Raw genomic sequence first — 60,000 nt, 5'->3', positions numbered from 1 at the left:
ATTTGAACGCATAAAACTTTGTTTTCAATATTTATTGAAAATAAGGTAAGTGTTGGGATTGTTATCAAACGACTATCATTTAATATACCAAAAGTAATAAAGTAATTGAAATTAAAGCATATTATACAATATGGTATATTAATGAGTGTTTGAGAGAATCATAACATGAAAATAAAAATTTGAACGCATAAAACTTTGTTTTCAATATTTATTGAAAATAAGGTAAGTGTTGGGATTGTTATCAAACGACTATCATTTAATATACCAAAAGTAATAAAGTAATTGAAATAAAAGCATAATATACAATATGGTATATTAATGAGTGTTTGAGAGAATCATAACATGAAAATAAAAATTTGAACGTATAAAACTTTGTTTTCAATATTTATTGAAAATAAGGTAAGTGTTGGGATTGTTATCAAACGACTATCATATAATATACCAAAAGTAATAAAGTAATTGAAATAAAAGCATATTATACAATATGGTATAATAGTATATCAAGTGTTTTAATAACATGAAAATAAAAATGTTAACCAAAATACTTTGCTTGCAATATTAAATGAAGAAGTAGTGAATTTTCATATAAGTATTAATTGTATAAAGCCTATGAAGTAATAAATTTTCATATAAGTACTAAATGTATAAAGCCTATGAAGTAATAAATTTTCATATAAGTATTAATTGTATAAAGTCTATGAAGTAATAAATTTTCATATAAGTATTAATTGTATAAAGTCTATGAAGTAATAAATTTTCATATAAGTATTAATTGTATAAAGTCTATGAAGTAATAAATTTTCATATAAGTATTAAATATATAAAGTCTATGAAGTAATAAATTTTCATATAAGTATTAATTGTATAAAGCCTATGAAGTAATAAATTTTCATATAAGTATTAAATATATAAAGTCTATGAAGTAATAAATTTTCATATAAGTATTAATTGTATAAAGTCTATGAAGTAATAAATTTTCATATAAGTATTAAATGTATAAAGTCTATGAAGTAATAAATTTTCATATAAGTATTAATTGTATAAAGTCTATGAAGTAATAAATTTTCATATAAGTATTAATTGTATAAAGTCTATGAAGTAATAAATTTTCATATAAGTATTAATTGTATAAAGTCTATGAAGTAATAAATTTTCATATAAGTACTAAATGTATAAAGTCTATGAAGTAATAAATTTTCATATAAGTAGTAAATATATAAAGTCTATGAAGTAATAAATTTTCATATAAGTATTAATTGTATAAAGTCTATGAAGTAATAAATTTTCATATAAGTATTAAATATATAAAGTCTATGAAGTAATAAATTTTCATATAAGTATTAAATGTATAAAGTCTATGAAGTAATAAATTTTCATATAAGTATTAATTGTATAAAGTCTATGAAGTAATAAATTTTCATATAAGTATTAATTGTATAAAGTCTATGAAGTAATAAATTTTCATATAAGTATTAATTGTATAAAGTCTATGAAGTAATAAATTTTCATATAAGTATTAATTGTATAAAGTCTATGAAGTAATAAATTTTCATATAAGTACTAAATGTATAAAGTCTATGAAGTAATAAATTTTCATATAAGTAGTAAATATATAAAGTCTATGAAGTAATAAATTTTCATATAAGTATTAAATGTATAAAGTCTATGAAGTAAAATATAAAGTCTATGAAGTAATAAATTTTTATATAAGTATTAAATGTATAAAGTCTATGAAGTAATAAATTTTCATATAAGTATTAAATGTATAAAGTCTATGAAGTAAAATATAAAGTCTATGAAGTAATAAATTTTTATATAAGTATAAAAAATATAAAGTCTATGAAGTAATAAATTTTCATATAAGTATTAATTGTATAAAGTCTATGAAGTAATACATTTTCATATAAGTATTAATTGTATAAAGTCTATGAAGTAATAAATTTTCATATAAGTATTAATTGTATAAAGTCTATGAAGTAATAAATTTTCATATAAGTACTAAATGTATAAAGTCTATGAAGTAATAAATTTTCATATAAGTAGTAAATATATAAAGTCTATGAAGTAATAAATTTTCATATAAGTATTAATTGTATAAAGTCTATGAAGTAATAAATTTTCATATAAGTATTAAATATATAAAGTCTATGAAGTAATAAATTTTTATATAAGTATTAAATGTACAAAGTCTATGAAGTAATAAATTTTCATATAAGTATTAAATGTATAAAGTCTATGAAGTAAAATATAAAGTCTATGAAGTAATAAATTTTCATATAAGTATTAATTGTATAAAGTCTATGAAGTAATAAATTTTCATATAAGTACTAAATGTATAAAGTCTATGAAGTAATAAATTTTCATATAAGTAGTAAATATAAAAAATCTATGAAGTAATGAATTTTCATATAAGTATTAAATGTATAAAGTCTATGAAGTAATAAATTTTCATATAAGTATTAAATGTATAAAGTCTATGAAGTAATAAATTTTCATATAAGTAGTAAATATAAAAAATCTATGAAGTAATGAATTTTCATATAAGTATTAAATGTATAAAGTCTATGAAGTAATAAATTTTCATATAAGTATTAAATGTATAAAGTCTATGAAGTAATAAATTTTCATATAAGTATTAAATGTATAAAGTCTATGAAGTAAAATATAAAGTCTATGAAGTAATAAATTTTTATATAAGTATAAAAAATATAAAGTCTATGAAGTAATGAATTTTCATATAAGTATTAAATGTATAAAGTCTATGAAGTAATAAATTTTCATATAAGTATTAAATGTATAAAGTCTATGAAGTAATAAATTTTCATATAAGTATTAAATATGAAGTCATACAAGTTAAAAATTTAAAAAAAAAATCGATTGTAAAAATACTTTTGATGTTATTAGTTGTATTATGACCATGACGATATTTGAAAATGATATAAATTACCCACGTATATATGAGTTTTTAAATTTTAAATAGGTTAAAAGAATTTTTCCATATATTTTCGGGTTGGTAACGTCAACATGGCAGAGAACATTTATAACAAATTTGCACAAATCTGCTCAAATTGACATATACTGAAATAGTACTTATATGAAAATTTATTACTTCATAGACTTTATACATTTAGTACTTATATGAAAATTTTTTACTGCTAGGAAATGTATTATACTTTTATATATTTGAATTCCTTATGTTAGTTTATTAGTAAGAAGTTGTTTTTAAATACTTATATGTATGAATATTACTATACTTATATGATTTATGTATTTAGTACTTGTATGAAAATTTTCATACTTGTATGACTTTATTTACTTAGTATTTATATGGAAATATTTTTTACTTTATATGTATTTTTAAGTAAATATGAAAATGAAAGTTGATTTTGTGTGCCTTTTTATTCCTGGTTTTTATACAGTTAGTTTAAATAGAAATAGATTTTGTTTTATACAAAACTCTATATTCTGTACTAACATATTGTATATTATGAGCGTTTTTTATTCCTGGTTTTTATACAGTTAGTTTAAATAGAAATAGATTTTGTTTTATACAAAACTCTATATTCTGTACTAACATATTGTATATTATGAGCGTTTTTTATTCCTGGTTTTTATACAGTTAGTTTAAATAGAAATAGATTTTGTTTTATACAAAACTCTATATTCTGTACTAACATATTGTATATTATGAGCGTTTTTTATTCCTGGTTTCCTACAGTTAGTTTAAATAGAAATAGATTTTGTTTTATACAAAACTCTATATATTCTATGTGGCTAACATATTGTAGAAATAAAAATTTTTTATTCCTGGTTTTTATACAGTTAGTTTAAATAGAAATAGATTTTGTTTTATACAAAACTCTATATTCTGTACTAACATATTGTATATAATGAGCGTTTTTTATTCCTGGTTTCCTACAGTTAGTTTAAATAGAAATAGATTTTGTTTTATACAAAACTCTATATATTCTATGTGGCTAACATATTGTAGAAATAAAAATTTTTTATTCCTGGTTTTTATACAGTTAGTTTAAATAGAAATAGATTTTGTTTTATACAAAAAAATTAAAATCTATTATTCTATACTAACATATTGTAGAAATAAATATTAAACAATATTTTAGTTTTATTTGGAAGCTATTCTAATATTTACTCATAAAATATATGTGTAAAAGGATGGTTTTTAAATAAAATAAAATATTAATGTGTTGCACCCGAAAATACTTTATATCATATATTTATTATTGAAATAAATATAATAGAATTTGAAATTATTAATTTCAAATCAAGAAAAAAATGTATATACTCTTAAAAATAGGTATATATATTACTATATGCATTGAAATAAAGTAAAATGTATAGAATGATATTATTTGAAAATTTTGCCAATATAAGAAGAAATATCGTTCTTACATAATAATTAAATAATAATATGTATAGAGAACGAAAATTCTTTTCACGATACCAAAACAAAAATTAAAAAAATCCATTACAAAATCAATCAATAGAAATGAAATATAATGAAAAAAAAATCAATTCAAAGGAATATAATAAAGAAAGAAACATAGAAAAATTGTTGTGTATATTGTAAATGTTTTTATGTTTTGTGTATTTGTGTATAATTTTCAAATAAGAAAATATCATTTTAAACTTTTATATAATATAAAAAATATTATATAAAAAACAAATATATATTATTCTGGTTGATCCTGCCAGTAGTTATATGCTTGTCTCAAAGATTAAGCCATGCATGTCTAAGTACAAACAAATTAAAAGTGAAACCGCAAAAGGCTCATTATATCAGTTATGGTTCCATAGATCGTTAACAGTTACTTGGATAACTGTGGTAATTCTAGAGCTAATACATGCAAAATAAACACGGACCTTTTGGAACGTGTGCTTTTATTAGGCTAAAACCAAGCGATTATTCGATCGTTATATTGGTTGAACTCTAGATAACTTGCAGATCGTATGGTCTCGTACCGACGACAGATCTTTCAATTGTCTGCCCTATCAACTTTTGATGGTAGTATCTAGGACTACCATGGTTGCAACGGGTAACGGGGAATCAGGGTTCGATTCCGGAGAGGGAGCCTGAGAAACGGCTACCACATCTAAGGAAGGCAGCAGGCGCGTAAATTACCCACTCCCAGTTCGGGGAGGTAGTGACGAAAAATAACAATACAGGACTCATACCCGAGGCCCTGTAATTGGAATGTGTACACTTTAAATCCTTTAACAAGGACCTATTGGAGGGCAAGTCTGGTGCCAGCAGCCGCGGTAATTCCAGCTCCAATAGCGTATATTAAAGTTGTTGCGGTTAAAACGTTCGTAGTTGAATTTGTGCTTCATACGGGTAGTACAACTTTAATTGTGGTATGTACATTACCTTATGTATGTAAGCGTATTACCGGTGGAGTTCTTATATATAATTAATACAATGTATTTCTTATATATTCCTTCTATTTAAACCTGCTTCAGTGCTCTTCATCGAGTGTTGTTGTGGGCCGGTACAATTACTTTGAACAAATTAGAGTGCTTAAAGCAGGCTCCAAATGCCTGAATATTTTGTGCATGGAATAATGAAATAAGACCTCTGTTCTACTTTCATTGGTTTTTAGATCAAGAGGTAATGATTAATAGAAGCAGTTTGGGGGCATTAGTATTACGACGCGAGAGGTGAAATTCTTGGACCGTCGTAAGACTAACTTAAGCGAAAGCATTTGCCAAAGATGTTTTCATTAATCAAGAACGAAAGTTAGAGGTTCGAAGGCGATCAGATACCGCCCTAGTTCTAACCATAAACGATGCCAGCTAGCAATTGGGTGTAGCTACTACTATGGCTCTCTCAGTCGCTTCCCGGGAAACCAAAGCTTTTGGGCTCCGGGGGAAGTATGGTTGCAAAGCTGAAACTTAAAGGAATTGACGGAAGGGCACCACCAGGAGTGGAGCCTGCGGCTTAATTTGACTCAACACGGGAAAACTTACCAGGTCCGAACATAAGCGTGTAAGACAGATTGATAGCTCTTTCTCGAATCTATGGGTGGTGGTGCATGGCCGTTCTTAGTTCGTGGAGTGATTTGTCTGGTTAATTCCGATAACGAACGAGACTCAAATATATTAAATAGATGCTTTCAGGATTATGGTGTTGAAGCTTATATAGCCTTCATTCATGCGTTCATCTTGAATGTACAAGTGTTTGAATGTGTTTATATAAGTGGAGTCGTACCTGTTGGTTTGTCCCATTATAAGGACACTAGCTTCTTAAATGGACAAATTGCGTCTAGCAGTAACGAGATTGAGCAATAACAGGTCTGTGATGCCCTTAGATGTCCTGGGCTGCACGCGCGCTACAATGAAAGTATCAACGTGTATTTCCTAGACCGAGAGGTCCGGGTAAACCGCTGAACCACTTTCATGCTTGGGATTGTGAACTGAAACTGTTCACATGAACTTGGAATTCCCAGTAAGTGTGAGTCATTAACTCGCATTGATTACGTCCCTGCCCTTTGTACACACCGCCCGTCGCTACTACCGATTGAATTATTTAGTGAGGTCTCCGGACGTGATCACTGTGACGCCTTGTGTTTCACGGTTGTTTCGCAAAAGTTGACCGAACTTGATTATTTAGAGGAAGTAAAAGTCGTAACAAGGTTTCCGTAGGTGAACCTGCGGAAGGATCATTATTGTGTTCCTATCCGAAAAGAAAAAAAAAATAATTATATAAAAACAAAATAAAAAAAAAGAATAAAAAAGAAAAAAAGTTTTCTTTTTGTTCTTTTCATTCAAAATGTTTTGAATTATGCAATGTTTTGAATGTTTTTCTGTTTTTTTTTTTTTTTTTTTAATTCCTTGTAATGCATTATGACAATATATATTATATTGTGAACTTCGCATACATTGTATTTGAACGCAATAAAAAAACCTTTAACCGAACCGAACTTGATTATTTAGAGGAAGTAAAAGTCGTAACAAGGTTTCCGTAGGTGAACCTGCGGAAGGATCATTATTGTGTTCCTATCCGAAAAGAAAAAAAAAATAATTATATAAAAACAAAATAAAAAAAAAGAATAAAAAAGAAAAAAAGTTTTCTTTTTGTTCTTTTCATTCAAAATGTTTTGAATTATGCAATGTTTTGGATGTTTTTCTGTTTTTTTTTTTTTTTTTTAATTCCTTGTAATGCATTATGACAATATATATTATATTGTGAACTTCGCATACATTGTATTTGAACGCAATAAAAAAACCTTTAAACATATAGCTGTACTTATTATTTATATAGAAAATAATATTTAATTGTGATATTTATATAAAATATTATAAATGATAAGTTAACTTGTTCACATTAACGTGTGTAATACCTTTTTTTTATGGTATTTTCTATTTGTGATTAAAAACATGTTGAAAAATTTAAAAAAAGAAAACGCACAAATAGAGAAGAAAATAATATATAAAAGGTATTACTGTTTTTGTTGACCTAAGACATGCGCAGCTGCAAATGTTTGGGTTTAAAATTACAATTTATTGAAAGATGTTTTAAACTTATGTATTAAAAATTTATTATTGATTAATTATTAATACTTTCAATAAATTAAAATTCTTTGACTTTGAATTAAAAAAATACAAAAAAATTATCACTCTAAGCGGTGGATCACTCGGCTCATGGGTCGATGAAGAACGCAGCAAACTGTGCGTCATCGTGTGAACTGCAGGACACATGAACATCGACATTTTGAACGCATATTGCGGTCCATGCTGTTATGTACTTTAATTAATTTTAAAGTGCTGCTTGGACTACATATGGTTGAGGGTTGTAAGACTATGCTAAATTAGTTGCTTATTCTTTTAGTCAATTAATAGAATTTAAGCATATGGCATATTATTGGATTGTATTTTTCAATCCATAATATTAATAGCATAAAAAGAAATATAGAAAATATATTCTTGAATACCTCATATTTGAACGAAAATTTATGATAAATGAGAATCTTAGTATTCCCATAAAAGAAAAAATTTTCAACATTATTTAAATTATATTAAATAATACATAAGAGGAATGTCTAGCATAAAATAAATTTTTATTCTAGAATTAATTCACTCTATTGTATTGAGAAAAATTTATAATAAAAAAAAATATATGATATGTGGAGGAATAATGTTGTTAATTTTATTAATTATTATATTATGAATTTTAAAAAGGGATCAAAAGATTGAATAATATTGAGTAATCAAGATATAAAAATATATTTCTTTAAAATAGCAAATAGCAAAAAAATTAAATAAAAATAAACAAATCAATCTAAAATATATTTTATACAACCTCAACTCATATGGGACTACCCCCTGAATTTAAGCATATTAATGAGGGGAGGAAAATAAACTAACAAGGATTTTCTTAGTAGCGGCGAGCGAAAAGAAAATAGTTCAGCACTAAGTCACTTTGTCTATATGGCAAATGTGAGATGCAGTGTATGGAATATCTTAATATCTAGTATGAGAAATTAACGATTTAAGTCCTTCTTAAATGAGGCCATTTACCCATAGAGGGTGCCAGGCCCGTATAACGTTAATGATTACTAGAAAGATATTTCCAAAGAGTCGTGTTGCTTGATAGTGCAGCACTAAGTGGGTGGTAAACTCCATCTAAAACTAAATATAACCATGAGACCGATAGTAAACAAGTACCGTGAGGGAAAGTTGAAAAGAACTCTGAATAGAGAATTAAATAGTACGTGAAACTGCTTAGAGGTTAAGCCCGATGAACCTGAATATCCATTATGAAAAATTCATCATTATAACTGTAGTATTTAATTTTAAATATTATAGTAATAGTGTGCATTTTTTTCATATAAGGACATTGTAATCTATTAACATAATAAAATATTTATCAAAAGATCATTGGTTTTTAAGTTTATTCAAATTAATTTGCTTTTAGCTTATTAACATAGAATAATTACTGATGATTTGATAAAGTGTTGATAGATTTTATTATATATAATGCTAAAATTCTTTTGAATTTTACAATAATATTATTATCATTGATTTTAATATTAATTGTATGCATTTATATGATTAACAATGCGAAAGATTCAGGATACCTTCGGGACCCGTCTTGAAACACGGACCAAGGAGTCTAACATATGTGCAAGTCATTGGGTTATATTAAACCTAATGGCGAAATTAACTTAACTGTATTAATAATGGGATTAATTTTTAATGTATTACATTATTAATTCAATCCCGGGGCGCTCCATATAGTTATGTATAATGATAATTTATTATTATTTATACCTCTAACTGGAGCGTACCTTGAGCATATATGCTGTGACCCGAAAGATGGTGAACTATACTTGATCAGGTTGAAGTCAGGGGAAACCCTGATGGAAGACCGAAACAGTTCTGACGTGCAAATCGATTGTCAGAATTGAGTATAGGGGCGAAAGACCAATCGAACCATCTAGTAGCTGGTTCCCTCCGAAGTTTCCCTCAGGATAGCTGGTGCATTTAAAAATTATGTAAAATAATCTTATCTGGTAAAGCGAATGATTAGAGGCCTTAGGGTCGAAACGACCTTAACCTATTCTCAAACTTTAAATGGGTAAGAACCTCACCTTTCTTGATATGAAGGTTGAGGTTATGATATAATGTGCCCAGTGGGCCACTTTTGGTAAGCAGAACTGGCGCTGTGGGATGAACCAAACGTAATGTTACGGTGCCTAAATTAACAACTCATGCAGATACCATGAAAGGCGTTGGTTGCTTAAAACAGCAGGACGGTGGACATGGAAGTCGTAATCCGCTAAGGAGTGTGTAACAACTCACCTGCCGAAGCAACTAGCCCTTAAAATGGATGGCGCTTAAGTTGTATACCTATACATTACCGCTAAAGTACATGATTTATAATACAATTTCGGTTGGATTATAAATTTTGAAACTTTAGTGAGTAGGAGGGTACAATGGTGTGCTTAGAAGTGTTTGGCGTAAGCCTGCATGGAGCCGCTATTGGTACAGATCTTGGTGGTAGTAGCAAATAATCGAATGAGACCTTGGAGGACTGAAGTGGAGAAGGGTTTCGTGTGAACAGTGGTTGATCACGAGTTAGTCGGTCCTAAGTTCAAGGCGAAAGCCGAAAATTTTCAAGTTTTAATGAAATGAAATGAATTAATTTTTATTCCATAGTAATTAAACACTTGAATAATTTTGAACGAAAGGGAATACGGTTCCAATTCCGTAACCTGTTGAGTATCCGTTTGTTATTAAAAATGGGCCTTGTGCTCATCCTGGCAACAGGAACGACCATAAAGAAGCCGTCGAGAGGTATCGGAAGAGTTTTCTTTTCTGTTTTATAGTCGTACTACCATGGAAGTCTTTCGAAGAGAGATATGGTAGATGGACTAGAAGAGCATGACATTTACTGTTGTGTCGATATTTTCTCCTCGGACCTTGAAAATTTATGGTGGGGTTACGCAAACTTCTCAACAGGCCGTACCAATATCCGCAGCTGGTCTCCAAGGTGAAGAGTCTCTAGTCGATAGAATAAAGTAGGTAAGGGAAGTCGGCAAATTAGATCCGTAACTTCGGGATAAGGATTGGCTCTGAAGATTGAGATAGTCGGGCTTGATTGGGAAGCAATACCATGGTTTATGTACTCGTTCTGGGTAAATAGAGAATTTCGATTCTTGTTCCCCGGATAGTAGTTACGTAGCCAATTGTGGAACTTTCTTGCTAAAATTTCTAAAGGATTTATTATTCTATAGATACTTTTTTAAATTATAACGATTATCAATTAACAATCAATTCAGAACTGGCACGGACTTGGGGAATCCGACTGTCTAATTAAAACAAAGCATTGTGATGGCCCTAACGGGTGTTGACACAATGTGATTTCTGCCCAGTGCTCTGAATGTCAAAGTGAAGAAATTCAAGTAAGCGCGGGTAAACGGCGGGAGTAACTATGACTCTCTTAAGGTAGCCAAATGCCTCGTCATCTAATTAGTGACGCGCATGAATGGATTAACGAGATTCCCTCTGTCCCTATTTACCCATTCATTCGTTGTTTGGATTCCGACGCGAATAGACGTGCGTGCGCATCGTTGTGATTAGTGATTTTCGGTGATTTTTCGGTATTTTCTTTTGAGCGACATTTGTTTACGCGTTAGCATAAGCACCGTTGCTTGTCGAGTGTGTGAAATTGTTGCTACAATTTCTTGCGGAATTTCGCTTTGTGCGAGTATTCGCGTTTTGTTGTTAGTGCTCGGGTACGTGACCGCGAGTGTGTTTTTTCGTGCAAGGGCACAATTGGCGCGTTTTTTGGGCATTTTTCGGTGGAATAGCGGTAAGTACATATTTTTTAATATTGTGTACAGTACCTTAGGTGCTACCGCAACGTGGTCGTTCACGTTGTTGTTGGTGGGGGACTTTTTGCATAGCCCCAGTTTAGTGCCGTATTGTTGGTATTCTTTGCCGGCAGAGTCGCCTATTTGGAGTGTTGTGTTGGGCATCTGGTGTTCAGTTGGCCAGTTTCAGCAGGTTTCGAGCAGGATTGCTCAAAAGGTACCAGCGTCTGTCCAGTGTCGAAGTGAGTGTACCGTGTGCAGACAAACGGTCGTAGCAGTGTGCGTTTAACCCACGGATCGGTTCGGTCCAGCGCCACATCGGTCGACTCGCGGCCGTTACGGGGACATTGATCCGTCCGGCGGTCAATTTGAGTGACCTCTGTCCAGGCCTTTTGGCTGGAGTTGTGGGCTGTACCCTAGCGAGAACGCATTAATCGTCCGCTTGGGTCGTCGCTGCTATAGAGCGGGTCTGCGCTAGAGATACTTTCTCCAGCGCGTTCAGTTGCACGTACTTGGCGAGCGGCTGTTTTCGGCATCTGTTGAACTAGTGCCATCTGCGTCAGTGGTAAGTTCGGCGGATCAGCCTACCAAAGGGCGTCCGAAGGCAAGAATGCCTCCACCACGGAGGAGGAGGGTAAAGTCCCTCGCTGGGAGCGAGGAGTCCGGTCCATCGGTGGTAACGGTGGACACTTCGGGAGACGAGGCGGTGAGGCCATCGGTGAGGTCCCCGCCACGGCGGAAGGCGCGTTTGGGGTCGCCGGCAGAAACGGGGGGTGATGAGGGCGGGAGCGGTAGTGGTAGCGGTTGCGATAACGGTGACACCGCTGAAAAAGCGACTGTTCACCCCGCAAAGTCGGGCGAGGGCGAAGTGGGTGTTGCGAGCGTTGATACGGGTTCGAAGAAAACGGGCGCTAGCAAAACAAGCGCGAGCAAGGGCGGCGCGAGCAACCGTGGTGCTCTTAAGGGGGGTGTTGTTGTCGGGGGTGGTGCGGTTAGCCATGTCGCGGCTATTAAGAAAATTTCGGCGGAGCTCAGCGAAGTAGTTTTTGGGGCCGAAAATTTCGCTATAGGGACCGCGAAGGGGCTGATGGAGCTTGCCTCGAAATACGAGGCACTTCTGATGACGGTAGTAACCGAGAATGCCCATCTTCGTGGTCAGGTTGACGCCCTTAGAGGAGGCTGTGGAGGACACTCCTCGCCGCCGAGCAGGTCAATGCCGGCTCCATCGGCACCGATGCCTCCGCCCCCAGCACCTGTACTGGAGGCGATTGCACCGGTGGCGCAGAGGCCTGTTGAGACCTGGTCAGTTGTGGTTAGGAGTAAGGGGCCTGCAGCTTCCTCTGAGGAAGTCGTTAAAAAAGTAATTAAGGAGGTGGGTCCTTCCCTGGGGGTAAGGATCCACGAGGTTAGGCCAATTAAGGGTGGTGGGGCGGTTATCCGCACTCCCTCTGTTTTAGAGAGGGAGAAAGTTGCGATGAACGCGAAATTCGGGGAGGTGGGGTTGGACGTGACTGTCAACCGGAAGTTGGGTCCTCGGGTTGTAGTCCAGGGGGTTCACACGGAGATCTCCCATGATGAGTTCATGGAAGAGTTACTCCGGCTGAACCTTCAGGATTTCAGCCCGGCGTCCCAGAGGTCAGATGTGAGGATGGTCAGTCGTCCCTGGAAGGTGGCCCCTGATGGTAGCACCAATGTCGTCCTTGAGGGTACGGACAAAATGATGTCCGCCCTCTTGGAGGCAGGTAGGTGCTACATCAAGTGGTTCTCCTTCCGGGTGCGACCGGATAGCCCCGTTGCTGGCTGCTTCCGGTGTATGAGTTTCGACCATAGAGTGGCTGTGTGTAGGGCCAAATCAGATGTCTGCCGGAGGTGCGGTCAGGAAGGCCACAGAGCTGCCAGTTGCGTCAATGCACTCCATTGCCGCAACTGCGCATTCAAGGGTAGACCAGCTGGGCATCTTATGATGTCCGCTGTCTGCCCGATATACTGTGGCATTGTTGAGCACGCCCTCGCCAGACACTGATGGGGGGAATTATACAGTTAAACTGCCAGGGGGCGTATGCCGTAATGTGTGAATTGGGGGGGTGTATGGCTGAGGGGAGGTGCGGCATTGCCTTACTCCAGGAGCCCTACGCCACCAATGGTGTGGTTCGGAGTCTTCCTGGTAGTTTCAAGGTCTTCACGGACCTTGGGGCTAATGCTGCAATTGTTGTGAGTGATCCCAACTACGATTGCGTAGTTGTGGATTCCTCACAACTGGGTGTATGTGTCGCGATAGAGGGGGAGTTCGGTAGGCTGATTGTAGCTAGTTTGTACTGCAAATTTAGCGAGCCCCTAGAGCCCTACCTGGGCTACATGGATAAGCTACTACTACTTGCGAGTAGTAGCCCATTTATCCTAGGGCTGGATGCGAATGCCTCGTCTTCGATGTGGTTTAGTAAGGTATCCCGGCATTCGTCTGGATATCAAAGCCACAGTCGAGGCGAGGCATTAAGTGAATGGGTGGTGGCTAAAAACCTCCACATTGTGAATGAGCCGAGTGAATGGTACACGTTTGATGGGCCTGGGGGCGTGAGTGACATTGACGTGACGCTTATGAATCAGGCAGCAGATAGGGCGTTCGTAGCTAGATGGGAGGTTAAGGGAGGGTGGGGATTGAGTGATCATAATTTGATCCAAATTATGGTTACTCCCAAATCCCCTCCCTCGCTGTATGAGAGTCCATTGCGGCGATGGCGTACCTCTGGTATCGACTGGAACCAATATGGACGATCTGTCAGGGAAGCGGTATTGGGTATACCGCTTAGAGCGTTTGAGGATTTGGGGGTTGATGAGCAGGTTGCTCGTCTTTATGAGGTAGTGTGGGGGGTTAATGATAGGGTACTTAGAAAGTGTGAAAGTTTTATCGTTAGGAAAATTAAGTGGTGGACGCATGAGTTAACCTTGAAGAGGAGGACTGTCAGGCGATTGAGGCGAAAGTTTCAACGCGCTCGGCGGTCCAATTCTGACAGGCTGTCCCAGCTTAGGTATGAACTTAGTTGTGCGGCTAGGGAATATAAGGATATGTTGGTAAAAGTTAAAGAAGAGGAGTGGAGGAGTTTCGTGAGTGAGAATAGGGACGACCCGTGGGGTCAGGTCTATAGGATCTGCCGGGGTCGTAAGAGGGAGGACATTACCTCTCTTCGCGTTGGTGACACTATGTTATCAACGTGGAGAGAGTGTGCGGGGGCTTTGTTAGGAGCGTTCTTTCCTAGGGCGGAGGTTCAGGTACCTCAAGCACAAGAGGTACCTGTCCCTCCATTAGACGATGGAGAGTTGGGGTACGCCTTTGGCCTGGTCAGGTCTAAACGGTCCCCAGGTTTTGATGGTTTGAACGGAGAGATGTGCAAAAGCTTGTGGAAGTTCATTCCGGAATACTTGGAGGCCATTTATAATAAGTGCGTGTGGGAGGGTTATTTTCCACGCGAGTGGAAAATTGCTAGTGTTGTACCTCTCCTGAAGTCCCCTGATAAGATCAGGAGTGATCCTCGCTCTTATCGGGGCATCAGTCTCCTTCCAGTACTTGGAAAAGTGCTGGAAAGAGTTATGGTGGAACGGCTTCAGGAGCTAACGCGGGGTATGTGGTCGGATAGACAGTATGGGTTCAGGAAAGGACGCAGTGTAGAGGATGCGTGGTTCTACGTTCAGGGTGCTGTTAGGGAGAATGTCAACAAATATGTCCTTGGCATATTTGTTGACTTCAAGGGGGCATTTGATTACCTAAGCTGGGATCGAGTGTTGCAACGGCTGGAGGAGCTTGGCTGTCCGGAAATTACTCTTTGGCGGAGTTACTTTTCGGACAGAAAAGCCTCTCTAGTCGGAATGAATGGGAGTGTGGAGATCGGAGTGGTTCGTGGCTGCCCGCAGGGATCCATCTGCGGTCCATATATTTGGAACCTCATGATGGACTCTCTGCTTGGACAGCTCGAACCCCTCTGTAAATGTTGTGCGTATGCGGACGACCTTCTCCTTCTGGTTGAAGGTCGATCGCGATTTGAGTTAGAGCGGGCGGGAGGACAATTTTTAGAAATTGTAAATAGTTGGGGTTTAGGTGTGGGGGTAGACATATCGATGGACAAAACGGTGACAATGCTGCTTAAGGGCAGATTGTCGCCGGTTCGTCCACCGATTGTCAAGGTGAATGGGGTCAGCATCAGGTATGTGACGCAAGTCAAATACCTGGGGCTGACCATGAGTGAAAGAATGTGCTTTACTCCACACTTAGCGATTCTGAAGGAGCGACTGCAGGCGGTCGTAGGCAAAGTGCGACGCATCTTGAGGAGCGATTGGGGCCTTGGACGCCGTGCTGTTCGCACCATATACCGTGGTCTATTTGTGGCTTGTGCCACTTATGGAGCCGCAATATGGTGGGAATCAGCGATGACGGTCTCTGGTCGCCGAAAACTCCTCTCGGTGCAACGTTGCATGATGCTTGCATGTTTGCCTGTATGTCGCACCGTTTCAACGGATGCGATGCAGGTTTTATTAGGTGCACCCCCTCTTGACCTGATTGTTGTACAGCGAGCTGTTGCATTCAGGTTAAGAAGGGGCTTGAGTGTGTCATTGCTGCGGAATGATTGGATTTCCGATGATGATGTGGAGAGGGAGGGATTTCTAGGGAGCAAGAGGCTTCTAGATGATAGGGTTAGGAGTAGGTGGCAAGACCGTTGGGACAATAGTCCTAATGGTCGGGTGACTTATGAGTACATCCGGGATGTTAGGTTCGTTGAGGGTAACCCAGACTTCAGATTTTGTCTGAGTCTGGGTTTTTTGTTAACGGGGCATGGGCCTCTGAATGCATTTTTGCATCAGAGGCACCTTTCTGATAGGTCGGGGTGTTTGTGTGGGGCGCGTCGTGAAGACTGGGTTCACTTGATCGCGGAGTGCCCGATGTACTCGGACATTAGGGATCTAGGGGGTATGGGGATTAGCTGGACTGATGGACGGTTAGATGTTAGCGGTGTGATCTCCACTAGTCGGAATGCCGAACAGTTAGGGTCGTTTGCGCGTGAATTGTTTAGGCGGCGGAGGCGTTTAACTGTGAGTTAGGGTTAGCTTCTTGTGTGAAAGGTGTGTGAGTGTAATGTGCGTATGGGGTTCAACCCTTGGTTACCAGTCCAGAGCTGTATGGAGGCTCAACTGGTAGTAGCTTCGGCTACGAGGTCTGACCGGAGACTTAATTCTGGTACCACGGGGAGCAGGGGCCCTTGGAGTTCGCTCCAACCTGCTCGTGCGGACTGGCCCTTCGGGGAGTATCGTGGTGGTTGTGGTTTATACCCAAATGCGGGAAGAACTGACGTTTTGTCAGTTCAATGTGGAGTTGCATTGCAACCGGGTGCCGGACCCAAAGTACGGCAGAGGTTTTAGATAGGCCTCGAACCTTACCAAGGTGTGTAGTGTGTCCATTCCACACTACCAATCGGTGCTGAAAAATGCCTAGCATTTTTGGGGCGCTGATCAACGCATTGTATTGATACGCTGTGCTTTTGAGCGCCGTGAGATAAGGCCGTCGACGGCAGGTACTCACGTTAAACACACCGGACGTTGTCCCTATTTACCTTCCCCTGCGGGTTTGGGGAAAGAATATGCCCGCGGCAAGGCATGCCTGTCGTAAAAGGCGACTAAAAGCCAATATGCACTATGACTGTTATTATATTCTTTGCCCAGTAATATCAGCATAGTATATGGAGTGATAGTGCTATAATACTCAGCTTGAACTGATATTAGAAACACTTTAAATGAAAAAGCAAATAAAAAGACATTTGAAGTTCAAGCGACAAATGTCACCAGTCATTTGAGTAATGGGGAGCTCAACTGGCAGTAGTTTAGGCTACGCAGTCTGACCGGAGACTTTCCGGTACCACGGGGAGCAGAAAGCCCTTGGACTTCTGTTCAATCTGCTCATTGGGTTCGGCCCTTTGGGGAGTATCGTGGTGGCTGTGGTTTAAACCTAAATGCTGGAAGAACTGAATTTTCAGTTCGAAAAAAGAAGTTACACAAGTAACTGGGTGCCGTACCCGAAAACGGAAGAGGTTTTAGGTCGGCCTCGAATCATACCAAGATGGTAGTGTGGACCCAGACACACTGCCACTGGTATCCAAATAAATACTTGCATAAGCTCGTTTTGTTTGGGGCGCTGATCAACGCATTGTATTGATCCGTTGTGTTTTGAACACCGTGAGGTAAGGCCGTCGCCGGCAGGTACTCACGTAAATCTACAACGAAAGTTGTCCCTATTTACCTTCCCTGCGGGTTTGGGGAAAGAATATGCCCGCGGCAAGGCATGCCTGTCGTAAAAGGCGACTAAAAGCCAATATGCACTATGACTGTTATTATATTCTTTGCCCAGTAATATCAGCATAGTATATGGAGTGATAGTGCTATAATACTCAGCTTGAACTGATATTAGAAACACTTTAAATGAAAAAGCGAATAAAAAGACATTTGAAGTTCAAGCGACAAATGTCACCAGTCATTTGAGTAATGGGTTGCTCAACTGGCAGTAGTTTAGGCTACGCAGTCTGACCGGAGACTTTCCGGTACCACGGGGAGCAGAAAGCCCTTGGACTTCTGTTCAATCTGCTCATTGGGTTCGGCCCTTTGGGGAGTATCGTGGTGGCTGTGGTTGAAACCTAAATGCTGGAAGAACTGAATTTTCAGTTCGAAAAAAAGAAGTTACACAAGTAACTGGGTGCCGTACCCGAAAACGGAAGAGGTTTTAGGTCGGCCTCGAATCATACCAAGATGGTAGTGTGGACCCAGACACACTGCCTTTGGTATCCAAATAATACTTGCAAAAAGCTCGTATTATTTGGGGCGTTTATCAGACGTGTGTATTGATACGCCGTGCTCTTGAGCACCGTGAGGTAAGGCCGTCGCCGGCAGGTACTCACGTTAATCTACAACGCAAGTTGTCCCTATTTACCTTCCCCTGCGGGTTTGGGGAAAGAATATGCCCGCGGCAAGGCATGCCTGTCGTAAAAGGCGACTAAAAGCCAATATGCACTATGACTGTTATTATATTCTTTGCCCAGTAATATCAGCATAGTATATGGAGTGATAGTGCTATAATACTCAGCTTGAACTGATATTAGAAACACTTTAAATGAAAAAGCAAATAAAAAGACATTTGAAGTTCAAGCGACAAATGTCACCAGTCATTTGAGTAATGGGGAGCTCAACTGGCAGTAGTTTAGGCTACGCAGTCTGACCGGAGACTTTCCGGTACCACGGGGAGCAGAAAGCCCTTGGACTTCTGTTCAATCTGCTCATTGGGTTCGGCCCTTTGGGGAGTATCGTGGTGGCTGTGGTTTAAACCTAAATGCTGGAAGAACTGAATTTTCAGTTCGAAAAAAGAAGTTACACAAGTAACTGGGTGCCGTACCCGAAAACGGAAGAGGTTTTAGGTCGGCCTCGAATCATACCAAGATGGTAGTGTGGACCCAGACACACTGCCACTGGTATCCAAATAAATACTTGCATAAGCTCGTTTTGTTTGGGGCGCTGATCAACGCATTGTATTGATCCGTTGTGTTTTGAACACCGTGAGGTAAGGCCGTCGCCGGCAGGTACTCACGTAAATCTACAACGAAAGTTGTCCCTATTTACGTTCCCCTGCGGGTTTGGGGAAAGAATATGCCCGCGGCAAGGCATGCCTGTCGTAAAAGGCGACTAAAAGCCAATATGCACTATGACTGTTATTATATTCTTTGCCCAGTAATATCAGCATAGTATATGGAGTGATAGTGCTATAATACTCAGCTTGAACTGATATTAGAAACACTTTAAATGAAAAAGCAAATAAAAAGACATTTGAAGTTCAAGCGACAAATGTCACCAGTCATTTGAGTAATGGGGAGCTCAACTGGCAGTAGTTTAGGCTACGCAGTCTGACCGGAGACTTTCCGGTACCACGGGGAGCAGAAAGCCCTTGGACTTCTGTTCAATCTGCTCATTGGGTTCGGCCCTTTGGGGAGTATCGTGGTGGCTGTGGTTTAAACCTAAATGCTGGAAGAACTGAATTTTCAGTTCGAAAAAAGAAGTTACACAAGTAACTGGGTGCCGTACCCGAAAACGGAAGAGGTTTTAGGTCGGCCTCGAATCATACCAAGATGGTAGTGTGGACCCAGACACACTGCCACTGGTATCCAAATAAATACTTGCATAAGCTCGTTTTGTTTGGGGCGCTGATCAACGCATTGTATTGATCCGTTGTGTTTTGAACACCGTGAGGTAAGGCCGTCACCGGCAGGTACTCACGTAAATCTACAACGAAAGTTGTCCCTATTTACATTTGGGGAAAGAATATGCCCGCGGCAAGGCATGGCTGTCGTAAAAGGCGACTAAAAGCCAATATGCACTATGACTGTTATTATATTCTTTGCCCAGTAATATCAGCATAGTATATGGAGTGATAGTGCTATAATACTCAGCTTGAACTGATATTAGAAACACTTTAAATGAAAAAGCGAATAAAAAGACATTTGAAGTTCAAGCGACAAATGTCACCAGTCATTTGAGTAATGGGTAGCTCAACTGGCAGTAGTTTAGGCTACGCAGTCTGACCGGAGACTTTCCGGTACCACGGGGAGCAGAAAGCCCTTGGACTTCTGTTCAATCTGCTCATTGGGTTCGGCCCTTTGGGGAGTATCGTGGTGGCTGTGGTTTAAACCTAAATGCTGGAAGAACTGAATTTTCAGTTCGAAAAAAGAAGTTACACAAGTAACTTGGTGCCGTACCCGAAAACGGAAGAGGTTTTAGGTCGGCCTCGAATCATACCAAGATGGTAGTGTGGACCCAGACACACTGCCACTGGTATCCAAATAAATACTTGCATAAGCTCGTTTTGTTTGGGGCGCTGATCAACGCATTGTATTGATCCGTTGTGTTTTGAACACCGTGAGGTAAGGCCGTCGCCGGCAGGTACTCACGTAAATCTACAACGAAAGTTGTTGTCCCTATTTACATACGCTTGCGGGCAGGGGATAGAATATGCCCGCGGCAAGGCATGCCTGTCATAAAAGGCGACTAAAAGCCAATATGCACTATGACTGTTATTATATTCTTTGCCCAGTAATATCAGCATAGTATATGGAGTGATAGTGCTATAATACTCAGCTTGAACTGATATTAGAAACACTTTAAATGAAAAAGCAAATAAAAAGACATTTGAAGTTCAAGCGACAAATGTCACCAGTCATTTGAGTAATGGGTAGCTCAACTGGCAGTAGTTTAGGCTACGCAGTCTGACCGGAGACTTTCCGGTACCACGGGGAGCAGAAAGCCTTTGGACTTCTGTTCAATCTGCTCATTGGGTTCGGCCCTTTGGGGAGTATCGTGGTGGCTGTAGTTTAAACCTAAATGCTGGAAGAACTGAATTTTCAGTTCGAAAAAAGAAGTTACACAAGTAACTGGGTGCCGTACCCGAAAACGGAAGAGGTTTTAGGTCGGCCTCGAATCATACCAAGATGGTAGTGTGGACCCAGACACACTGCCACTGGTATCCAAATAAATACTTGCATAAGCTCGTTTTGTTTGAGGCGCTGATCAACGCATTGTATTGATCCGTTGTGTTTTGAACACCGTGAGGTAAGGCCGTCGCCAGCAGGTACTCACGTAAATCTACAACGAAAGTTCTCCCTATCTACTCATTCGTTGTTTGGATTCCGACGCGAATAGACGTGCGTGCGCATCGTTGCGATTTATTAGTGATTTTTTTCGATTTTCTTTTGTGCGATATTTGTTTACGCGAGTGAGTTGGCACCGTTGCTTGGCGGGTGTGTGGAAATTGTTGGTACAATTTCCTTGGAATTTCGTTTTGTGCGGGTATTCGCTGGAAATTGTTTTTGCTCGGTTACGGGACCGCGTGTGTGGTTTTTCGTGCTAGGGCACGAATTGCGCGTTATTGGGAAATTTTTGGCGTGGGCTTATTAAGTAGCGGTAAGTACATATTTTTAATTATGTGTACTGTACCTTTAGGTACTACCGCAACGTGGTTGTTGTTGTTGTGGGACTCTCCGTACAGTTCCAGTTTAGTGCTGTGTTGTTGGCATTGTTTGCCGGCTGGACTGCTTGTTTGGAGTGCTGTGTTGGGCATCTGGCGTTCAGTTGGTCAGTGTCAGCAAGTCCTGAGCAGGATTGCTCGACAGGTACCGGCGGCTGTCCCAGTGTTGGAGATAGTGAATCCTGTGGAGACAAACGGTCGTAGTAGTGTGCGTTTAGCCCACGGATCGATTCGGTTCAGCGCCACATCGGTTGACTCGCAACCGTTACGGGGACTTGTTCCGTCCGGCGGTCAATTGAGTGACCTTTGTCCAGACCATTTGGTTGGAGTTGTGGGCTGTACCCTTGCGAGAACGCTTTAATCGTCCGCTTGGGTCGTCGCTGCTACAGAGCGGGTCTGCGCTTGCGACACTTTTTTCAGCGCGTTCAGTCGCACGTACGTGGCGGACGGCTGTTTCGGGGTCTTGCTTGAACGAGTTCCATCTGCGTCAGTGGTACGCTTGGCGGATCAGCCTACCGAAAGGCGAAGTCCGAAGGCTAAGATGCCTCCACCACGGAGGAGGAGGGTTAAGTCCCTCGCTGGAAGCGAAGAGTCGGGGCCATCAACTGTTACGGTCGACACTTCGGGTGACGAGATGGCGGGGCCATCGGTAAGGTCCCCGCCACGGCAGAAGGCGCGTTTGGGGTCTGCGGGAGAAACGGGGGGTGAAGAGGGCGGGAGCGGTAGTGGTTGCGGTTGCGGTAAGGGTGACACCGCTGAAAAAGTGGCTGTTCACTCCGCAAAGTCGGGCGAGGGTGCAGCAGATGTGTCTGCGCAGAAATCGGGCGCTGGCGAAGTTGGTCTCGTGCGGGGTGACGAGGGCGCGAAAAAGACGGGAGATAATAAGGCGAGCGCGAGAAAAAGTAGTGCGGGCAGAAAAGACGCTGCTAAAGGGAGCGCGGTTATTGTCGGGGGTGGTGCGGTGAGCCATGTAGCGGCTATAAAGAAAATTTCGGCGGAACTTAGCGGAATAGTTTTTGGGGCCGAGAATTTTGATATAGGGATCGCGAAGGGGCTGATGGAGCTTGCCTCGAAGTACGAGGCACTTCTGATGACGGTAGTAACCGAGAATGCCCATCTTCGTGGACAAGTTGACGCCCTTAGAGGAGGCTGTGGAGGACACTCCTCGCCGCCGAGCAGGTCAATGCCGGCTCCATCGGCACCGATGCCTCCGCCCCCAGCACCTGTACTGGGGGCGATTGCACCGGTGGCGCAGAAGCCTGTTGAGACCTGGTCAGTTGTGGTTAGGAGTAAGGGGCCTGCAGCTTCCTCTGAGGAAGTCGTTAAAAAAGTAGTTAAGGAGGTGGGTCCTTCCCTGGGGGTAAGGATCCACGAGGTTAGGCCAATTAAGGGTGGTGGGGCACTCCCTCTGTTTTAGAGAGGGAGAAAGTTGCGATGAACGCGAAATTCGGGGAGGTGGGGTTGGACGTGACTGTCAACCGGAAGTTGGGTCCTCGGGTTGTAGTCCAGGGGGTTCACACGGAGATCTCCCATGATGAGTTCATGGAAGAGTTACTCCGGCTGAACCTTCAGGATTTCAGCCCGGCGTCCCAGAGGTCAGATGTGAGGATGGTCAGTCGTCCCTGGAAGGTGGCCCCTGATGGTAGCACCAATGTCGTCCTTGAGGGTACGGACAAAATGGTGTCCGCCCTCTTGGAGGCAGGTAGGTGCTACATCAAGTGGTTCTCCTTCCGGGTGCAACCGGATAGCCCCGTTGCTGGCTGCTTCCGGTGTATGAGTTTCGACCATAGAGTGGCTGTGTGTAGGGCCAAATCAGATGTCTGCCGGAGGTGCGGTCAGGAAGGCCACAGAGCTGCCAGTTGCGTCAATGCACTCCATTGCCGCAACTGCGCATTCAAGGGTAGACCAGCTGGGCATCTTATGATGTCCGCTGTCTGCCCGATATACTGTGGCATTGTTGAGCGCGCCCTCGCCAGACACTGATGGGGGGAATTATACAGTTAAACTGCCAGGGGGCGTATGCCGTAATGTGTGAATTGGGGGGGTGTATGGCTGAGGGGAGGTGCGGCATTGCCTTACTCCAGGAGCCCTACGCCACCAATGGTGTGGTTCGGGGTCTTCCTGGTAGTTTCAAGGTCTTCACGGACCTTGGGGCTAATGCTGCAATTGTTGTGAGTGATCCCAACTACGATTGTGTAGTTGTGGATTCCTCACAACTGGGTGTATGTGTCGCGATAGAGGGGGAGTTCGGTAGGCTGATTGTAGCTAGTTTGTACTGCAAATTTAGCGAGCCCCTAGAGCCCTACCTGGGCTACATGGATAAGCTACTACTACTTGCGAGTAGTAGCCCATTTATCCTAGGGCTGGATGCGAATGCCTCGTCTTCGATGTGGTTTAGTAAGGTATCCCGGCATTCGTCTGGATATCAAAGCCACAGTCGAGGCGAGGCATTAAGTGAATGGGTGGTGGCTAAAAACCTCCACATTGTGAATGAGCCGAGTGAATGGTACACGTTTGATGGGCCTGGGGGCGTGAGTGACATTGACGTGACGCTTATGAATCAGGCAGTAGATAGGGCGTTCGTAGCTAGATGGGAGGTTAAGGGAGGGTGGGGATTGAGTGATCATAATTTGATCCAAATTATGGTTACTCCCAAATCCCCTCCCTCGCTGTATGAGAGTCCATTGCGGCGATGGCGTACCTCTGGTATCGACTGGAACCAATATGGACGATCTGTCAGGGAAGCGGTATTGGGTATACCGCTTAGAGCGTTTGAGGATTTGGGGGTTGATGAGCAGGTTGCTCGTCTTTATGAGGTAGTGTGGGGGGTTAATGATAGGGTACTTAGAAAGTGTGAAAGTTTTATCGTTAGGAAAATTAAGTGGTGGACGCATGAGTTAACCTTGAAGAGGAGGACTGTCAGGCGATTGAGGCGAAAGTTTCAACGCGCTCGGCGGTCCAATTCTGACAGGCTGTCCCAGCTTAGGCATGAACTTAGTTGTGCGGCTAGGGAATATAAGGATATGTTGGTAAAAGTTAAAGAAGAGGAGTGGAGGAGTTTCGTGAGTGAGAATAGGGACGACCCGTGGGGTCAGGTCTATAGGATCTGCCGGGGTCATAAGAGGGAGGACGTTACCTCTCTTCGCGTTGGTGACACTATGTTATCAACGTGGAGAGAGTGTGCGGGGGCTTTGTTAGGAGCGTTCTTTCCTAGGGCGGAGGTTCAGGTACCTCAAGCACAAGAGGTACCTGTCCCTCCATTAGACGATGGAGAGTTGGGGTACGCCTTTGGCCTGGTCAGGTCTAAACGGTCCCCAGGTTTTGATGGTTTGAACGGAGAGATGTGCAAAAGCTTGTGGAAGTTCATTCCGGAATACTTGGAGGCCATTTATAATAAGTGCGTGTGGGAGGGTTATTTTCCACGCGAGTGGAAAATTGCTAGGGTTGTACCTCTCCTGAAGTCCCCTGATAGGATCAGGAGTGATCCTCGCTCTTATCGGGGCATCAGTCTCCTTCCAGTACTTGGAAAAGTGCTGGAAAGAGTTATGGTGGAACGGCTTCAGGAGCTAACGCGGGGTATGTGGTCGGATAGACAGTATGGGTTCAGGAAAGGACGCAGTGTAGAGGATGCGTGGTTCTACGTTCAGGGTGCTGTTAGGGAGAATGTCAACAAATATGTCCTTGGCATATTTGTTGACTTCAAGGGGGCATTTGATTACCTAAGCTGGGATCGAGTGTTGCAACGGCTGGAGGAGCTTGGCTGTCCGGAAATTACTCTTTGGCGGAGTTACTTTTCGGACAGAAAAGCCTCTCTAGTCGGAATGAATGGGAGTGTGGAGATCGGAGTGGTTCGTGGCTGCCCGCAGGGATCCATCTGCGGTCCATATATTTGGAACCTCATGATGGACTCTCTGCTTGGACAGCTCGAACCCCTCTGTAAATGTTGTGCGTATGCGGACGACCTTCTCCTTCTGGTTGAAGGTCGATCGCGATTTGAGTTAGAGCGGGCGGGAGGACAATTTTTAGAAATTGTAAATAGTTGGGGTTTAGGTGTGGGGGTAGACATATCGATGGACAAAACGGTGACAATGCTGCTTAAGGGCAGATTGTCGCCGGTTCGTCCACCGATTGTCAAGGTGAATGGGGTCAGCATCAGGTATGTGACGCAAGTCAAATACCTGGGGCTGACCGTGAGTGAAAGAATGTGCTTTACTCCACACTTAGCGATTCTGAAGGAGCGACTGCAGGCGGTCGTAGGCAAAGTGCGACGCATCTTGAGGAGCGATTGGGGCCTTGGACGCCGTGCTGTTCGCACCATATACCGTGGTCTATTTGTGGCTTGTGCCACTTATTAAGCCGCAATATGGTGGGAATCAGCGATGACGGTCTCTGGTCGCCGAAAACTCCTCTCGGTGCAACGTTGCATGATGCTTGCATGTTTGCCTGTATGTCGCACCGTTTCAACGGATGCGATGCAGGTTTTACTAGGTGCACCCCCTCTTGACCTGATTGTTGTACAGCGAGCTGTTGCATTCAGGTTAAGAAGGGGCTTGAGTGTGTCATTGCTGCGGAATGATTGGATTTCCGATGATGATGTGGAGAGGGAGGGATTTCTAGGGAGCAAGAGGCTTCTAGATGATAGGGTTAGGAGTAGGTGGCAAGACCGTTGGGACAATAGTCCTAATGGTCGGGTGACTTATGAGTACATCCGGGATGTTAGGTTCGTTGAGGGTAACCCAGACTTCAGATTTTGTCTGAGTCTGGGTTTTTTGTTAACGGGGCATGGGCCTCTGAATGCATTTTTGCATCAGAGGCACCTTTCTGATAGGTCGGGGTGTTTGTGTGGGGCGCGTCGTGAAGACTGGGTTCACTTGATCGCGGAGTGCCCGATGTACTCGGACATTAGGGATCTAGGGGGTATGGGGATTAGCTGGACTGATGGACGGTTAGATGTTAGCGGTGTGATCTCCACTAGTCGGAATGCCGAACAGTTAGGGTCGTTTGCGCGTGAATTGTTTAGGCGGCGGAGGCGTTTAACTGTGAGTTAGGGTTAGCTTCTTGTGTGAAAGGTGTGTGAGTGTAATGTGCGTATGGGGTTCAACCCTTGGTTACCAGTCCAGAGCTGTATGGAGGCTCAACTGGTAGTAGCTTCGGCTACGAGGTCTGACCGGAGACTTAATTCTGGTACCACGGGGAGCAGGGGCCCTTGGAGTTCGCTCCAACCTGCTCGTGCGGACTGGCCCTTCGGGGAGTATCGTGGTGGTTGTGGTTTATACCCAAATGCGGGAAGAACTGACGATTTGTCAGTTCAATGTGGAGTTGCATTGCAACCGGGTGCCGGACCCAAAGTAGGGCAGAGGTTTTAGATAGGCCTCGAACCTTACCAAGGTGTGTAGTGTGTCCATTCCACACTACCAATCGGTACTGAAAAATGCCTAGCATTTTTGGGGCGCTGATCAACGCATTGTATTGATACGCTGTGCTTTTGAGCGCCGTGAGATAAGGCCGTCGACGGCAGGTACTCACGTTAAACACACCGGACGTTGTCCCTATCTACGTTCCCCTGCGGGTTTGGGGAAAGAATATGCCCGCGGCAAGGCATGCCTGTCGTAAAAGGCGACTAAAAGCCAATATGCACTATGACTGTTATTATATTCTTTGCCCAGTAATATCAGCATAGTATATGGAGTGATAGTGCTATAATACTCAGCTTGAACTGATATTAGAAACACTTTAAATGAAAAAGCGAATAAAAAGACATTTGAAGTTCAAGCGACAAATGTCACCAGTCATTTGAGTAATGGGTAGCTCAACTGGCAGTAGTTTAGGCTACGCAGTCTGACCGGAGACTTTCCGGTACCACGGGGAGCAGAAAGCCCTTGGACTTCTGTTCAATCTGCTCATTGGTTTCGGCCCTTTGGGGAGTATCGTGGTGGCTGTGGTTTAAACCTAAATGCTGGAAGAACTGAATTTTCAGTTCGAAAAAAGAAGTTACACAAGTAACTGGGTGCCGTACCCGAAAACGGAAGAGGTTTTAGGTCGGCCTCGAATCATACCAAGATGGTAGTGTGGACCCAGACACACTGCCACTGGTATCCAAATAAATACTTGCATAAGCTCGTATTGTTTGGGGCGCTGATCAACGCATTGTATTGATCCGTTGTGTTTTGAACACCGTGAGGTAAGGCCGTCGCCGGCAGGTACTCACGTAAATCTACAACGAAAGTTGTCCCTATCTACTTACCCCTGCGGGCAGGGGATAGAATATGCCCGCGGTAAGGCATGCCTGTCGTAAAAGGCGACTAAAAGCCAATATGCACTATGACTGTTATTATATTCTTTGCCCAGTAATATCAGCATAGTATATGGAGTGATAGTGCTATAATACTCAGCTTGAACTGATATTAGAAACACTTTAAATGAAAAAGCGAATAAAAAGACATTTGAAGTTCAAGCGACAAATGTCACCAGTCATTTGAGTAATGGGTAGCTCAACTGGCAGTAGTTTAGGCTACGCAGTCTGACCGGAGACCTTCCGGTACCACGGGGAGCAGAAAGCCCTTGGACTTCTGTTCAATCTGCTCATTGGGTTCGGCCCTTTGGGGAGTATCGTGGTGGCTGTGGTTTAAACCTAAATGCTGGAAGAACTGAATTTTCAGTTCGAAAAAAAGAAGTTACACAAGTAACTGGGTGCCGTACCCGAAAACGGAAGAGGTTTTAGGTCGGCCTCGAATCATACCAAGATGGTAGTGTGGACCCAGACACACTGCCACTGGTATCCAAATAAATACTTGCATAAGCTCGTATTGTTTGGGGCGTTGATCAACGCATTGTATTGATCCGTTGTGTTTTGAACACCGTGAGGTAAGGCCGTCGCCGGCAGGTACTCACGTAAATCTACAACGAAAGTTGTCCCTATCTACTACCCCTGCGGGCAGGGGATAGAATATGCCCGCGGCAAGGCATGCCTGTCGTAAAAGGCGACTAAAAGCCAATATGCACTATGACTGTTATTATATTCTTTGAACAGTAATATCAGCATAGTATATGGAGTGATAGTGCTATAATACTCAGCTTGAACTGATATTAGAAACACTTTAAATGAAAAAGCGAATAAAAAGACATTTGAAGTTCAAGCGACAAATGTCACCAGTCATTTGAGTAATGGGTAGCTCAACTGGCAGTAGTTTAGGCTACGCAGTCTGACCGGAGACTTTCCGGTACCACGGGGAGCAGAAAGCCCTTGGACTTCTGTTCAATCTGCTCATTGGGTTCGGCCCTTTGGGGAGTATCGTGGTGGCTGTGGTTTAAACCTAAATGCTGGAAGAACTGAATTTTCAGTTCGAAAAAAGAAGTTACACAAGTAACTGGGTGCCGTACCCGAAAACGGAAGAGGTTTTAGGTCGGCCTCGAATCATACCAAGATGGTAGTGTGGACCCAGACACACTGCCACTGGTATCCAAATAAATACTTGCATAAGCTCGTTTTGTTTGGGGCGCTGATCAACGCATTGTATTGATCCGTTGTGTTTTGAACACCGTGAGGTAAGGCCGTCGCCGGCAGGTACTCACGTAAATCTACAACGAAAGTTGTTGTCCCTATTTACATACCCCTGCGGGCAGGGGATAGAATATGCCCGCGGCAAGGCATGCCTGTCGTAAAAGGCGACTAAAAGCCAATATGCACTATGACTGTTATTAAGTAGTAGAACAGTAATATCAGCATAGTATATGGAGTGATAGTGCTATAATACTCAGCTTGAACTGATATTAGAAACACTTTAAATGAAAAAGCAAATAAAAAGACATTTGAAGTTCAAGCGACAAATGTCACCAGTCATTTGAGTAATGGGTAGCTCAACTGGCAGTAGTTTAGGCTACGCAGTCTGACCGGAGACTTTCCGGTACCACGGGGAGCAGAAAGCCCTTGGACTTCTGTTCAATCTGCTCATTGGGTTCGGCCCTTTGGGGAGTATCGTGGTGGCTGTGGTTTAAACCTAAATGCTGGAAGAACTGAATTTTCAGTTCGAAAAAAGAAGTTACACAAGTAACTGGGTGCCGTACCCGAAAACGGAAGAGGTTTTAGGTCGGCCTCGAATCATACCAAGATGGTAGTGTGGACCCAGACACACTGCCACTGGTATCCAAATAAATACTTGCATAAGCTCGTTTTGTTTGAGGCGCTGATCAACGCATTGTATTGATCCGTTGTGTTTTGAACACCGTGAGGTAAGGCCGTCGCCAGCAGGTACTCACGTAAATCTACAACGAAAGTTGTCCCTATCTACTCATTCGTTGTTTGGATTCCGACGCGAATAGACGTGCGTGCGCATCGTTGCGATTTATTAGTGATTTTTTTCGATTTTCTTTTGTGCGATATTTGTTTACGCGAGTGAGTTGGCACCGTTGCTTGGCGGGTGTGTGGAAATTGTTGGTACAATTTCCTTGGAATTTCGTTTTGTGCGGGTATTCGCTGGAAATTGTTTTTGCTCGGTTACGGGACCGCGTGTGTGGTTTTTCGTGCTAGGGCACGAATTGCGCGTTATTGGGAAATTTTTGGCGTGGGCTTATTAAGTAGCGGTAAGTACATATTTTTAATTATGTGTACTGTACCTTTAGGTACTACCGCAACGTGGTTGTTGTTGTTGTGGGACTCTCCGTACAGTTCCAGTTTAGTGCTGTGTTGTTGGCATTGTTTGCCGGCTGGACTGCTTGTTTGGAGTGCTGTGTTGGGCATCTGGCGTTCAGTTGGTCAGTGTCAGCAAGTCCTGAGCAGGATTGCTCGACAGGTACCGGCGGCTGTCCCAGTGTTGGAGATAGTGAATCCTGTGGAGACAAACGGTCGTAGTAGTGTGCGTTTAGCCCACGGATCGATTCGGTTCAGCGCCACATCGGTTGACTCGCAACCGTTACGGGGACTTGTTCCGTCCGGCGGTCAATTGAGTGACCTTTGTCCAGACCATTTGGTTGGAGTTGTGGGCTGTACCCTTGCGAGAACGCTTTAATCGTCCGCTTGGGTCGTCGCTGCTACAGAGCGGGTCTGCGCTTGCGACACTTTTTTCAGCGCGTTCAGTCGCACGTACGTGGCGGACGGCTGTTTCGGGGTCTTGCTTGAACGAGTTCCATCTGCGTCAGTGGTACGCTTGGCGGATCAGCCTACCGAAAGGCGAAGTCCGAAGGCTAAGATGCTTCCACCACGGAGGAGGAGGGTTAAGTCCCTCGCTGGAAGCGAAGAGTCGGGCCATCAACTGTTACGGTCGACACTTCGGGTGACGAGATGGCGGGGCCATCGGTAAGGTCCCCGCCACGGCAGAAGGCGCGTTTGGGGTCTGCGGGAGAAACGGGGGGTGAAGAGGGCGGGAGCGGTAGTGGTTGCGGTTGCGGTAAGGGTGACACCGCTGAAAAAGTGGCTGTTCACTCCGCAAAGTCGGGCGAGGGTGCAGCAGATGTGTCTGCGCAGAAATCGGGCGCTGGCGAAGTTGGTCTCGTGCGGGGTGACGAGGGCGCGAAAAAGACGGGAGATAATAAGGCGAGCGCGAGAAAAAGTAGTGCGGGCAGAAAAGACGCTGCTAAAGGGAGCGCGGTTATTGTCGGGGGTGGTGCGGTGAGCCATGTAGCGGCTATAAAGAAAATTTCGGCGGAACTTAGCGGAATAGTTTTTGGGGCCGAGAATTTTGATATAGGGATCGCGAATTGGCTGATGGAGCTTGCCTCGAAGTACGAGGCACTTCTGATGACGGTAGTAACCGAGAATGCCCATCTTCGTGGACAAGTTGACGCCCTTAGAGGAGGCTGTGGAGGACACTCCTCGCCGCCGAGCAGGTCAATGCCGGCTCCATCGGCACCGATGCCTCCGCCCCCAGCACCTGTACTGGAGGCGATTGCACCGGTGGCGCAGAAGCCTGTTGAGACCTGGTCAGTTGTGGTTAGGAGTAAGGGGCCTGCAGCTTCCTCTGAGGAAGTCGTTAAAAAAGTAGTTAAGGAGGTGGGTCCTTCCCTGGGGGTAAGGATCCACGAGGTTAGGCCAATTAAGGGTGATGGGCCACTCCCTCTGTTTTAGAGAGGGAGAAAGTTGCGATGAACGCGAAATTCGGGGAGGTGGGGTTGGACGTGACTGTCAACCGGAAGTTGGGTCCTCGGGTTGTAGTCCAGGGGGTTCACACGGAGATCTCCCATGATGAGTTCATGGAAGAGTTACTCCGGCTGAACCTTCAGGATTTCAGCCCGGCGTCCCAGAGGTCAGATGTGAGGATGGTCAGTCGTCCCTGGAAGGTGGCCCCTGATGGTAGCACCAATGTCGTCCTTGAGGGTACGGACAAAATGGTGTCCGCCCTCTTGGAGGCAGGTAGGTGCTACATCAAGTGGTTCTCCTTCCGGGTGCGACCGGATAGCCCCGTTGCTGGCTGCTTCCGGTGTATGAGTTTCGACCATAGAGTGGCTGTGTGTAGGGCCAAATCAGATGTCTGCCGGAGGTGCGGTCAGGAAGGCCACAGAGCTGCCAGTTGCGTCAATGCACTCCATTGCCGCAACTGCGCATTCAAGGGTAGACCAGCTGGGCATCTTATGATGTCCGCTGTCTGCCCGATATACTGTGGCATTGTTGAGCGCGCCCTCGCCAGACACTGATGGGGGGAATTATACAGTTAAACTGCCAGGGGGCGTATGCCGTAATATGTGAATTGGGGGGGTGTATGGCTGAGGGGAGGTGCGGCATTGCCTTACTCCAGGAGCCCTACGCCACCAATGGTGTGGTTCGGGGTCTTCCTGGTAGTTTCAAGGTCTTCACGGACCTTGGGGCTAATGCTGCAATTGTTGTGAGTGATCCCAACTACGATTGTGTAGTTGTGGATTCCTCACAACTGGGTGTATGTGTCGCGATAGAGGGGGAGTTCGGTAGGCTGATTGTAGCTAGTTTGTACTGCAAATTTAGCGAGCCCCTAGAGCCCTACCTGGGCTACATGGATAAGCTACTACTACTTGCGAGTAGTAGCCCATTTATCCTAGGGCTGGATGCGAATGCCTCGTCTTCGATGTGGTTTAGTAAGGTATCCCGGCATTCGTCTGGATATCAAAGCCACAGTCGAGGCGAGGCATTAAGTGAATGGGGGGTGGCTAAAAACCTCCACATTGTGAATGAGCCGAGTGAATGGTACACGTTTGATGGGCCTGGGGGCGTGAGTGACATTGACGTGACGCTTATGAATCAGGCAGCAGATAGGGCGTTCGTAGCTAGATGGGAGGTTAAGGGAGGGTGGGGATTGAGTGATCATAATTTGATCCAAATTATGGTTACTCCCAAATCCCCTCCCTCGCTGTATGAGAGTCCATTGCGGCGATGGCGTACCTCTGGTATCGACTGGAACCAATATCGACGATCTGTCAGGGAAGCGGTATTGGGTATACCGCTTAGAGCGTTTGAGGATTTGGGGGTTGATGAGCAGGTTGCTCGTCTTTATGAGGTAGTGTGGGGGGTTAATGATAGGGTACTTAGAAAGTGTGAAAGTTTTATCGTTAGGAAAATTAAGTGGTGGACGCATGAGTTAACCTTGAAGAGGAGGACTGTCAGGCGATTGAGGCGAAAGTTTCAACGCGCTCGGCGGTCCAATTCTGACAGGCTAGGGAATATAAGGATATGTTGGTAAAAGTTAAAGAAGAGGAGTGGAGGAGTTTCGTGAGTGAGAATAGGGACGACCCGTGGGGTCAGGTCTATAGGATCTGCCGGGGTCATAAGAGGGAGGACGTTACCTCTCTTCGCGTTGGTGACACTATGTTATCAACGTGGAGAGAGTGTGCGGGGGCTTTGTTAGGAGCGTTCTTTCCTAGGGCGGAGGTTCAGGTACCTCAAGCACAAGAGGTACCTGTCCCTCCATTAGACGATGGAGAGTTGGGGTACGCCTTTGGCCTGGTCAGGTCTAAACGGTCCCCAGGTTTTGATGGTTTGAACGGAGAGATGTGCAAAAGCTTGTGGAAGTTCATTCCTGAATACTTGGAGGCCATTTATGATAAGTGCGTGTGGGAGGGTTATTTTCCACGCGAGTGGAAAATTGCGAGGGTTGTACCTCTCCTGAAGTCCCCTGATAAGATCAGGAGTGATCCTCGCTCTTATCGGGGCATCAGTCTCCTTCCAGTACTTGGAAAAGTGCTGGAAAGAGTTATGGTGGAACGGCTTCAGGAGCTAACGCGGGGTATGTGGTCGGATAGACAGTATGGGTTCAGGAAAGGACGCAGTGTAGAGGATGCGTGGTTCTACGTTCAGGGTGCTGTTAGGGAGAATGTCAACAAATATGTCCTTGGCATATTTGTTGACTTCAAGGGGGCATTTGATTACCTAAGCTGGGATCGAGTGTTGCAACGGCTGGAGGAGCTTGGCTGTCCGGAAATTACTCTTTGGCGGAGTTACTTTTCGGACAGAAAAGCCTCTCTAGTCGGAATGAATGGGAGTGTGGAGATCGGAGTGGTTCGTGGCTGCCCGCAGGGATCCATCTGCGGTCCATATATTTGGAACCTCATGATGGACTCTCTGCTTGGACAGCTCGAACCCCTCTGTAAATGTTGTGCGTATGCGGACGACCTTCTCCTTCTGGTTGAAGGTCGATCGCGATTTGAGTTAGAGCGGGCGGGAGGACAATTTTTAGAAATTGTAAATAGTTGGGGTTTAGGTGTGGGGGTAGACATATCGATGGACAAAACGGTGACAATGCTGCTTAAGGGCAGATTGTCGCCGGTTCGTCCACCGATTGTCAAGGTGAATGGGGTCAGCCCCAGGTATTTGACTTGCGTCACATACCTGATGCTGATGGGGCTGACCATGAGTGAAAGAATGTGCTTTACTCCACACTTAGCGATTCTGAAGGAGCGACTGCAGGCGGTCGTAGGCAAAGTGCGACGCATCTTGAGGAGCGATTGGGGCCTTGGACGCCGTGCTGTTCGCACCATATACCGTGGTCTATTTGTGGCTTGTGCCACTTATGGAGCCGCAATATGGTGGGAATCAGCGATGACGGTCTCTGGTCGCCGAAAACTCCTCTCGGTGCAACGTTGCATGATGCTTGCATGTTTGCCTGTATGTCGCACCGTTTCAACGGATGCGATGCAGGTTTTACTAGGTGCACCCCCTCTTGACCTGATTGTTGTACAGCGAGCTGTTGCATTCAGGTTAAGAAGGGGCTTGAGTGTGTCATTGCTGCGGAATGATTGGATTTCCGATGATGATGTGGAGAGGGAGGGATTTCTAGGGAGCAAGAGGCTTCTAGATGATAGGGTTAGGAGTAGGTGGCAAGACCGTTGGGACAATAGTCCTAATGGTCGGGTGACTTATGAGTACATCCGGGATGTTAGGTTCGTTGAGGGTAACCCAGACTTCAGATTTTTCCTGAGTCTGGGTTTTTTGTTAACGGGGCATGGGCCTCTGAATGCATTTTTGCATCAGAGGCACCTTTCTGATAGGTCGGGGTGTTTGTGTGGGGCGCGTCATGAAGACTGGGTTCACTTGATCGCGGAGTGCCCGATGTACTCGGACATTAGGGATCTAGGGGGTATGGGGATTAGCTGGACTGATGGACGGTTAGATGTTAGCGGTGTGATCTCCACTAGTCGGAATGCCGAACAGTTAGGGTCGTTTGCGCGTGAATTGTTTAGGCGGCGGAGGCGTTTAACTGTGAGTTAGCGTTAGCTTCTTGTGTGAAAGGTGTGTGAGTGTAATGTGCGTATGGGGTTCAACCCTTGGTTACTAGTCCAGAGCTGTATGGAGGCTCAACTGGTAGTAGCTTCGGCTACGAGGTCTGACCGGAGACTTAATTCTGGTACCACGGGGAGCAGGGGCCCTTGGAGTTCGCTCCAACCTGCTCGTGCGGACTGGCCCTTCGGGGAGTATCGTGGTGGTTGTGGTTTATACCCAAATGCGGGAAGAACTGACGATTTGTCAGTTCAATGTGGAGTTGCATTGCAACCGGGTGCCGGACCCAAAGTAGGGCAGAGGTTTTAGATAGGCCTCGAACCTTACCAAGGTGTGTAGTGTGTCCATTCCACACTACCAATCGGTACTGAAAAATGCCTAGCATTTTTGGGGCGCTGATCAACGCATTGTATTGATACGCTGTGCTTTTGAGCGCCGTGAGATAAGGCCGTCGACGGCAGGTACTCACGTTAAACACACCGGACGTTGTCCCTATCTACGTTCCCCTGCGGGTTTGGGGAAAGAATATGCCCGCGGCAAGGCATGCCTGTCGTAAAAGGCGACTAAAAGCCAATATGCACTATGACTGTTATTATATTCTTTGCCCAGTAATATCAGCATAGTATATGGAGTGATAGTGCTATAATACTCAGCTTGAACTGATATTAGAAACACTTTAAATGAAAAAGCGAATAAAAAGACATTTGAAGTTCAAGCGACAAATGTCACCAGTCATTTGAGTAATGGGTAGCTCAACTGGCAGTAGTTTAGGCTACGCAGTCTGACCGGAGACTTTCCGGTACCACGGGGAGCAGAAAGCCCTTGGACTTCTGTTCAATCTGCTCATTGGTTTCGGCCCTTTGGGAAGTATCGTGGTGGCTGTGGTTTAAACCTAAATGCTGGAAGAACTGAATTTTCAGTTCGAAAAAAAGAAGTTACACAAGTAACTGGGTGCCGTACCCGAAAACGGAAGAGGTTTTAGGTCGGCCTCGAATCATACCAAGATGGTAGTGTGGACCCAGACACACTGCCACTGGTATCCAAATAAATACTTGCATAAGCTCGTATTGTTTGGGGCGCTGATCAACGCATTGTATTGATCCGTTGTGTTTTGAACACCGTGAGGTAAGGCCGTCGCCGGCAGGTACTCACGTAAATCTACAACGAAAGTTGTCCCTATCTACTACCCCTGCTGGCAGGGGATAGAATATGCCCGCGGCAAGGCATGCTTGTCGTAAAAGGCGACTTGCACTATGACTGTTATTATATTCTTTGCACAGTAATATCAGCATAGTATATGGAGTGATAGTGCTATAATACTCAGCTTGAACTGATATTAGAAACACTTTAAATGAAAAAGCGAATAAAAAGACATTTGAAGTTCAAGCGACAAATGTCACCAGTCATTTGAGTAATGGGTAGCTCAACTGGCAGTAGTTTAGGCTACGCAGTCTGACCGGAGACTTTCCGGTACCACGGGGAGCAGAAAGCCCTTGGACTTCTGTTCAATCTGCTCATTGGGTTCGGCCCTTTGGGGAGTATCGTGGTGGCTGTGGTTTAAACCTAAATGCTGGAAGAACTGAATTTTCAGTTCGAAAAAAGAAGTTACACAAGTAACTGGGTGCCGTATCCGAAAACGGAAGAGGTTTTAGGTCGGCCTCGAATCATACCAAGATGGTAGTGTGGACCCAGACACACTGCCACTGGTATCCAAATAAATACTTGCATAAGCTCGTATTGTTTGGGGCGCTGATCAACGCATTGTATTGATCCGTTGTGTTTTGAACACCGTGAGGTAAGGCCGTCGCCGGCAGGTACTCACGTAAATCTACAACGAAAGTTGTCCCTATCTACTACCCCTGCGGGCAGGGGATAGAATATGCCCGCGGCAAGGCATGCCTGTCGTAAAAGGCGACTAAAAGCCAATATGCACTATGACTGTTATTATATTCTTTGCCCAGTAATATCAGCATAGTATATGGAGTGATAGTGCTATAATACTCAGCTTGAACTGATATTAGAAACACTTTAAATGAAAAAGCAAATAAAAAGACATTTGAAGTTCAAGCGACAAATGTCACCAGTCATTTGAGTAATGGGTAGCTCAACTGGCAGTAGGTTAGGCTACGCAGTCTGACCGGAGACTTTCCGGTACCACGGGGAGCAGAAAGCCCTTGGACTTCTGTTCAATCTGCTCATTGGGTTCGGCCCTTTGGGGAGTATCGTGGTGGCTGTGGTTTAAACCTAAATGCTGGAAGAACTGAATTTTCAGTTCGAAAACAAGAAGTTACACAAGTAACTGGGTGCCGTACCCGAAAACGGAAGAGGTTTTAGGTCGGCCTCGAATCATACCAAGATGGTAGTGTGGACCCAGACACACTGCCACTGGTATCCAAATAAATACTTGCATAAGCTCGTATTGTTTGGGGCGCTGATCAACGTATTGTATTGATCCGTTGTGTTTTGAACACCGTGAGGTAAGGCCGTCGCCGGCAGGTACTCACGTAAATCTACAACGAAAGTTGTTGTCCCTATTTACATACCCCTGCGGGCAGGGGATAGAATATGCCCGCGGCAAGGCATGCCTGTCGTAAAAGGCGACTAAAAGCCAATATGCACTATGACTGTTATTATATTCTTTGCCCAGTAATATCAGCATAGTATATGGAGTGATAGTGCTATAATACTCAGCTTGAACTGATATTAGAAACATTTTAAATGAAAAAGCAAATAAAAAGACATTTGAAGTTCAAGCGACAAATGTCACCAGTCATTTGAGTAATGGGTAGCTCAACTGGCAGTAGTTTAGGCTACGCAGTCTGACCGGAGACTTTCCGGTACCACGGGGAGCAGAAAGCCCTTGGACTTCTGTTCAATCTGCTCATTGGGTTCGGCCCTTTGGGGAGTATCGTGGTGGCTGTGGTTTAAACCTAAATGCTGGAAGAACTGAATTTTCAGTTCGAAAAAAGAAGTTACACAAGTAACTGGGTGCCGTACCCGAAAACGGAAGAGGTTTTAGGTCGGCCTCGAATCATACCAAGATGGTAGTGTGGACCCAGACACACTGCCACTGGTATCCAAATAAATACTTGCATAAGCTCGTTTTGTTTGAGGCCCTGATCAACGCATTGTATTGATCCGTTGTGTTTTGAACACCGTGAGGTAAGGCCGTCGCCAGCAGGTACTCACGTAAATCTACAACGAAAGTTGTCCCTATCTACTCATTCGTTGTTTGGATTCCGACGCGAATAGACGTGCGTGCGCATCGTTGCGATTTATTAGTGATTTTTTTCAATTTTCTTTTGTGCGATATTTGTTTACGCGAGTGAGTTGGCACCGTTGCTTGGCGGGTGTGTGGAAATTGTTGGTACAATTTCCTTGGAATTTCGTTTTGTGCGGGTATTCGCTGGAAATTGTTTTTGCTCGGTTACGGGACCGCGTGTGTGGTTTTTCGTGCTAGGGCACGAATTGCGCGTTATTGGGAAATTTTTGGCGTGGGCTTATTAAGTAGCGGTAAGTACATATTTTTAATTATGTGTACTGTACCTTTAGGTACTACCGCAACGTGGTTGTTGTTGTTGTGGGACTCTCCGTACAGTTCCAGTTTAGTGCTGTGTTGTTGGCATTGTTTGCCGGCTGGACTGCTTGTTTGGAGTGCTGTGTTGGGCATCTGGCGTTCAGTTGGTCAGTGTCAGCAAGTCCTGAGCAGGATTGCTCGACAGGTACCGGCGGCTGTCCCAGTGTTGGAGATAGTGAATCCTGTGGAGACAAACGGTCGTAGTAGTGTGCGTTTAGCCCACGGATCGATTCGGTTCAGCGCCACATCGGTTGACTCGCAACCGTTACGGGGACTTGTTCCGTCCGGCGGTCAATTGAGTGACCTTTGTCCAGACCATTTGGTTGGAGTTGTGGGCTGTACCCTTGCGAGAACGCTTTAATCGTCCGCGTGGGTCGTCGCTGCTACAGAGCGGGTCTGCGCTTGCGACACTTTTTTCAGCGCGTTCAGTCGCACGTACGTGGCGGACGGCTGTTTCGGGGTCTTGCTTGAACGAGTTCCATCTGCGTCAGTGGTACGCTTGGCGGATCAGCCTACCGAAAGGCGAAGTCCGAAGGCTAAGATGCCTCCACCACGGAGGAGGAGGGTTAAGTCCCTCGCTGGAAGCGAAGAGTCGGGGCCATCAACTGTTACGGTCGACACTTCGGGTGACGAGATGGCGGGGCCATCGGTAAGGTCCCCGCCACGGCAGAAGGCGCGTTTGGGGTCTGCGGGAGAAACGGGGGGTGAAGAGGGCGGGAGCGGTAGTGGTTGCGGTTGCGGTAAGGGTGACACCGCTGAAAAAGTGGCTGTTCACTCCGCAAAGTCGGGCGAGGGTGCAGCAGATGTGTCTGCGCAGAAATCGGGCGCTGGCGAAGTTGGTCTCGTGCGGGGTGACGAGGGCGCGAAAAAGACGGGAGATAATAAGGCGAGCGCGAGAAAAAGTAGTGCGGGCAGAAAAGACGCTGCTAAAGGGAGCGCGGTTATTGTCGGGGGTGGTGCGGTGAGCCATGTAGCGGCTATAAAGAAAATTTCGGCGGAACTTAGCGGAATAGTTTTTGGGGCCGAGAATTTTGATATAGGGATCGCGAATTGGCTGATGGAGCTTGCCTCGAAGTACGAGGCACTTCTGATGACGGTAGTAACCGAGAATGCCCATCTTCGTGGACAAGTTGACGCCCTTAGAGGAGGCTGTGGAGGACACTCCTCGCCGCCGAGCAGGTCAATGCCGGCTCCATCGGCACCGATGCCTCCGCCCCCAGCACCTGTACTGGAGGCGATTGCACCGGTGGCGCAGAAGCCCGTTGAGACCTGGTCAGTTGTGGTTAGGAGTAAGGGGCCTGCAGCTTCCTCTGAGGAAGTCGTTAAAAAAGTAGTTAAGGAGGTGGGTCCTTCCCTGGGGGTAAGGATCCACGAGGTTAGGCCAATTAAGGGTGGTGGGGCGGTTATCCGCACTCCCTCTGTTTTAGAGAGGGAGAAAGTTGCGATGAACGCGAAATTCGGGGAGGTGGGGTTGGACGTGACTGTCAACCGGAAGTTGGGTCCTCGGGTTGTAGTCCAGGGGGTTCACACGGAGATCTCCCATGATGAGTTCATGGAAGAGTTACTCCGGCTGAACCTTCAGGATTTCAGCCCGGCGTCCCAGAGGTCAGATGTGAGGATGGTCAGTCGTCCCTGGAAGGTGGCCCCTGATGGTAGCACCAATGTCGTCCTTGAGGGTACGGACAAAATGGTGTCCGCCCTCTTGGAGGCAGGTAGGTGCTACATCAAGTGGTTCTCCTTCCGGGTGCGACCGGATAGCCCCGTTGCTGGCTGCTTCCGGTGTATGAGTTTCGACCATAGAGTGGCTGTGTGTAGGGCCAAATCAGATGTCTGCCGGAGGTGCGGTCAGGAAGGCCACAGAGCTGCCAGTTGCGTCAATGCACTCCATTGCCGCAACTGCGCATTCAAGGGTAGACCAGCTGGGCATCTTATGATGTCCGCTGTCTGCCCGATATACTGTGGCATTGTTGAGCGCGCCCTCGCCAGACACTGATGGGGGGAATTATACAGTTAAACTGCCAGGGGGCGTATGCCGTATTGTGTGAATTGGGGGGGTGTATGGCTGAGGGGAGGTGCGGCATTGCCTTACTCCAGGAGCCCTACGCCACCAATGGTGTGGTTCGGGGTCTTCCTGGTAGTTTCAAGGTCTTCACGGACCTTGGGGCTAATGCTGCAATTGTTGTGAGTGATCCCAACTACGATTGTGTAGTTGTGGATTCCTCACAACTGGGTGTATGTGTCGCGATAGAGGGGGAGTTCGGTAGGCTGATTGTAGCTAGTTTGTACTGCAAATTTAGCGAGCCCCTAGAGCCCTACCTGGGCTACATGGATAAGCTACTACTACTTGCGAGTAGTAGCCCATTTATCCTAGGGCTGGATGCGAATGCCTCGTCTTCGATGTGGTTTAGTAAGGTATCCCGGCATTCGTCTGGATATCAAAGCCACAGTCGAGGCGAGGCATTAAGTGAATGGGTGGTGGCTAAAAACCTCCACATTGTGAATGAGCCGAGTGAATGGTACACGTTTGATGGGCCTGGGGGCGTGAGTGACATTGACGTGACGCTTATGAATCAGGCAGCAGATAGGGCGTTCGTAGCTAGATGGGAGGTTAAGGGAGGGTGGGGATTGAGTGATCATAATTTTATCCAAATTATGGTTACTCCCAAATCCCCTCCCTCGCTGTATGAGAGTCCATTGCGGCGATGGCGTACCTCTGGTATCGACTGGAACCAATATGGACGATCTGTCCGGGAAGCGGTATTGGGTATACCGCTTAGAGCGTTTGAGGATTTGGGGGTTGATGAGCAGGTTGCTCGTCTTTATGAGGTAGTGTGGGGGGTTAATGATAGGGTACTTAGAAAGTGTGAAAGTTTTATCGTTAGGAAAATTAAGTGGTGGACGCATGAGTTAACCTTGAAGAGGAGGACTGTCAGGCGATTGAGGCGAAAGTTTCAACGCGCTCGGCGGTCCAATTCTGACAGGCTGTCCCAGCTTAGGCATGAACTTAGTTGTGCGGCTAGGGAATATAAGGATATGTTGGTAAAAGTTAAAGAAGAGGAGTGGAGGAGTTTCGTGAGTGAGAATAGGGACGACCCGTGGGGTCAGGTCTATAGGATCTGCCGGGGTCATAAGAGGGAGGACGTTACCTCTCTTCGCGTTGGTGACACTATGTTATCAACGTGGAGAGAGTGTGCGGGGGCTTTGTTAGGAGCGTTCTTTCCTAGGGCGGAGGTTCAGGTACCTCAAGCACAAGAGGTACCTGTCCCTCCATTAGACGATGGAGAGTTGGGGTACGCCTTTGGCCTGGTCAGGTCTAAACGGTCCCCAGGTTTTGATGGTTTGAACGGAGAGATGTGCAAAAGCTTGTGGAAGTTCATTCCGGAATACTTGGAGGCCATTTATAATAAGTGCGTGTGGGAGGGTTATTTTCCACGCGAGTGGAAAATTGCTAGGGTTGTACCTCTCCTGAAGTCCCCTGATAGGATCAGGAGTGATCCTCGCTCTTATCGGGGCATCAGTCTCCTTCCAGTACTTGGAAAAGTGCTGGAAAGAGTTATGGTGGAACGGCTTCAGGAGCTAACGCGGGGTATGTGGTCGGATAGACAGTATGGGTTCAGGAAAGGACGCAGTGTAGAGGATGCGTGGTTCTACGTTCAGGGTGCTGTTAGGGAGAATGTCAACAAATATGTCCTTGGCATATTTGTTGACTTCAAGGGGGCATTTGATTACCTAAGCTGGGATCGAGTGTTGCAACGGCTGGAGGAGCTTGGCTGTCCGGAAATTACTCTTTGGCGGAGTTACTTTTCGGACAGAAAAGCCTCTCTAGTCGGAATGAATGGGAGTGTGGAGATCGGAGTGGTTCGTGGCTGCCCGCAGGGATCCATCTGCGGTCCATATATTTGGAACCTCATGATGGACTCTCTGCTTGGACAGCTCGAACCCCTCTGTAAATGTTGTGCGTATGCGGACGACCTTCTCCTTCTGGTTGAAGGTCGATCGCGATTTGAGTTAGAGCGGGCGGGAGGACAATTTTTAGAAATTGTAAATAGTTGGGGTTTAGGTGTGGGGGTAGACATATCGATGGACAAAACGGTGACAATGCTGCTTAAGGGCAGATTGTCGCCGGTTCGTCCACCGATTGTCAAGGTGAATGGGGTCAGCATCAGGCATGTGACGCAAGTCAAATACCTGGGGCTGACCATGAGTGAAAGAATGTGCTTTACTCCACACTTAGCGATTCTGAAGGAGCGACTGCAGGCGGTCGTAGGCAAAGTGCGACGCATCTTGAGGAGCGATTGGGGCCTTGGACGCCGTGCTGTTCGCACCATATACCGTGGTCTATTTGTGGCTTGTGCCACTTATGGAGCCGCAATATGGTGGGAATCAGCGATGACGGTCTCTGGTCGCCGAAAACTCCTCTCGGTGCAACGTTGCATGATGCTTGCATGTTTGCCTGTATGTCGCACCGTTTCAACGGATGCGATGCAGGTTTTACTAGGTGCACCCCCTCTTGACCTGATTGTTGTACAGCGAGCTGTTGCATTCAGGTTAAGAAGGGGCTTGAGTGTGTCATTGCTGCGGAATGATTGGATTTCCGATGATGATGTGGAGAGGGAGGGATTTCTAGGGAGAAAGAGGCTTCTAGATGATAGGGTTAGGAGTAGGTGGCAAGACCGTTGGGACAATAGTCCTAACGGTCGGGTGACTTATGAGTACATCCGGGATGTTAGGTTCGTTGAGGGTAACCCAGACTTCAGATTTTGTCTGAGTCTGGGTTTTTTGTTAACGGGGCATGGGCCTGTGAATGCATTTTTGCATCAGAGGCACCTTTCTGATAGGTCGGGGTGTTTGTGTGGGGCGCGTCGTGAAGACTGGGTTCACTTGATCGCGGAGTGCCCGATGTACTCGGACATTAGGGATCTAGGGGGTATGGGGATTAGCTGGACTGATGGACGGTTAGATGTTAGCGGTGTGATCTCCACTAGTCGGAATGCCGAACAGTTAGGGTCGTTTGCGCGTGAATTGTTTAGGCGGCGGAGGCGTTTAACTGTGAGTTAGGGTTAGCTTCTTGTGTGAAAGGTGTGTGAGTGTAATGTGCGTATGGGGCTCAACCCTTGGTTACCAGTCCAGAGCTGTATGGAGGCTCAACTGGTAGTAGCTTCGGCTACGAGGTCTGACCGGAGACTTAATTCTGGTACCACGGGGAGCAGGGGCCCTTGGAGTTCGCTCCAACCTGCTCGTGCGGACTGGCCCTTCGGGGAGTATCGTGGTGGTTGTGGTTTATACCCAAATGCGGGAAGAACTGACGATTTGTCAGTTCAATGTGGAGTTGCATTGCAACCGGGTGCCGGACCCAAAGTAGGGCAGAGGTTTTAGATAGGCCTCGAACCTTACCAAGGTGTGTAGTGTGTCCATTCCACACTACCAATCGGTACTGAAAAATGCCTAGCATTTTTGGGGCGCTGATCAACGCATTGTATTGATACGCTGTGCTTTTGAGCGCCGTGAGATAAGGCCGTCGACGGCAGGTACTCACGTTAAACACACCGGACGTTGTCCCTATCTACGTTCCCCTGCGGGTTTGGGGAAAGAATATGCCCGCGGCAAGGCATGCCTGTCGTAAAAGGCGACTAAAAGCCAATATGCACTATGACTGTTATTATATTCTTTGCCCAGTAATATCAGCATAGTATATGGAGTGATAGTGCTATAATACTCAGCTTGAACTGATATTAGAAACACTTTAAATGAAAAAGCGAATAAAAAGACATTTGAAGTTCAAGCGACAAATGTCACCAGTCATTTGAGTAATGGGTAGCTCAACTGGCAGTAGTTTAGGCTACGCAGTCTGACCGGAGACTTTCCGGTACCACGGGGAGCAGAAAGCCCTTGGACTTCTGTTCAATCTGCTCATTGGTTTCGGCCCTTTGGGAAGTATCGTGGTGGCTGTGGTTTAAACCTAAATGCTGGAAGAACTGAATTTTCAGTTCGAAAAAAAGAAGTTACACAAGTAACTGGGTGCCGTACCCGAAAACGGAAGAGGTTTTAGGTCGGCCTCGAATCATACCAAGATGGTAGTGTGGACCCAGACACACTGCCACTGGTATCCAAATAAATACTTGCATAAGCTCGTATTGTTTGGGGCGCTGATCAACGCATTGTATTGATCCGTTGTGTTTTGAACACCGTGAGGTAAGGCCGTCGCCGGCAGGTACTCACGTAAATCTACAACGAAAGTTGTCCCTATCTACTACCCCTGCTGGCAGGGGATAGAATATGCCCGCGGCAAGGCATGCCTGTCGTAAAAGGCGACTAAAAGCCAATATGCACTATGACTGTTATTATATTCTTTGCACAGTAATATCAGCATAGTATATGGAGTGACAGTGCTATAATACTCAGCTTGAACTGATATTAGAAACACTTTAAATGAAAAAGCGAATAAAAAGACATTTGAAGTTCAAGCGACAAATGTCACCAGTCATTTGAGTAATGGGTAGCTCAACTGGCAGTAGTTTAGGCTACGCAGTCTGACCGGAGACTTTCCGGTACCACGGGGAGCAGAAAGCCCTTGGACTTCTGTTCAATCTGCTCATTGGGTTCGGCCCTTTGGGGAGTATCGTGGTGGCTGTGGTTTAAACCTAAATGCTGGAAGAACTGAATTTTCAGTTCGAAAAAAGAAGTTACACAAGTAACTGGGTGCCGTATCCGAAAACGGAAGAGGTTTTAGGTCGGCCTCGAATCATACCAAGATGGTAGTGTGGACCCAGACACACTGCCACTGGTATCCAAATAAATACTTGCATAAGCTCGTATTGTTTGGGGCGCTGATCAACGCATTGTATTGATCCGTTGTGTTTTGAACACCGTGAGGTAAGGCCGTCGCCGGCAGGTACTCACGTAAATCTACAACGAAAGTTGTCCCTATCTACTACCCCTGCGGGCAGGGGATAGAATATGCCCGCGGCAAGGCAAGCCTGTCGTAAAAGGCGACTAAAAGCCAATATGCACTATGACTGTTATTATATTCTTTGCCCAGTAATATCAGCATAGTATATGGAGTGATTGTGCTATAATACTCAGCTTGAACTGATATTAGAAACACTTTAAATGAAAAAAGCTAATAAAAAGACATTTGAAGTTCAATCGACAAATGTCACCAGTCATTTGAGTAATGGGTTGCTCAACTGGCAGTAGTTTAGGCTACGCAGTCTGACCGGAGACCTTCCGGTACCACGGGGAGCAGAAAGCCCTTGGACTTCTGTTCAATCTGCTCATTGGGTTCGGCCCTTTGGGGAGTATCGTGGTGGCTGTGGTTGAAACCTAAATGCTGGAAGAACTGAATTTTCAGTTCGAAAAAAGAAGTTACACAAGTAACTGGGTGCCGTACCCGAAAACGGAAGAGGTTTTAGGTCGACCTCGAATCATACCAAGATGGTAGTGTGGACCCAGACACACTGCCACTGGTATCCAAATAAATACTTGCATAAGCTCGTATTGTTTGGGGCGCAGTTGAAAACAGTGAATTTTTTCTGTTAACAGAAAACATACAATTGCCTGGCGCGAATTAAATCGAAGGCCAGAGACACATAAAGCATTACCGCGGGTAATTGCTTTAAAAATTGTAGTGCAAGTGTACAGTGACAAAACTAACAATAGACAGTGTTATTGCCTGGTGCGAAGGCCAGTGACAATTTAGGCACGTTTAAGTTTGCTTAAAAACAATAGGCAGTGTTTTTGCCTGGTGTGTGCTACAAACAATAGGCAGTGTTTTTGCCTGGTGTGTGCTACAAACAATAGGCAGTGTTATTACCTGGCGTGAAGTTTTGTGTGTGTAGAACAAAAGACAGTGACCGCATTGTCCACAAACAGTTCGGGCACCGGTTTTGTGTAGACCGCAAGAAACCTGAAGGCCACTGACAATATTGTTGTAGTGCAGGTACGCGTTCGTGAGTGCCGATTTCAAACTTTGTTGGATCGCGAGTTACGTACTTGGGTAGTAGGTACGCGATCGCGAGTGCAGGAGAAAAATGTCTCCACCACGAAGGCGAGGAGCAAAGGCACACGCCGAGAGCGAGGAGTCGGAAACCGATATGATTACGGCAGCGTCATCGGCGGGCGAAAAGGAAGTCGAGAAGCCCCCACCGCGCAGAAAGGCTCGCCTGGGCACTCCACCGTTGGGGAGGTCGTGCGAGAGCGCCAGCGAGACGGGAGCGTCGAAACCCATAGCCGGAGCAGCGAAGGAGGCAGGAGGAGGCAAAAAGCGTGAAGGAGAAAAGACGAAAGGTAAAAAAGGGGAGCGTATTGCGAATAAGGGGGGTGTTGTTGGGGGTGGCGCTATCACCCATGTTGCAGCTATGAAAGCTGTAACAGCCGAGGTTAGCGCTTTGGTTTTCGGGGGGGAAAATATTGAGGTTTCCGAGATGAGGGGTCTTATAGAGCTTGCCTCGAAGTACGAGGCACTCCTGATGACCATAATTGCGGAGAACGCTCATCTCCGCGGGCAGGTGGATGCCCTTACGGGAGGTTGTGGGGGTTGCGTCCGACCAAACCAATGGTGGCTCCCGCGACTTCGGCGCCTGCCCCTCCGGCACCAGTGCTGAAGGCAATAGCGCCGATGTCACCGAAGCCGGTGGAGACCTGGTCAGTTGTGGTCAGGAGTAAGGGGCCTGCAACTTCCTCTAAGGAAGTAATCAAAAAGGTGGTCAAGGAGGTGGGTCCTTCACTCGGCGTAAGGATCCATGATGTAAGGCCGATAAAGGGTGGTGGGGCGGTCATCCGCACTCCCTCCGGTTTAGAGAGGGAGAAAGTGGCAACTAACGCAAAATTCGGGGAGGTAGGGTTGGACGTCAGTGTCAACCGGAAGTTGGGGCCAAGGGTTGTGGTGCAAGGAGTACACACCGAGATCTCCCATGAGGAATTCATGGAAGAACTCTTCAGTACGAATTTAAGTCCTGAGGCAAAGAAATCCGACGTTAGGTTGGTCAGTCGCCCCTGGAAGGTGGCGCCAGATGGTAAAACTAACGTCGTTCTGGAGGGTTCGGAGGAAGTAATGTCCGCCCTCTTAGAAGCGGGAAGGAGCTACATTAAGTGGTTTTCCTTACGAGTGCGACCAGATAGCCCTGTTGCCGGCTGTTTTCGGTGCATGGGCTTTGACCATCGAGTGGCGCAATGTAAGGCCAAGTCCGATGTCTGCCGTAGGTGTGGTCAGGAAGGCCACAGAGCTGCTAGTTGCGTCAATGCACCACATTGTCGCAACTGTGCATTTAAGGGTAGACCAGCTGGGCATCTTATGATGTCAGCTGCTTGTCCAGTCTACTGTGGCATAGTAGAGCGTGCCCTTTCCAGACACTAATGGGGACGATTTTACAGCTAAATTGTCAGGGTTGTTATGCCGTAATGTGTGAGTTAGGGGGTTGTATGCTAGAGGGTGGGTGCGGCATCGCATTACTCCAGGAGCCCTACGCCACTAATGGTGTGGTTCGGGGTCTCCCTGGAGGAGTTAGGGTCTTCACAGACCTTAGGAGAAATGCCGCAATAGTTGCGAATAATCCGAGCTACGACTGCGTAGTTCTGGATTCGTCACAGCCGGGTGTTTGTGTATCCATAGAGGGGGAGTTCGGTAGATTGGTAGTCGCTAGTGTTTATTGCAAATACAGCGAACCTCTAGAGCCTTACCTGCTGTACATGGATAAGCTACTGCTACTTGCCAGTAGTAGCTCGCTTATCCTAGGAATGGATGCGAATGCCTCGTCCTCTATGTGGTTTAGTAAGGTATCCCGACATTCGTCAGGATATCAAAGCCACACTAGAGGCGAGGTATTAAGCGAATGGGTGGAGGCAAATAGTCTTCACATATTAAACGAGCCAAGCGAGTGGTATACGTTTGATGGGCCTGGGGGTGTGAGCGACATCGATGTGTCCTTCATCAATGAGGCAGCAAATAGGACCTTTAATGTTAGGTGGGAGATTAGGGGAGGGTGGGGATTGAGTGACCATAACTTGATTCAAATTATGGTTACTCCTAAATCTCCTCCCTCGGCGTATGAGAGTCCATTGCGGCGATGGCGTACCTCTGGTATCGACTGGAACCAATATGGACGATCTGTCAGGGAAGCGGTATTAGAAATACCGCTTAGTGAGTTTGAAGACTTTGGGGTGGACGAGCAAATTTCTCGGCTATACGATGTAGTGTGGGAAGTGAACAACAGTGTTCTCGGAAAGTTCGAAAGCTTCAGAGTGAGAAAACTTAAGTGGTGGACGAAAGAGCTAACGATGAAGAGGAGAGCTGTCCGGCGATTGAGACGAAAGTTTCAACGCGCTAGACAGTCAAACTCTGATGGTCTGTCCCAGATTAGGTATGAATTTAGTTGTGTGATGAGGGATTACAAACAAATGCTAGTCAAAACCAAGGAAGAGGAATGGAGGAATTTTATAGGGGAAAATAGGAACGACCCATGGGGTCAGGTCTACAAGATCTGTAGGGGTCGTAAGAGGGAGGATATCACCTCTCTCCGCGTTGGTGATACTGTATTATCAACGTGGAGAGACTGTGCTGGGGTTCTGCTAGGAGCGTTCTTTCCTAGGGCGGAGGCTCGGGTATCTCAAACGTGTGAGGTACCTGTTCCTCCACTAGATGAAGGGGAGCTGGGATACGCCATTGGCCTGGTCAGATGTAAAAGATCCCCAGGTTTTGATGGTTTGAACGGAGAGATGTGTAAAAGCATTTGGAAGTTCATTCCGGAATACTTGGAGGCTATTTACAATAAGTGCGTGTGGGAGGGATATTTTCCACGGGAGTGGAAAAGGGCTAGGGTCGTTCCTCTCCTGAAGTCCCCTGATAAGATCAGGAGTGATCCTCGTTCTTATCGGGGCATCAGTCTCCTTCCAGTGCTGGGAAAAGTACTGGAGAGAGTTATGGTGGAACGGCTTCAGGAGCTAACGCGGGTTATATGGTCGGATAGGCAGTATGGGTTCAGGGAAGGACGCAGTACAGAGGATGCTTGGTTTTATGTTCAGAGTGTTGTTAAGGAGAATGTCAACAAATATGGCCTTGGCATATTTGTTGACTTCAAGGGAGCGTTTGATTATTTAAGGTGGGATAGAGTTTTGCAGCGGCTGGAGGAGCTTGGCTGTCCGGAAATTACTCTTTGGCGGAGTTACTTTTCGGACAGAAAAGCCTCTCTAGTCGGAGTGAATGGGAGTGTGGAGATCGGAGTGGTTCGTGGCTGCCCGCAGGGATCCATCTGCGGTCCATATATTTGGAACCTCATGATGGACTCTCTGCTTGGACAGCTCGAACCCCTCTGTAAATGTTATGCGTATGCGGACGACCTTCTCCTTCTGGTTGAAGGTCGATCGCGATTTGAGTTAGAGCGGGCGGGAGGACAATTTTTAGAAATTGTAAATAGTTGGGGTTTAGGTGTGGGGGTAGACATATCGATGGACAAAACGGTGACAATGCTGCTTAAGGGCAGATTGTCGCCGGTTCGTCCACCGATTGTCAAGGTGAATGGGGTCAGCATCAGGTATGTGACGCAAGTCAAATACCTGGGGCTGACCATGAGTGAAAGAATGTGCTTTACTCCACACTTGGCGAATTTGAAGGAGCGACTGCAGGCGGTCGTAGGCAAAGTGCGACGCATTTTGAGGAGTGATTGGGGCCTTGGACGCCGTGCTGTTCGCACCATATATCGTGGCTTATTTGTGGCCTGTGCCACTTATGGAGCTGCAGTATGGTGGGAATTAGCCACGACGGTCTTCGGTCGCCAAAAACTACTCTCCGTGCAGCGCTGTATAATGCTAGCCTGTGTCGCACCGTTTCAACGGATGCGATGAAAGTTTTGTTAGGTGCACCCCCTCTTGACCTGATTGTCATACAGCGTGCTGTTGCATTCAGGTTAAGAAGAGGCTTGAGTGTGTCCTTGCTGCAGAATAACCTGATTTCCGACCTTGACGTAGAGAGGGAAGGATATCTAGGAAGCAAGAGACTTCTAGAGGACAGGGTTAAGATAAGGTGGCAAGACCGTTGGGACAATAGCCCTAACGGTAGGGTGACCTATGGGTACATCCGGGACGTTAGGTTTGTAGAAGAAAACCCAGACTTCCGATTCTGTCTGAGCCTGGGTTTTCTGCTTACTGGACATGGTCCTCTGAACGCATTTCTGCATCAGAGGCACCTTTCTGACACGCCAGAGTGTATGTGTGGGGCGCGTGTTGAAGATTGGGCGCATGTTATTGCGCTCTGCCCGATGTACTCGGACATTAGGAACCTTGAAGGAATGGGGATTAGTTGGACTAATGGACGATTAGACGTCAGCGGTGTGATCTTCACTAGTCCAAATACCGAACAGTTAGGGTCGTTTGATAGGTTTGCGCGTGAATTGTTCAGGCGGCGGAGACAATTAGCTGAAAATAGGGGTTAGATTAAGGGTGAAGGATAAGGGGTAGGGATTTAATCCCTGGTCACCAGTACAGAACAGTATGGAAGCTCAACTGGTAGTAGCTTCGGCTACGAGGTCTGACCGGAGACTTAATTCTGGTACCACGGGGAGCAGGGGCCCTTGGAGTTCGCTCCAACCTGCTCATGCGGACTGGCCCTTCGGGGAGTATCGTGGTGGTTGTGGTTGATGCCCAAATGCGGGAAGAGTGTTTTGATCACTCAATGTGGAGTTGCACTGCAACCGGGTGCCGGACCCAAAGTACGGCAGAGGTGTTAGATAGGCCTCGAACCTCACCAAGGTGTGTAGTGTGTCCATTCCACACTACCAATCGGTACTGAAAAATGCCTGGCATTTTCGGGGCGCTGATCAACGCATTGTATTGATACGCCGTGCTTTTGAGCACCGTGAGGTAAGGCCGTCGACGGCAGGTACTCACGTAAAAACACACCGGACGCTGTCCCTATCTACTCATTCGTTGTTTGGATTCCGACGCGAATAGACGTGCGTGCGCATCGTTGCGATTAATTAGTGATTTTTTCGATTCTCTTTTGTGCGGTATTTGTTTACGCGAGTGAGTTGGCACCGTTGCTTGGCGGGTGTGAAAATTGTTGTTGCGATTTCCGTGGAATTTCGTTTTGTGCGGGTATTCGCTGGAAATTGTTTTTGCTCGGTTACGGGACCGCGTGTGTGGTTTTTCGTGCTAGGGCACGAATTGCGCGTTTTTGGGAAATTTTTGGCGTGGGCATATTAAGTAGCGGTAAGTACATATTTTTAATATTGTGTACTGTACCTTTAGGTACTACCGCAACGTGGTTGTTATTGTTGTGGGACTCTCCGTACAGTTCCAGTTTAGTGCTGTGTTGTTGGCATTGTTTGCCGGGTGGACTGCTTGTTTGGAGTGCGGTGTTGGGCATCTGGCGTTCAGTTGGTCAGTGTCAGCAAGTCCTGAGCAGGATTGCTCAATAGGTACCGGCGGCTGTCCCAGTGTTGGAGACAGGGAATCCTGTGCAGACAAACGGTCGTAGTAGTGTGCGTTTAGCCCACGGATCGATTCGGTTCAGCGCCACATCGGTCGACTCGCAACCGTTACGGGGACTTGCTCCGTCCGGCGGTCATTTGAGTGACCTTTGTCCAGACCATTTGGTTGGAGTTGTGGGCTGTACCCTTGCGAGAACGCCTTAATCGTCCGCTTGGGTCGTCGCTGCTACAGAGCGGGTCTGCGCTTGCGACACTTTTTTCAGCGCGTTCAGTCGCACGTACGTGGCGAGCGGCTGTTTCGGGGTCTTGTCTGAACGAGTCCCATCTGCGTCAGTGGTACGCTTGGCGGATCAGCCTACCGAAAGGCGAAGTCCGAAGGTAGAGATGCCTCCACCACGGAGGAGGAGGGTTAAGTCCCTCGCTGGGAGCGAAGAGTCGGGGCCATCAACCATTACGGTCGACACTTCGGGAGACGAGATGGTGGGGCCATCGGTAAGGTCCCCGCCACGGCGGAAGGCGCGTTTGGGGTCGCCGGTAGAAACGGGGGGTGATGAGGGTGGGAGCGGTAGTGGTAGCGGTTGCGGTAACGGTGACACCGCTGAAAAAGCGGCTGTTCACCCCGCAAAGTCGGGCGAGGGCGAAGTGGGTGTTGCGTGCGTTGATACGGGCGCGAAGAAAAAGGGCGCTAGCAAAATGAGCGTGAGCAAGAGCGGCGCGAGCAACCGTGGAGCTCTTAAGGGGTGTGTTGTTGTCGGGGGTGGTGCGGTTAGCCATGTCGCGGCTATTAAGAAAATTTCGGCGGAGCTTAGCGAAGTAGTTTTTGGGGCCGAAAATTTCGCTATAGGGACCGTGAAGGGGCTGATGGAGCTTGCCTCGAAGTACGAGGCACTTCTGATGACGGTTGTAGCCGAGAATGCCCATCTTCGCGGTCAAGTTGACGCCCTTAGAGGAGGCTGTGGGGGACACTCCTCGCCGCCGAGCAGGTCAATGCCGGCTCCATCGGCACCGATGCCTCCGCCCCCAGCACCTGTACTGGAGGCGATTGCACCGGTGGCGCAGAAGCCTGTTGAGACCTGGTCCGTTGTGGTTAGGAGTAAGGGGCCTGCAGCTTCCTCTGAGGAAGTGATTAAAAAAGTAGTTAACTAGGTGGGTCCTTCCCTGGGGGTAAGGATCCACGAGGTTAGGCCAATTAAGGGTGGTGGGGCGGTTATCCCGGAAGTTGGGTCCTCGGGTTGTAGTCCAGGGGGTTCATACGGAGATCTCCCATGATGAGTTCATGGAAGAGTTACTCCGGCTGAACCTTCAGGATTTCAGCCCGGCGTCCCAGAGGTCTGACGTAAGGATGGTCAGTCGCCCCTGGAAGGTGGCCCCTGATGGTAGCACTAATGTCGTCCTTGAGGGTACGGACAAAATGATGTCCGCCCTCCTGGAGGCAGGTAGGTGCTACATCAAGTGGTTCTCCTTCCGGGTGCGACCGGATAGCCCCGTTGCTGGCTGCTTCCGGTGTATGAGTTTCGACCATAGAGTGGCTGTGTGTAGGGCCAAATCAGATGTCTGCCGGAGGTGCGGTCAGGGAGGCCACAGAGCTGCCAGTTGCGTCAATGCACTCCATTGCCGCAACTGTGCATTCAAGGGTAGACCAGCTGGGCATCTTATGATGTCGGCTGTCTGCCCCATATACTGTGGCATTGTTGAGCGCGCCCTCGCCAGACACTGATGGGGGGAATAATACAGTTAAACTGCCAGGGGGCGTATGCCGTAATGTGTGAGTTTGGGGGGTGTATGACTGAGGGGAGGTGCGGCATTGCCTTACTCCAGGAGCCCTACGCCACCAATGGTGTGGTTCGGGGTCTTCCTGGGAGTTTCAGGGTCTTCACGGACCTTGGGGCTAATGCTGCAATTGTTGTGAGTGATCCCAACTACGATTGTGTAATTGTGGATTCCTCACAACTGGGTGTATGTGTCGCGATAGAGGGGGAGTTCGGTAGGCTGATCGTAGCTAGTTTGTACTGCAAATTTAGCGAGCCCCTAGAGCCCTACCTGGGCTACATGGATAAGCTACTACTACTTGCGAGTAGTAGCCCATTTATCCTAGGGCTGGATGCGAATGCCTCGTCTTCGATGTGGTTTAGTAAGGTATCCCGGCATTCGTCTGGATATCAAAGCCACAGTCGAGGCGAGGCATTAAGTGAATGGGTGGTGGCTAAAAACCTCCACATTGTGAATGAGCCGAGTGAATGGTACACGTTTGATGGGCCTGGGGGCGTGAGTGACATTGACGTGACGCTTATGAATCAGGCAGCAGATAGGGCGTTCGTAGCTAGATGGGAGGTTAAGGGAGGGTGGGGATTGAGTGATCATAATTTGATCCAAATTATGGTTACTCCCAAATCCCCTCCCTCGCTGTATGAGAGTCCATTGCGGCGATGGCGTACCTCTGGTATCGACTGGAACCAATATGGACGATCTGTCAGGGAAGCGGTATTGGGTATACCGCTTAGAGCGTTTGAGGATTTGGGGGTTGATGAGCAGATTGCTCGTCTTTATGAGGTAGTGTGGGGGGTAAATGATAGGGTACTTAGAAAGTGTGAAAGTTTAAAGGTTAGGAAAATTAGGTGGTGGACGCATGAGCTAACCTTGAAGAGGAGGACTGTCAGGCGATTGAGGCGAAAGTTTCAACGCGCTCGGCGGTCCAATTCTGACAGGTTGTCCCAGCTTAGGCATGAATTTAGTTGTGCGGTTAGGGAATACAAAGAGATGTTGATTAAAATTAAAGAGCAGGAGTGGAGGAATTTTGTAGGGGAAAATAGGGACGACCCGTGGGGTCAGGTCTATAGGATCTGCCGGGGTCGTAAGAGGGAGGATATCACCTCTCTTCGCGTTGGTGACACTGTGTTATCAACGTGGAGAGAGTGTGCGGGGGCTTTGTTAGGAGCGTTCTTTCCTAGGGCGGAGGTTCAGGTACCTCAAGCACAAAAGGTACCTGTCCCTCCATTAGACGATGGAGAGTTGGGGTACGCCTTTGGCCTGGTCAGGTCTAAACGGTCCCCAGGTTTTGATGGTTTGAACGGAGAGATGTGTAAAAGCTTGTGGAAGTTCATTCCTGAATACTTGGAGGCCATTTATGATAAGTGCGTGTGGGAGGGTTATTTTCCACGCGAGTGGAAAATTGCGAGGGTTGTACCTCTCCTGAAGTCCCCTGATAAGATCAGGAGTGATCCTCGCTCTTATCGGGGCATCAGTCTCCTTCCAGTACTTGGAAAAGTGCTGGAAAGAGTTATGGTGGAACGGCTTCAGGAGCTAACGCGGGGTATGTGGTCGGATAGACAGTATGGGTTCAGGAAAGGACGCAGTGTAGAGGATGCGTGGTTCTACGTTCAGGGTGCTGTTAGGGAGAATGTCAACAAATATGTCCTTGGCATATTTGTTGACTTCAAGGGGGCATTTGATTACCTAAGCTGGGATCGAGTGTTGCAACGGCTGGAGGAGCTTGGCTGTCCGGAAATTACTCTTTGGCGGAGTTACTTTTCGGACAGAAAAGCCTCTCTAGTCGGAGTGAATGGGAGTGTGGAGATCGGAGTGGTTCGTGGCTGCCCGCAGGGATCCATCTGCGGTCCATATATTTGGAACCTCATGATGGACTCTCTGCTTGGACAGCTCGAACCCCTCTGTAAATGTTATGCGTATGCGGACGACCTTCTCCTTCTGGTTGAAGGTCGATCGCGATTTGAGTTAGAGCGGGCGGGAGGACAATTTTTAGAAATTGTAAATAGTTGGGGTTTAGGTGTGGGGGTAGACATATCGATGGACAAAACGGTGACAATGCTGCTTAAGGGCAGATTGTCTCCGGTTCGTCCACCGATTGTCAAGGTGAATGGGGTCAGCATCAGGTATGTGACGCAAGTCAAATACCTGGGGCTGACCATGAGTGAAAGAATGTGCTTTACTCCACACTTAGCGATTCTGAAGGAGCGACTGCAGGCGGTCGTAGGCAAAGTGCGACGCATCTTGAGGAGCGATTGGGGCCTTGGACGCCGTGCTGTTCGCACCATATACCGTGGTCTATTTGTGGCTTGTGCCACTTATGGAGCCGCAATATGGTGGGAATCAGCGATGACGGTCTCTGGTCGCCGAAAACTCCTCTCGGTGCAACGTTGCATGATGCTTGCATGTTTGCCTGTATGTCGCACCGTTTCAACGGATGCGATGCAGGTTTTACTAGGTGCACCCCCTCTTGACCTGATTGTTGTACAGCGAGCTGTTGCATTCAGGTTAAGAAGGGGCTTGAGTGTGTCATTGCTGCGGAATGATTGGATTTCCGATGATGATGTGGAGAGGGAGGGATTTCTAGGGAGAAAGAGGCTTCTAGATGATAGGGTTAGGAGTAGGTGGCAAGACCGTTGGGACAATAGTCCTAACGGTCGGGTGACTTATGAGTACATCCGGGATGTTAGGTTCGTTGAGGGTAACCCAGACTTCAGATTTTGTCTGAGTGTGGGTTTTTTGTTAACGGGGCATGGGCCTCTGAATGCATTTTTGCATCAGAGGCACCTTTCTGATAGGTCGGGGTGTTTGTGTGGGGCGCGTCGTGAAGACTGGGTTCACTTGATCGCGGAGTGCCCGATGTACTCGGACATTAGGGATCTAGGGGGTATGGGGATTAGCTGGACTGATGGACGGTTAGATGTTAGCGGTGTGATCTCCACTAGTCGGAATGCCGAACAGTTAGGGTCCTTTGCGCGTGAATTGTTTAGGCGGCGGAGGCGTTTAACTGTGAGTTAGGGTTAGCTTCTTGTGTGAAAGGTGTGTGAGTGTAATATGCGTATGGGGTTCAACCCTTGGTTACCAGTCCAGAGCTGTATGGAGGCTCAACTGGTAGTAGCTTCGGCTACGAGGTCTGACCGGAGACTTAATTCTGGTACCACGGGGAGCAGGGGCCCTTGGAGTTCGCTCCAACCTGCTCGTGCGGACTGGCCCTTCGGGGAGTATCGTGGTGGTTGTGGTTTATACCCAAATGCGGGAAGAACTGACGTTTTGTCAGTTCAATGTGGAGTTGCATTGCAACCGGGTGCCGGACCCAAAGTACGGCAGAGGTTTTAGATAGGCCTCGAACCTTACCAAGGTGTGTAGTGTGTCCATTCCACACTACCAATCGGTACTGAAAAAATGCCTAGCATTTTTGGGGCGCTGATCAACGCATTGTATTGATACGCTGTGCTTTTGAGCGCCGTGAGATAAGGCCGTCGACGGCAGGTACTCACGTTAAACACACCGGACGTTGTCCCTATCTACTGGATTCCTCACAACTGGGTGTATGTGTTTCTGTAGAGGGGGGGTTTGGTAGAATACTTGTTGCTAGTATCTATTGTAAATTTAGTGAGCCCTTAGAGCCTTATCTGAGTTATATGGATAAGGTACTACTACGAATGCTACGTCTTCGATGTGGTTTAGTAAGGTATCCCGGCATTCGTCTGGATATCAAAGCCACAGTCGTGGAGTGGTATTAAGTGAATGGGTGGTGGGTAAAAACCTTCACATTCTAAACGAGCCGAGCGAGTGGTATACTTTTGATGGGCCTAGGGGTGTCAGTGACATTGACGTGACTTTGATGAACGAGGCAGCAAATAGAGTGTTTCGTGTTGGGTGGGAAATTAAGGGAGGGTGGGGATTGAGTGATCATAATTTGATTCAAATTATGGTTTCTTCTCAGTCCCCCCCTTTACAGTTCGTAAGTCCGTTGCGGCGATGGCGTACCTCTGGTATTGACTTGAACCAATATGGACGGTGTGTTAGGGAAGCGGTATTGGAAATACCGCTTAGTGAGTTTGAGGGCTTGGGGGTTGATGAGCAGATTGCTCGTCTTTATGAGATATTGTGGGTTGTTAATGATAGGGAACTTAAGAAGTGTGAAAGTTTTAAGCTTAGGAAAATAAAATGGTGGACGCGTGAGTTAACCTTGAAGAGGAGGACTGTCAGGCGATTGAGGCGAAAGTTTCAACGCGCTCGACGGTCCAATTCAGACAGGTTAGCTCAGGTTAGGTATGATTTTTGTTGTGAAATTAGGGAATATAAAGATATGTTAGTTAGGGTTAAAGAATATGAATGGAGAAATTTTGTTAGTGAAAATAGGGATGACCCCTGGGGTCAGATCTATAAGATCTGCAGGGGTCGTAAGAGAGATGATATCACCTCTCTTTGCGTAGGTGACACTGTGTTATCTACGTGGAGAGAGTGTGCGGGGGTTCTATTAGGTGCGTTCTTTCCCAGGGCGGAGGTTCAGGTACCCCAAGCACAGGAGGTACCTGTCCCTCCATTAGATGATGGGGAGTTGGGGTATGCCTTTGGCCTGGTCAGGTCTAAACGGTCCCCAGGTTTTGATGGTTTGAACGGAGAGATGTGTAAAAGCTTGTGGAAGTTCATTCCGGAATACTTGGAGGCCATTTATGATAAGTGCGTGTGGGAGGGTTATTTTCCACGCGAGTGGAAAATTGCTAGGGTTGTACCTCTCCTAAAGTCTCCTGATAAGATCAGGAGTGATCCTCGCTCTTATCGGGGCATCAGTCTTCTTCCAGTACTTGGAAAAGTATTGGAAAGAGTTATGGTGGAACGGCTTCAGGAGCTAACGCGGGGTATATGGTCGGATAGGCAGTATGGGTTCAGGGAAGGACGCAGTACAGAAGATGCTTGGTTTTATGTTCAGAGTGTTGTTAAGGAGAATGTCAACAAATATGTCCTTGGCATATTTGTTGACTTCAAGGGAGCGTTTGATTATTTAAGGTGGGATAGAGTTTTGCAGCGGCTGGAGGAGCTTGGCTGTCCGGAAATTACTCTTTGGCGGAGTTACTTTTCGGAGAGAAAAGCTTCTCTAGTAAGTATGAATGGAAGTGTTGCAATTGGAGTGGTTCGTGGCTGCCCGCAGGGATCCATCTGCGGTCCATATATTTGGAACCTTATGATGGACTCTCTGCTTGGACAGCTCGAGCTCCTCTGTAAATGTTGTGCGTATGCGGACGACCTTCTTCTTCTCGTTGAGGGTCGATCGCGGTCTGAGTTAGAACGGTCGGGGGGACAATTTTTAGAAATTGTAAATAGCTGGGGTTTAGATGTGGGGGTTGACATATCGGTGGACAAAACGGTTACAATGCTGCTTAAGGGCAGATTGTCACCGGTTCGTCCACCGATTGTCAAGGTGAATGGGGTCAACATCAGGTATGTGAAGGAAGTTAAGTACCTGGGGTTGACTACAGGAGAAAGAATGTGTTTCACCCCACATTTGGTGCGTGTGGGTGAGCGGCTGCAGGCAGTTGTTGGCAAAGTGCGACGCATTTTGAGGAGTGATTGGGGCCTTGGACGCCGTCCTGTTCGCACCATATATCGTGGCTTGTTTGTGGCTTGTGCCACTTATGGGGCTGCTGTGTGGTGGGAATCAGCGATGACGGTTTCTGGTCGCCGAAAACTCCTCTCGGTGCAACGTTGCATGATGCTTGCATGTTTGCCTGTTTGTCGCACTGTTTCGACGGATGCAATGCAGGTGTTGTTGGGTGCACCCCCTCTTGATCTGATTGTTATACAGCGTGCTGTTGCATTCAGATTAAGAAGGGGCTTGAGTGTTTCTATGCTGCGGACAGATTGGACAGATGGTATTGATGTTGAGAGGGTGGGTTATCTAGAGAGCAAGAGGCTCCTGGATTTAAAGGTTAGGCGTAGGTGGCAGGACCGTTGGGATAATAGCCCTAAGGGTCGGGTGACATATGAATACATCCGGGATGTAACGTTTGTTGAGGGTAACCCAGACTTCAGATTTTGTTTGAGTCTGGGATTTTTGTTAACGGGGCATGGGCCTCTGAATGCATTTTTGTATCGGAGGCACCTTTCTGATAGTTCGGGGTGTTTGTGTGGGGCACGTATGGAGGATTGGGTGCATGTTATTTCAGAATGCCCGATGTATT

General features: G+C 46.2%; 1 protein-coding gene, 2 non-coding genes and 1 pseudogene across 3 annotated transcripts; all 4 read left to right on the top strand.

Annotated features, from left to right (window-relative positions):
• Positions 1-4,696: 4,696 nt before the first annotated feature.
• On the top strand, positions 4,697-6,686 carry LOC138858237 (small subunit ribosomal RNA). Its single transcript, XR_011397432.1, has one exon. It is a non-coding gene; the product is annotated as a small subunit ribosomal RNA (ribosomal RNA).
• A 949-nt stretch (positions 6,687-7,635) lies between these two features.
• Positions 7,636-7,814, top strand: LOC138858221 (5.8S ribosomal RNA). The gene has a single exon (XR_011397419.1). It is a non-coding gene; the product is annotated as a 5.8S ribosomal RNA (ribosomal RNA).
• A 502-nt stretch (positions 7,815-8,316) lies between these two features.
• Positions 8,317-11,094, top strand: LOC138858246 (large subunit ribosomal RNA; annotated as a pseudogene).
• Positions 11,095-39,171: 28,077 nt separating this feature from the next.
• Positions 39,172-47,294, top strand: LOC138858053 (hepatoma-derived growth factor-related protein 2-like). The gene is made up of 3 exons (XM_070112523.1): positions 39,172-39,591; positions 46,634-47,082; positions 47,138-47,294. The coding sequence occupies exons 1-3, from the start codon at positions 39,172-39,174 to the stop codon at positions 47,292-47,294; spliced, it is 1,026 nt and encodes a 341-aa protein (XP_069968624.1).
• Positions 47,295-60,000: the final 12,706 nt, after the last annotated feature.

This window comes from Bactrocera oleae, chromosome X (assembly GCF_042242935.1).
Source record: "Bactrocera oleae isolate idBacOlea1 chromosome X, idBacOlea1, whole genome shotgun sequence".
In the NCBI taxonomy this organism is placed as follows: domain Eukaryota; kingdom Metazoa; phylum Arthropoda; class Insecta; order Diptera; family Tephritidae; genus Bactrocera; species Bactrocera oleae.
This window is presented reverse-complemented; position numbering and strand designations above follow the sequence as displayed.

Excerpts from the sequence above, each read along its gene's own strand:
- LOC138858053 (XM_070112523.1), top strand. The coding sequence starts at position 39,172 with ATGCCTCCACCACGGAGGAGGAGGGTTAAGTCCCTCGCTGGAAGCGAA. Across the intron at positions 39,592-46,633 it reads TTATTGTCGGGGGTGGTGCG|GTACGCGATCGCGAGTGCAG; the intron begins GTGAGCCATGTA and ends CTTGGGTAGTAG. Across the intron at positions 47,083-47,137 it reads CTTATAGAGCTTGCCTCGAA|GTGGATGCCCTTACGGGAGG; the intron begins GTACGAGGCACT and ends CTCCGCGGGCAG.